The sequence below is a fragment of the Schistocerca serialis genome, chromosome 6 (assembly GCF_023864345.2).
Source record: "Schistocerca serialis cubense isolate TAMUIC-IGC-003099 chromosome 6, iqSchSeri2.2, whole genome shotgun sequence".
Lineage (NCBI taxonomy): Eukaryota > Metazoa > Arthropoda > Insecta > Orthoptera > Acrididae > Schistocerca > Schistocerca serialis.
In genome coordinates this window covers 672409513-672481601 of record NC_064643.1, presented here as the reverse complement: position 1 = coordinate 672481601, position 72089 = coordinate 672409513, and positions in this window count along the sequence as shown.

The window sequence follows — 72089 nt, the reverse complement described above, 5'->3', positions numbered from 1 at the left end:
ATCGATGTGTGTGATGTTAGCTTTAAGTAGTTCTAAGGTCTAGGGGACTGATGACCTCAGATGTTAAGTCCCATAGTGCTCAGAGCCATTTTTGAACCTGATAATTGTTTTAGATCGTTTCTGACATCTCCGTAGGCAATTCCGTGGCTGGTTTCTCATTTCCACATTATGAAAAGTATTATACTGTAGTTATCAAACCATTGTTACCAACAAGTAGACTTGAAGCGCGAAGTTAGAGTACCATTTTCTTTGCAGGAGCTTAAACGTGATTCCACGGGAGAAGCACAATGAGCCGTGGCGGTTCCATGTCGATCTCTCGATAATATTTCTGGTCGCTTATCTTTCATTCATCGTGACGGCAGCATCCTCTGCGTCGTTGACGGACCTGTAGAGCGTGGCAGAAGTGATTTGGTATTAGCCCGTAGATGAATACAGAGAAGAGCTCGGCATAAACACGATATCTGCACTCGCTAAGCTCAATGGGGGTTCTCACGAACCCTTTCCTGAGACCCGTTATCTGTGTTTTGAAATCCTGAGGATGTAACGAGTGTGCTGCGAGAGAGGGTAAGGTGATGTTTGTTCTTGGGGTTTTGTGGACACGTTTTCATCTCTATGTTAATTTGTAACTGTAGTGGAGCCCTTAAGAACACCCCTTATTCTTGAGAGTGCTTAATTTTTCATCTGACAACGTTCGCGCCTGATCTTCTAGAACCTTTGTACCCCCTTTGTACTGTGCCCTTTCTTAAATTTCCTTCGCCTGGCGATTCAGAATTATGTCCGTTGATAATTTCTGAAGGTGGTGCTTGAAATTAATTGTGAACTGTTAACCCATATATATGCACCATTCTTGGGTCTTGCTTTATTGGCTCTCAGCACTATGGGACTTAACTTCAGAGGTCATTAGTCCCCTAGAACTTAGAACTACTTAAACCTAACTAACATAAGGACATCACACACATCCATGCCCGAGGCAGGATTCGAACCTGCGATCGTATCGGTGGCGCGGTTCCAGACTGTAGCACCTAGAACCGCTCGGCCACTCCGGCCGTCTCTTGCTTTATTGCCTTCTTCTAGCACAGTTTGCCCGTGACGAGATTAAGTGGAAATTATGGGAACTGAAATGAGTTTGTGTACAGATGTCACGTGATTGTAAGCCTTATATTTCAAGCAAACGTAGCTGTCTGTTACTGGCACACACCTTTTGTAATTAATTATTCTCCTGGTGAGCAAGATGTATGAAACAGGCGAAATACCCTCAGACTTCAAGAAGAATATAATAATTCCAATCCCAAAGAAAGCAGCTGTTGACAGATGTGAAAATTACCGAACTATCAGTTTAATAAGTCACAGCTGCAAAATACTAACACGAATTCTTTACAGACGAATGGAAAAACTAGTAGAAGCCAACATCGGGGAAGATCAGTTTGGATTCCGTAGAAACACTGGAACACGTGAGGCAATACTGACCTTACGACTTATCTTAGAAGAAAGATTAAGGAAAGGCAAACCTACATTTCTAGCATTTGTAGACTTAGAGAAAGCTTTTGACAATGTTGACTGGAATACTCTCTTTCAAATTCTAAAGGTGGCAGGGGTAAAATACAGGGAGCCAAAAGCTATTTACAATTGGTACAGAAACCAGATGGCAGTTATAAGAGTTGAGGGACATGAAAGGGAAACAGTGGTTTGGAAGGGAGTGAGACAGGGTTGTAGCCTCTCCCCGATGTTGTTCAATCTGTATATTGAGCAAGCAGTAAAGGAAACAAAAGAAAAATTCGGAGTAGGTATTAAAATCCATGGAGAAGAATTAAAAACTTTGAGGTTCGCCGATGACATTGTAACTCTGTCAGAGACAGCAAAGGACATGGAAGAGCAGTTGAATGGAATGGACAGTGTCTTGAAAGGAGGATATAAGATGAACATCAACAAAAGCAAAACGAGTATAATGGATTGTAGTCGAATTAAGTCGGGTGATGCTGAGGGAATTAGATTAGGAAATGAGACACTTATAGTAGTAAAGGAGGTTTGCTATTTGGGGAGCAAAATAACTGATGATGGTCGAAGTAGTGAGGATATAAAATGTAGACTGGCAATGGCAAGGAAAGCTTTTCTGAAGAAGAGAAATTTGTTAACATCGAGTATAGATTTAAGTGTCAGGAAATCATTTCTGAAAGTATTTGTATGGAGTGTAGCCATGTATGGAAGTGAAACATGGACGATAAATAGTTTGGACAAGAAGAGAATAGAAGCATTCGAAATGTGGTGCTACAGAAGAATGCTGAAGATTGGATGGGTAGACCACATAACTAATGAGGAAGTATTGAACAGGATTGGGGAGAAGAGAAGTTTGTGGTACAACTTGACCAGAAGACGGGATCGGTTGGTAGGACATGTTCTGAGGCATCAAGGGATCACCAATTTAGTATTGGAGGGCAGCGTGGAGGGTAAAAATCGTAGAGGGAGACCAAGAGATGAATACACTAAGCAGATTCAGAAGGATGTAGATTGCAGTAGGTACTGGGAGATGAAGAAGCTTGCACAGGATAGAGTAGCATGGAGAGCTGCATCAAACCAGTCTCAGGACTGAAGACCACAACAACAACAACGGGGAAGAAAGAGTTTTGATAATTTGTTTTACATACTCGAACTGCTCACAAAGTTGCCTTACTCCTAGGTTGTAGTCAGAGTCGATTTATTACTCTTTCATTTTCATTAATTGTTTATGGGCTAATTTGGAGTGTCAGACACTGTCATAGGCTGTTGTGTCTTGTGATACGCAAGCCCTGAAATAGCACTTAGTGCTTTTTCAGAACGCTCTGTGTATCTATAGAACCGAAGTGTGTTGGCGATCCCAGCTCCCTTCCCTGCTTGGCCGACAGTATCGAATAGGCTTCACTTCATCCGAGATATTGCCAGTTGGAGTTTGTAATTATTCATTGTTATTTATTGCCTCAATGTCATTAAAAAATTGAGCCCTTGGCATTCCACAATATTAAAAGTTTATAATTAACCGTACATTCTAGATCATTACGATTTATCATTCTTATTCTATTAGCCGTTTCATGTGACATGTTTGGGTAGTGTACCTGGATGCGTGCTTATTGTTCTTCACTACAGCAGACTCTGTAGAACGCAATAATTACCTCTTGTAGGGCTCACTGATTAGTGAGTCAGGTTCTCACTTGTTGGTAGGAATAACTCCTGTTTGCTCCGTTGATCAGATTTTCTACTTATTACTTTATATGCTACATGAACCAAATATTCAACTATAATCCTAGATCCAGGTTTACAATATAAACGCTTTGTAAATTCCTTAGCAAAACCTTTGTAAACTGTTTATGGAATCCCTGTAAAGAACTAATGGCTTCATCAGTATATTTTGCGAGCACATTATGAAATGGAAAATGAAAGATCATTTCTTCTAGAATCTGAACATTTTCAGTAAACATGGGTTCCGGTTTGTTGGAAGAAACGTGATAAAGGATGCTTCCAGTCCGGAATCGGTAATAAATATTGTAGGTTGCAAAATGCAGCTTACATGATAAACAATACGTAGTTTTGTTCGTTGACTTAACATACAACTGCTTTTATACTGATGTCTGTAAAATAGTGTGACATTTTAGGGACTGGAAAGATCTAGTTCCTGAAACGTCCAGTACTTTCTTATAAAATTGTAATTTATTATACTGACTTATTTTAAGGATGCTCCTCTTATTCGAAATGAGTAATACTGAATTAACTTTCACTCAGTATTTTAAAGCAGCGTCTAATAGAGGGTTAAAATGCTGCCGGGAAATGAAAAGGGTTAATATGCTGCCGGGAAATTACTTACGCACTTGGTGGGAAGACGAAGTGAACTTTGATTCAAAGACAGCAGTTGCCGCCCATGGCAAATAGTACGTACTGATAGTGCTTTCATTGTCATCAGCCAAAATATTTTACAGCTAGCAAATCATCATCCGTGCCCCAGCCTTAAAAGGCAAAACCCACAGACTTCATGCTACATGTGGCTTAACCTTTTAGAGAATGACAGCGCCTGGGTACCAGCACGCACTCGTGATTCGTAAAGCTGACTAGGTGAGTCTGAAAGCGGTGAAACTGTGGCCCTTCCTGTGGCGGGAGGGTCGCTTCGTAGAACTGAAGCCAAGTTGTGCAGCTTCGCAGACAACAGAAGAAATTCGCAGAGAGGCAGGCGAGTTTCTGGACGTCCGCGCACCACAGACATTAGCCAGGACCGTCGTTCGGTAACGCAAGCGGTGGGAACTTGTAGAGCTTCCACAGGGCAAATAAGAACTAACGTGAGTGCAAAATTGTCAACATGAATCTTGCAGCCGGACTACGGACAAACACACCTCTAAGCTATCTTCCACTCACGCCACAGCAGCTAAGTGTGCCGTTCCACTTGTGGTTTTGGAGAATCACCGGGAGAATGGCGTACTGTGGTCTTGAGCGACTACTCCAGGTTCTTACCAACAAAAAACTGATAGTCATCCACACGTATGACGTAAACGAAGTGAGCGCTTTTAACATTTTCATGTTCGGATAATAAGTTGCCGTCTCTTTAATCTAAGAATAGATGATCAATGCAGCTAGCCGCTATCTCTTTGTAATGTCCTGTCTGTATGGACGTGTATCTGTTGTCTTTAACATCCCTTCACCTTCACACATAAGTCTATAAAGTAAAGTAAGGCCCTCCCAGTTCTTGGCTGACACGTGATAAGACAGGCGAAAAATTAGACTAATGGAGGATTATTAGTATTATCTCTATTTTCATTCGCTCTCTCTCTTTCTCTCCTTTGTCTATGTATAGTTTTTAATATAAGATTTCATTACGTGATATAGTGATAAAAAGAATCAGCCAAATAGAATCTTTGGTGGAGTGATTGGTCTTGGTAATCAGCGGCTGGCTTTCTGTAAGAGATCTTTACAAGTATTATTACTGTTAAACACTGCAGTCAGTCGGGAGAATCAATCGCTTGGACAATTTGTTCCTTTTACGAAAGATTGTGAATTCCAGATGTGTACGAAGCCTTTTAGGACGATTTAACACAGACTCAGTGATTGCAGGCTCTCTTCAACACAGCTGAAACTTCCCCACTAATTACACGGCCAACATGATCAACAAACGATTCAGAAAAAACTCATTCGTTCATTCACTCCAGAACAAAAAAGTCACAAACCTTATTTATGGAGTAAATCGTATATTAAATCCATCTCCATTACATGTCCAGCTCTCCGGTGATTCAACGCCTTAATTATTTTCCTTTTACAATCTCTTTCGCTTCAAAACAAACCGCTAGCAGCACAAATGTTAATTGGCTCGCTTTAGCGAGAAGAAAAGAAGAATATGTATCTCTCAGAAACACGTCAATCCGTCAACAGATACTCCAGAAGCTGTCCTAGTTACCACTCTCACAACCATGGAGATTGCATATATGCATCTCTGTTATTTCAAAGAATATACGCACTAGAAAATACTTTGCCGTCGACGAGCTGTCGACGCATATATTACGAAAAAATCAGATCAAGTAACTTTTCCGAAGTGAATGAATGTGGATGGTTTGATTGAAAATGATTAATGGGAGCGTGGTAGAGGGTATTTGCTGTGGGGACATTATTTGCTGTGGGGACATTACACGCGGTCTCAAAAATGGTTCGAATGGCTCTGAGCACTATGGGACTTAACATCTTAGGTCATCAGTCCCCTAGAACTTAGAACTACTTAAACGTAACTAACCTAAGCGCATCACATACATCCATGCCCGAGGCAGGATTCGAACCTGCGACCGTAGCAGTCACGCGGTTCCGGACTGAAGTGCCTAGAGCCGCACGGCCACCGCGGCCGGCCGCTGTCCCGAAGACAGCATCATTCAGTAGGCACACGGGTTACGTCCGCATCTTTAAGATCATTTCGGATGCATTAAGACGAAACTGTCGTTCACTATCTCGTGCTCCCACTTTGAAACTCAAAGTGCTCCATAAGAGCACTATCGTCAAACTCATCTTCAATATACTGCCTGAGGATATGATGGAATGGCAGATGACTCGTACATTTGATCTCCCACAACTCTCATAGAGTTAAGCGAATAGGATGAACACGCGTGGAGCAACATAGACTAAAGCACTATTCACTATACAAGTAATAAGTGGCATGCCATTGTTAGTGCCTGCTTTGTCGCCTGTGGCGGCTACAACACGTACGATTAACACAAGTCTTTTAGCATATGTCCGTTTATCTTCACCCAGAACCCATGATGCTCTCAATATGCAACCATATTGACATCATTTATTCCCAAAGCTATGCTTTTTCACTAAATGTTGAATGAATTGGAAAAGTCTGAGTGCATGTTCTCCTTTTCAACTGCTAGTTTTCCAGAATGTGCCCCACAAGTGGCAACACGAAACGTGTGTTAAACCTCGTAGTTACAACAACCGAAATATACATTCGAATCAGCGTACGTGCTCTGAAAACCAGCTTGAACTGCTTGATAGACGTTTCTTCCAATTTTAGCGTTAGTATTTCCTCCAGTTTCATTTGTACTCGGCGTGAAGAAAAATTACATGCTTCTATGCACACTGCGGTAGAATAACCTTGTCTTTGTGGTTGCTGTGGGAGTGATGTGTAGGGGGCCAAAGTGTATTCTGAGGTATATACGTTCAACACAGTTTCTTGAAGTTCCGTCATTAAGGTTTTGCAGGACAGTTGACGTCTAGCTTCAATTACCAATGCCATTATAAAGAAACGAAATCCAGTGTTCTTCTTTTACACTTGATGAATTAGGACTTAATGCCCGTTCCGTCATCTCAGTTTTTCCAGCGTGTCCTGGATCACCTCGATCACTTTCTCCTCTTGATTTGTAATTCAGTGCTTTCGAGGGGAGACTACTATTTTCCATTCTTTCCAAACGATCAACCTGATGCTATTATTTATTATGTACTCTTTCTGCATTTTATTATTTCCTCATATTTTCATTTCATACGGTGTCAAACATACACATCTTTTAAGATGAAGATAAGCACCAACATTTAAATACGGAGAAATCGGGCCCGACCGACCTCCCTGCCATCCGTCAGCCAATGGCAAAATGAGGACGGTGCATGGAGGGGCGGGTGTTCATCTCACCGCATTCGCAGCCGTTATCAGGCTATGAGACCTGGTGGTACTACTGTTCTCTTAGCAGCTCCTCAATTGGCATCATGAGGACCAGGGTGAGTGCATCCATCTCCAGTCCTCCAACCAAGGAAAAATCACTGTCAGAACCGGAAATCGAGCCCAGGTCTTGCCTAATTCAGATACGAAGGCACTGTACACTTTTTAACAGTCCTTAAATCTCTTATTTCTGCTGATTTTATTTTACTCTGTTGACTTGTTTAGTTGTCACTTCGGTTTTCCTTCCATAAAGCAATGTGGTACAATCATACCTTCATAAAATTGAATTTCTAATTTTTCCTAACTATATTTTTAAAAGTTCTTTGACTGATCCTACAAACACCTTGAAATATGAAACTTCCTGGCAGATTAAAACTGTGTGCCCGACCGAGACTCGAACTCGGGACCTTTGCCTTTCGCGGGCAAGTGCTCTACCAACTGAGCTACCGAAGCACGACTCACGCACGGTACCCACAGCCTTACTTCTGCCAGTACCTCGTCTCCTACCTTCCAAACTTTACAGAAGCTCTCCTGTGAACCATGCAGAACTAGCACTCCTGAAAGAAAGGATATTGCGGAGACATGGCTTAGCCACAGCCTGGGGGATGTTTCCAGAATGAAATTTTCACTCTGCAGCGGAGTGTGCGCTGATATGAAACTTCCTGGCAGATTAAAACGGTGTGCCCGACCGAGACTCGAACTCGGGACTTTTGCCTTTCGCGGGCAAGTTCTCTACCAACTGAGCTACCGAAGCACGACTCACGCCCGGTACCCACAGCTTTACTTCTGCCAGTACCTCGTCTCCTACCTTCCAAACTTTACAGAAGCTCTCCTGCGAACCATGCAGAACTAGCACTCCTGAAAGAAAGGATATTGCGGAGACGTGGCTTAACCACAGCCTGGGGGATGTTTCCAGAACGAGATTTTCACTCTGCAGCGGAGTGTGCGCTGATATGAAACTTCCTGGCAGATTAAAACTGTGTGCCCCACCGAGACTCGAACTCGGGACCTTTGCCTTTCGCGGGCAAGTGCTCTACCAACTGAGCTACCGAAGCACGACTCACGGCCGGTACCCACAGCTTTACTTCTGCCAGTACCTCGTCTCCTACCTTCCAAACTTTACAGAAGCTCTCCTGCGAAACATGAAGAACTAGCACTCCTGAAAGAAAGGATATTGCGGAGACTTGGCTTAGCCACAGCCCGGGGGATGTTTCCAGAATGAGATTTTCACTCTGCAGCGGAGTGTGCGCTGATATGAAACTTCCTGGCAGATTAAAACTGTGTGCCCGACCGAGACTCGAACTCGGGACCTTTGCCCAATTTTACTGCAATCGTGTCATCTCTTAACTTGTCGAACACCATTTCGGGTTTGTTGCAAATGGCTCTGAGCACTAAGCGACTTTACTTCGGAGTTCATCAGTCGCCTAGAACTGCCCGAGGCAGGATTCGAACCTGCGACCGTAGCGGTCGTTCGGCTCCAGACTGTAGCTCCTAGAACAGCGATGCCACTCCGGCCGGCGGTTACTTGCAAATTTTATACACATTTCATATTAAACAAAAATGATAATTGTTCGCAGTTCATTTGCATCACATAATGGAACAGGTTAATTTTTTACATACCTGGTATTAAGTCTTTTAAATAACAGTATTTCCCATTACAAGTCAGAAGCACAGGGTCCTAGTCAAGTTCACAACTTATTTCTTCATGCTCCTGCATTACTGCTGAATTCGAATGATGTACTTTATTATTATGCGTGACCGGGATGGTGAGATTTGTTATCATTCACGTATGGACCCAGTAGGACTGCGCGAGGTACAATCCATCAATGTCACGTTTGATGGTTAGTCTTTCTTCGTGTCCAAATTTGTTTAACCCTTTCAGATTTAAGTCTCTTTGTTCATAGGATAAGCAATTCGCAGGGAGACGAACCTTTTTGCTTAACTGTGGAGAACTCTTTGTTTTGGAACGTAATCATAATAATACGAATTTTTACTTTATAAATTCTTCTTTTGTGTGATATTGTGTTTTATACGCTAATTGCACGACTAAACCCATGTCTTTCAGATAGAATGACATTGGTATAAGGGAGGTTTGTGTAGTCGTAAAACTTCTGATACAAACTATTTACATGTAAACATTTATAACGTCGCTGATATTAGCGTTACGTGGACGGTGAGATTTATTGTTATTAACGTATGGGGCCAGCAGGACCACGCTACGAACAATCCATCACTGTCACGTTTAATAGTTGGCCTTTCTTTGTGTCCAAATTTGTTTCAACGTTTCAGAATGAAGTCTCTTTCTTTCATCAGACCACGGTGTTCCAGTCCGCTTTCTAACTTCTCTCTGACCATCTTTCCAATCAAATATCTTTTGTCTGAATGTTTTCCTATCTGTAAGGCCTGCCTCAGTTATACAGGCTGCTTTACGATCCTTCTTAATCGCAGCAAGCCATTTCATTGGCTCAGTTTTGGCCGTACTTCTGTTTTCGTAGAATTCTACTATTTGCTTTGTCAACTGCGTGGGTGCCATTCTTTTAATGTGCCCATAAAATTTAAGTCTTTGTTTTCTCATGTAACCATGTCTGTGTATTCTTCTATTTCCTTAGTACTTTTCAGTCTATAAGTTTCTCCATCTGTAGTTTTGGGGCCTATTATTTTCCTAATAATATTTCTTTCTTAGTTTTTAATATCTTCAATATCCCTCTTCCAACTTAAAATTAAAGTTTCTCCTCCGTAAAGACATTCAGGTTTGACTACAGTGTTGCAATATCCAAGTTTACTGGATTTAGGAAGTGATTTTTTATTATAAATATTTTGTGTTAATCTGAATGCGTTTGCCACCTTTAGGGAGCGAACCTCATTTGAAGCTTTTTCCAGACCGTTTTCTTGTATGATATCCCCCAAAGTTCATAAACTGATATATCCTTTTTATTTTTCCATATTTCGTGTTTAAAAGCTTTGGTGCTTGTTTGTTGTATGTCATGTATTCCGATTTTTCGAATGATATTTGTAGTCCTACCTCTTCCACGACTCGTTTAAGAACTTCAATTTGTTTTTGAGCTGTAATAACATCCCTAGTTAAAACTGCCAGATCATCTGCAAAGGCGAGGTCATATACTCTAATATCACTTGTACCTAACTTGATTGATTGGTCTATAATTTGTATCGACTTTTGCTCTCGCCATTCTGTAATTACTTTTTCTAGAACACATTTAAATAGTAATGGAGAGAGTCCATCTCCCTCTCTAACACCAGTCTTTAATTCAAATCTCTCCCCATAAAGTTAACTTTAGATCTGGTGTATGTTAACGTTTCCTTAATCCGTGTTAGAGTTTTATTATCGAGCCTCGTTCCTTTTAAATTTCAAAAAGAGATTCGCTATCAACTGAATCAAAAGCCCTTTTAAAATCCACTATTGTACATACAATATTGTTACTAGAAATCCTCTGGTGTCTGAGGATTAATTTTTAAGCAATAATTTCGTCCAGATAGGATCTGTTTGGTCTAAAGCCTGCTTGGTAATCACCAGTTGTAGGTTCTGGCTGTTCTGGGGCTCGATCAAGAACCACTGCGAGAGAATTTTGTATGTGACTGTGAGGAGAGAGATCTCTCAGTTATTATTAATATCGGTCCTATCCCCTTTCTCATGCAATGGATGAATTAGGGCAGTCTTCCAGTCCTTAGGTATTTTCTCTATTAGATGAGTGATCTCTTTTATAGTGTTAGGGCCAGCTGAGTTTGGTAATTCGGCTATTATATCGTCTTCTCCGGATGCTTTACTGTAATAGGTATCTTAATTATTTTAGTTATTTCGATTTCGTCAGGTGCTATAGACTTAGCGTTGATGTTATTAATCTGCTATGGTTGGAATTTAGTCACTGGTTCTGGATAGTTCAATAGTTTTTCGAAGTAATTAGCTAGTACCTTAGAATTTTCCTAGTTGTTAAGAACCCAACTGCCATTTCATTTTTGATGTAGAGATTTTGAGGTTGGTTACCAGTTAATTTGGTTTTGAATTTTTTATAAAAGTTTTTTGTTTTGTTCTTTTGGAAATCTTTTTCCAAAAGCTGCGCATTTTCGTAGTTATTTTTACTCTGTCGGATTAATTTAGATATTTCTTTTCTCACAGTTAGAAAGGTATTGTGCTTTTTTCAGTTTTGTTACTATTCCAATATTTGAATGCGTCATGCCAAGACTTAACTGCTTTCTCACAATCCCCATTTCACCAAGCGTGTTTTAGTTTCTTTCGAAGCGGAATTAAATTTTGTGCGGTTTTGATTAAGTTTCTTTTAGGCTTTGCCAATTGTTGGACTGTTTTTTGTCAAGTTCACTTGCAAGACTTGGGGTTATTTGGACAGTGTCAAAGTTTGGGACAACATTTCTTCTTTTGAAGAGTTTCTGAGGCTGAAGTTTTACTTTTATTCGAGTCAAATAATGGTCAGAATCGATATTAACCCCTTTCTAATTTAAACATTTTAAATATCTTTGTAGTTAGGGTATAAATTTGATCGATTTGAAACTCCCCAATGAATGTATTGGGTGCCCACCAGGTTTTATGTTTAGAAGGGTTCTTTCTGAAATGTGTTGACATGATTTTAAGGTTGAAATTTTTTGCATGTTTCAGCAATTCTTTGGCCATTTTGGATCGTACAATATTGCGCAGGAAATTTGCCCACGGTTTTCTTGCTTTTTTTTGACCTAATTGAGTATTTAAATCACCCATTAAAATTTTAGCATGGTCTGAGGGAATTTTTGAGATGATGCTTTCTAATGTTTCACAAACTTAATTAACTTCGTCAGGTTTTCTATGATTATCCTCATTGACTGGCATATGGGCATTAATTAAAGTGTACGCTTTAATTGCGCATGTAAGAGAGATTTTGTTTAGTCTGTTATTGAGAGGTTTTACGTCTGTTATTGAGTCTAAAATATTTTTGGAGACTGCAAAACAACTCCCAGATGTGGCGCATTATTAAGTATTCTTATATCAGTTTTACTTTTAAAAAGACGATAATAGCCGAAATCCATGGTGCTATTGTCCGTCATTAGTGTTTCTTGAAGTGCCAAAATTTGAACCTTCTGTTCATTTAATGTATTTCCCAACTTATGAAGTTTCCGTGGTTGCAAAAATGTTATTATGTTAAGTGTTGCTAAAAATGTATTTTTTTTATTTTAAGTTGACCAAAGTACTGCTGAATGACACTGCATTTTAACCTGGCCGCCGTAGAATACGAAAGACCAATTGCGCCAGTAATAACGGCGGTGGATTGACCACCTGGGGTAATATTGTGATTATCAAAATGCTCTATGATGACTGTACTTGGAAACAGGTGGGGTTGAGTAGACTCATTCAGTGAACTCAGAATGTTAAGACTGGAAGGGTTAGTTCCAGAATATGGATTTCAGCCGCACCACTGGTGAACAGACGCTAACCACTTCGCCGCTTGCTTGAAGACAGACGAAAAGTGGTCTTGGTTTTGTTTTCTCCATTAGGGTCTTCCGCTGTCTCTGCCGTTGGGAGCTAGGATTCGTCATCCATCTTCAAGACCGTTCACCGAGCTTCACCTGTAATCCTAGGAAGAGGCACACACAAGGTGCTACCATCCCGAGCCACATGGACCAAGGTTTCCTTACGACGTGTTACTCCTCCCCCTCCATCTTCCTCATCATTGGTAGATGGGACCCCTGGCTTGGGAGCGTTAGTGGCGGTGTTGGTGAGATTTATATTTTAATTGACCTATTATTGCAGACTCACAGGTATTATCAGAATTTCTGCAGCTATTCCACAAACTGTTCAACAGTTTCTAGTGGATATTTTATTTATATACCGGATTTGACATTCTCTGGCTATGCTGGTGTTGCTTGTGAGCAGGCAGACACAACGGACACTTACGACTTGAAAATTTCAGCAGGTATGGTGCACTGATGACTACGGACAACAAAACATCTCTGCTGAAGGCGGCTAATGGGAAATATGTAAAACCTACATGAATATGTGTCATTCGAGTGGGTATAAGCCGCCATACACAGCCCTTAGAATTCATCGTCTTACAAGAGTGTAGTCATGACGTCATTCTCGGATGTGACTTTTGGAAAGCTTCTCACGCAATTATAGATTGTGGTCGCACAAAAATTATGCTAGACGAGATGACGTACTGTGGATAGGAAGATGCGCATCCGAGTGTGTGGAGACTATATGTGCTGGTTCAAGTGATTATTCCTGCAGTCAGCGCTAGAAAGGTAACTGTCACGTGTCATACCATGCATCAACCCATGGATCTTGTAGCGGAATGTAGGAGAAGCATACCACCGAAGAATAACTTGGTCATCCGAGCCTCTGTCGTCTCGTTTAAGAACGGATTCGGTGAATTGTGGATAGTTAACTGTCGCAGAGAACCGCAGATCCTTCCAAGACGCATGTGCGTAGGAAACGCTGAGCCGTTAATTGCCGAACAGCTGAGCGTCAGAGAAACCTCCCATGCCGAGTCTGTGGATGAAATTGGAGCTACCTCTACGAGACAAGATTTTCTAGCTCGACTATCACCAGATCTCACTGAGGAATAACAGAAGAAGCTACTCGCCATTCTTCAAGAGTTCTATGAATGCTTCAATCCACAGGTGAAGAGCAAATTTGACAAATCGACGGTGAAGCACCGAATTAGCACTGGAGACCATGTACCAATAAGCCAGAGAGCATACCATGTGTTAATAACGGAACGTCGAATAATTCGCGACGAGGTAGAGAAAATTATGAAGGATAACATCAATCAGTCCACTCGTCAGGAAGAAGGATGGCAGTGAGTGCTTTGTGTGGAGTACAGGAAGCTTAATAAGATAACTAAAAAGAACGTCTACCCCATTCCACAAATTGACGATACACTAGATTGACTGAAGTGGGCTAAGTTTTTCTCAACCATGGACATATACTCGGGATTGTGGCAAATCGAAGTAGATGAAGCTGATGGTGAGAAAACTACATTCATCACCCAAGAGGGCCGGTATGAGTTTAAGGAATGTCGTTTGGTTTGTGTAATGCACCACCAACTTTTGAACGGATGATGGATAACCTTCTAAGTCAGGTGATGTGGACGATGTGCCTTTGTTATTTAGATGACATTATAGTGTTCTCAGAGACATTTGCTTAACACGTAAAAAGACTGTGTCTCCAACAAGGCTGACTGAAACTTAATCCACGAAAGTGTCTCTTTGGAGGAAAAGAAATCAAAATACTTGGACACCTTGTGTCAAACGAAGGTGTGCGGCCAGACCCAGAAAAGGTGTGCATTACTGCTGATTACTATTCAGTTCTCGTGTATGAATGCTGCTTTTGCTAATTCCATTCCAAGGAATTAGAAGTGTGTTTAGGATTAGATGTGTGTCCGCTCGACTATGAGCAGTTTTACCTAATGGTAGGGCCGAATTTTTAAAATATACAAAGCTCAACTAGAACCTGAATCTAACATTTCTACAATATGCTGTGGGTAATACATGGTAGAACCGGACCCTAGATACAATCATTGCAGTGTCTCTGCTTCATATTCCGGCCAGGTACATTTGCACAAACCATTTAGCATTGAAAATCTTTAACACAATGCATTGGCTACCACATACGCTACTTCTACGACCAGGGACATTCCTAGTTTACAGAGGCAGGTACTGCTTCGATTGGGCAACACGACAGCTGAATAAAAATGCTGGGATTGTGAATGACATTTTATTACAAATTAGAAGATAAAAATTAGGCGTCAAGAGGAATTAGCATTTTGTTCAGCAGGATTCTGATATATTTGATGAGAACTGTTGGAGAAATGTGATATTAAACATAAAGACACTATCGATTTTACTGGAAGATCACCTTCCATTAACTGATACGTTTACAAGTGTAATAACTGGCGAAATAATAACACAGGCGAAGGAATAAAGCTAAAGGAGTGAGTGAAATTTGTTCACGGGTAAAATATTTCTACACTACAATGATTTATATTTAAAAATTTACTGATATGTTCAATAATTTCTGCGGTCTTTGCCTTACGACTTAGTACTTCACCTGGCTTGGCATGACACCCTCTGGTGATTTTCATTCAGTTTCGCCATAACGCCCGAATGTACCAAACCAAAGAAACTATTTTCGTACTATTATGATAAGAATAAATGTATTATTCATATCATCTTAAATTAAAAAAAAAAGATTTTACGAATTTTATTACTTGGGCAAGCACTCTGTCTGAGGCCATAGACTGAGATTGACGGACAGAAAGTCATGAATGCAAACATTGATTCCGAATAAAACTTTACCAAACTGGTGAATGGCAGTGTAATTGGAAAAACCACTTAAAACGTGCAACGATGAGGGATGTAAAACTAACGACATCCTAGGAAATAAGATATGGGGTAACTGTGTGTGTGTATTAGCAAAGACAAAACCGGAGTACTTATACCTTCTTGAACGTGGTGAAAAATATTGAATCTAAGGCCTTTATATTTTTTTCCAACATTGCCATGATTTCTGGCACTGACGAGCCGTCATTTACTAGGGGACACTCTCATTTCCTCCGTAATATACAGGGTGATCCAACGTGGACTTAGGATTCGTGTAGAAATCTATTGAGATAACTTAGCGAATCGGTAGGTGTGTCATTTTGTAGCAAAATGCCTTGACACCACTGGCTTTCTTTCTCTGGGTTTTCATTAAAGACTGTATATATGTTCCTCCCCTACCGCACAGTTTAGCCGACGTGAAAAATTGACTACGCTGCCATTGCAGAAGCTACGCCAGATTTACTACAACGAGTATTGACGGAAATTAATTACCAGTGGGTTGTATGTAACATCACATATAGCACTCACATAAAATCAAACGGACACTTGACACATTTATGCGAAACTTGACGTAATTGGCTGAGTATTTTCTAAGTTGTCTTAATTAGTCTGTGTATCATTCAAAATTTGCAAAGTTCTTTTTGGCTCAGAGTGTATTATAATGTTTTTACCTCATGAAAGTAAGCATTACAGAAGACAAAGGAAATGTAAACAGGTAAATGGGTAGAATAGGTAAAATGAGAAAACTGGTGGACAGTGATTGTTAATTTGCAGATTGGAGAAGATAGCCAGTGTAGAATTATGGTCACTGGAGAATGACAGTCAGTGACTGCCATTTCCTGCGTCATATTATTATGTGAGGCATTGATGGTCAGTTGACAAGGTGACTGTCATTACTCTGCATGTTACTCTGCATCAATGTGCATGTTTAGTTGGTGGTAAATCTAATATTATGAGTTGACTAAGCAGGTTGGCTGTTTCAGCGAGATGCGTCTTATACGAACAACCAGAAGCAGCTAATCAGCACATTGGGACTTATCAAGGCTTGTTCCCATAGTGGAGTGGGTGTCAAGTACCGGGGAAAAATTTTGCGGCTTTCATTCCCTCTGCAGTACAATGTGTTGTTGTTGCCTCTTCAATCATTATAGAGAGACATATAAAATTTACTGTGGTGTATGAATTAAATAGAGGTTGATGAGAGAGCTGTGGAAACAATTTATGCACTCACATATGGGATGAAAGTTCATAACAAGGTAGCGCAATATTTACAAGAAGTGAAACATTTAGCAATTTGTGTGTGTGTGTGTGTGTGTGTGTGTGTGTGTGTGTGTGTGTGTGTGTGTTTGTATATAATTGAGAGGAAATGATTTAGAAAATGAAACCATTTTACCTACATATCTTTTACCTTGTTCTGCACACATGAACGTTACATCAATTTATCAATTTTCTGAAACAACACGTCTCTTTCAACTTGACGCCATTTTGACAGAATTCATGTAAGTCACTGCATCGTTTTAATATTACGCTAAGTGAATACAGAGGTATTTCTGTCTATCAAATTCAAAGATAAATTCTTCTGAACTCTGTCAAGTGAAGGTTACGTAATTCTATCGGAAATAATAGATGTTTCTGAACTTACAATATGCTCGCCGGTATGGCAACGTGGGAATTACGTGTGATTAATTTCTGTCCAGGGATGACCTTCGAGACAGGACCACCCACCCTGTACTGTAGATTAGATTAGATTAGATTAATACTAGTTCCATGGATCATGAATACGATATTTCGTAATGATGTGGAACGAGTCGAATTTTCCAATGCATGACATAATTAGGTTAATTTAACAACATACTTAAGTTAATATATCAACTTTATTTTTTTGTGTTTTTTGTTTTTCTTTATTTTTTATTTTTATTTTTATTTTTTTATTTTATTTTTTAATATTTTTGTTTTTTTATTTTTTTCTTAATTTATATCTAAAAATTCCTCTATGGAGTAGAAGGAGTTGTCATTCAGAAATTCTTTTAATTTCTTCTTAAATACTTGTTGGTTATCTGTCAGACTTTTGATATTATTTGGTAAGTGACCAAAGACTTTAGTGCCAGTATAATTCACCCCTTTCTGTGCCAAAGTTAGATTTAATCTTGAATAGTGAAGATCGTCCTTTCTCCTAGTATTGTAGTTATGCACACTGCTATTACTTTTGAATTGGGTTTGGTTGTTAATAACAAATTTCATAAGAGAGTATATATACTGAGAAGCTACTGTGAATATCCCTAGATCCTTAAATAAATGTCTGCAGGAAGATCTTGGGTGGACTCCAGCTATTATTCTGATTACACGCTTTTGTGCAATAAATACTTTATTCCTCAGTGATGAATTACCCCAAAATATTATGCCATATGAAAGCAATGAGTGAAAATAGGCGTAGTATGCTAATTTACTAAGATGTTTATCACCAAAATTTGCAAAGACCCTTATTGCATAAGTAGCTGAACTCAAACGTTTCAGCAGATCATCAATGTGTTTCTTCCAATTTAATCTCTCATCAATGGACATACCTAAAAATTTGGAATATTCTACCTTAGCTATATGCTTCTGATTAAGGTCTATATTTTATTAATGGCGTCATACCATTCACTGTACGGAACTGTATGTACTGTGTCTTATCAAAATTCAGAGAGAGTCCGTTTACAAGGAACTACTTAGTAATTTTCTGAAAGACAGTATTGGCAATTTCATCAGTTAATTCTTGTTTCTCAGGTGTGATTACTATACTTGTATCATCAGCGAAGAGAACTAACTTTGCCTCTTCATGAATATAGAATGGCAAGTCATTAATATATAATAAGAACAACAAAGGACCCAAGACTGACCCTTGTGGAACCCCATTCTTGATAGTCCCCCAGTTTGACGAATGTGCTGATCTTTGCATGTTACGAGAACTACTTATTTCAACTTTCTGCACTCTTACAGTTAGGTACGAATTAAACCATTTGTGCACTGTCTCACTCATGCCACAATACTTGAGCTTGTCTAGCAGAATTTCATGATTTACACAATCAAAAGCCTTTGAGAGATCACAAAAAATCCCAATGGGTGGTGTTCGGTTATTCAAATCATTCAAAATTTGACTGGTGAAAGCATATATGGCATTTTCTGTTGAAAAACCTTTCTGGAAACCAAACTGACATTTTGTTAGTACTTCATTTTTACAGATATGTGAAGCTACTCTTGAATACATTACTTTCTCAAAAATTTTGGATAAAGCTGTTACAAGGGAGATTGGACGGTAATTGTTGACATCAGATCTATCCCCCTTTTTATGCAAAGGTATAACAATAGCATATTTCAGTCTATCAGGGAAAATGCCCTGTTCCAGAGAGCTATTACACAGGTGGCTGAGAATCTTACTTATCTGTTGAGAACAAGCTTTTAGTATTTTGCTGGAAATGCCATCAATTCCATGTGAGTTTTTTCTTTTAAGCAAGTTTATTATTTTCCTAATTTCTGAGGGAGAAGTGGGTGAGATTTCAATTGTATCAAATTGCATAGGTATGGCCTCTTCCATTAACAGCCTAGCATCTTCTAATGAACACCTGGATCCTACTATATCCACAACATTTAGAAAATGATTATTAAAAATATTTTCAACTTCTGACTTTTTGATCGTAAAGTTTTCATTCAATTTGATGGTAATACTGTCTTCCTCTGCTCTTGGTTGACCTGTTTCTCTTTTAATAATATTCCAAATTGTTTTAATTTTATTATCAGAGTTGCTGATTTCAGACATGATACACATACTCCTGGATTTTTTAATAACTTTTCTTAATATAACACAGTAGTTTTTATAATTTTTGATAGTTTCTGGGTCACTACTCTTTCTTGCTGTCAGATACATTTCCCTTTTCCGGTTACAAGATATTTTTATACCCTTAGTAAGCCGTGGTTTGTTACAAGGTTTCTTACGAGTATATTTAACTATTTTCTTGGGGAAGCAGTTTTCAAATGCATTTACAAAAATGTCATGAAATAAATTATATTTTAAATTGGCATCAGGTTCACGGTTCACCTCATCCCAGTCTAATTGCTGTGGGCTTTCCCTGAAATTTGCAATTGTTAAATTGTTGACTGAACGTACTACTTTGGAGGACTGTTTAGTATTGCTGAATGGAGCTATGTCATATATTGTAACTAGCTGTGCACCATGATCGGAAAGACCATTCTCAACAGGCTGAGCATTTATCTGGTTAAACGTATCTTGGTCTATAAAGAAGTTATCTATCAGTGAGCTGCTATCCTTTACCACCCGAGTAGGAAAATCAATAATGGGTGTCAAATTGAAAGAACCGAGTAATACTTCAAGGTCATTTTTCCTATTACCCTCTTTCAGAGAATCTACATTGAAGTCCCCACAAATAATAATTTGCTTCCCCCTGTCTGACAGATAGCACAACAAGGAGTCCAAATTTTTCAGAAATAGATGAAAATTTCCTGATGGGGACCTATATACAGTTACAATTATAAATGTGCCTTTATTTAATTTAAGCTCACAGGCACATGCTTCTATATGTTTCTCTACACAAAACTTTTTTGTTTCTATACTTTTTGCACAATGATAACTTTTGAAATATATGGCAACTCCTCCTTTCTCCATATTTTCTCTCATTACATGTGCAGAGAGCTTATAACCACTTACATTTACCTCATCCATATCAGTAACAATGTGATGCTCAGACAGGCATAGTATATCTATTTTATTCTCAGCTTCTAAATCTTCCAAACAAACCAGAAGCTCATCTACTTTATTCTTTAAACTCCCAATATTTTGATGAAATATACTTACATTATTTTTAATTATACTTTGATGAGAACCTTTCCTTATTCTAACATTTGCAGTACTCTCCTGTCTGAGTTTCTCATTGTGCTTAGGCCTAGTTCCTATGGTCGCATGGTGTTCAGAGAGGCAGATTATGTCAATTGGGTTGGGTGACTTTAGTTCATCAATGCAATTACCTAGGACTGAGATACAACTTGGTGGAGATAAAATTTCTGGTGATTGGTGAAAATTTATAATTGATAGCTGTGATTGGTGATCCAATGTGCTAGAATTGTGCTGCTGAATTTCTTTCCTAAACTGAAGATTTGTTTCAATCCTGACCTCTCGTAGAACTTGACATCTTTCTGTCTTACCTATCCTAAAAAAGGTGCTGCTCCAACACCTGTAACCACTGGTATTTTACCATTCATGGCAGTGCCTCCCCCCCTTAAATTTCCTGCTATTACCCCAGCCAGTTTCCCCTTCCCTTTCCTGTTGAGATGTAGGCCGTGCCTGGTATAGTCCCACCTACTGATATAATCAACAGGAACCACAACAATATGAGCCCCCGCAACCGACACAAGCAGCCGTTCCAACTCCAAATTAACTCTCCCAACAGAAGAGTTCAAATGAGGCCGGTCATGGCGTCTCAGGACAGATACAAATTCAACATTGGTGTGTCTCAATGCCGACGCAATCTTTACCAGGTCACACTCTATACTGTACCCAGGATCTCTGTCGATGCTGTTCCCTGGCCCTCTCACAGTAACCACGGTGTCTTCCCTGGTAAATCCTTTACAGAGTGAACCTAAATCCTCTGTCACCTGATCCAGACTAGCACTTGGTTTGAAAAAATTTGTGACCTGGTATTCTGGTCCTAATTCCTCCTGCAGAAGTTGGCCTACACCTCTGGCATGAGAACTGCCTAACTACAAAACTTTCTTCCTTTTCGATGACTTTCCTACATTCTTTTTCAATTTCCTATTGAAAGTTTGTTGTGTCCTGTCTACACCTACCTCTGCTTGAGGCTCATCAATTTCTAACTGAAGCAACAGGTCAAACTTATTTTTGACATTCACCACAAAACTGTCAGACTTAGTTCTAGGCCTGTTCCTTCTGCTACCTGTAGCCACTTCCCACCTCTCTTTGCCCTTCTCCCTCCTTAACCTGTCCAGATCTTCCCTAGCCTGATCTAGCTCAGCCTGAAGGGCAGCAATTTTCCCCTCCTGTTCCACTATCTTCCTATCTCTGCTGCAAATCCTACATAACCACTGATGAGCCTGATCCACTTTCCCAACACCCACGCCACTGCAGTCCCCCCAGTGAAAAAAACTACTGCATCCATCACACCAAACCCCGGAACTAACAATTCTACGGCAAGTCAGGCACTTCTCACTCATGGCAAAAAATAATACTTTAGCTAGAATAAATCAATTAAATTACCGAAAATCAAAAAAAGACGTTACAAGAATTAAGCCTATTCACAAATGTATATAAGCAAGTTTCTGATTTAAAATTCCGCTGGTTTTCTGAGATATGTATTAAAACAACGAAGGTATACGCTATTTATTATATATTTCACTCGATGGAATGAAAAAAGGGCAATTAAATGAGATACTTTAACTTTGATTCTCCAAAAACGTTACGAGAATAGGCCTATAAACAAATGTATATAGGCAAGTTTCTGATATAAAGTTACGCTGTTTTTCTGAAATCTGTATTAAAACAGTGAAGTTATACGCTATTTACGGTAGTTTACTTATTTGTTACCGAGAAACTAGTTAAATTACCTTGAAACAAGAAACAAACACGTTTACAAAATTTAAGCCTAAGCACGACTTCGCGAAGTTACGATCTTTTCGTGTTTTCTGAAAAAATACGCAAATAAAAGTCAAACCTTTAACGGCAAGACTAAACGATACACTAATGCACGTATTTAATTTGTTGTCAGCGTTTAACTAAATTATATTTCTGTCTAAATCACTTAACTTTCTGGAAATGGTTTCTGGCGTCACTTACTCGGCGGCCATCTTGGAAACAAGACCTCTTGGAAACAAGAATCTGTAGAGCACACAAACATTCCCAGAGGTACTAACAGAGTAATCCACAGTCACTTTACAGCTGGTCCCGAGGCTTAAGGCTGCACTGGATGTGGCTACAAGTTTATACAGAAGCTGCTGGTCTCCGAAACCATTTTAAACAGAAATTTAGACAATGAAAAACTAGTAAAAATTTACACAGAACAACGTTGACACTCATTTTCTGAGAATAGATTGAAAATGTGGCTGCGTGTTGGAACCTCTGTACCTCTTCAACATAAGGTTTCTGGGAACACAAGCAAAAATTGGCACAAAAGTTAGTTCTACGGAAGAACCTCCCATTTAACACAACAACGTGTTTAATTAAAGTCTTGTCACCGACAACCACACTTACAAGAGAAAAATGATGAAACGAATGTCTGTTACATGATATGTGACATGTACACAGTGATGAAAGTCAAGCAAATAAGTGATAGTGTCTACTGAAAGGAGAACAACATTTAAGGACATTTGTTAAATAAACACAAACAGGATTAAAAAATGGTTCAAATGGCTCTGAGCACTATGGGACTCAACTGCTGTCGTCATAAGTCCCCTAGAACTTAGAACTACTTAAACCTAACTAACCTAAGGACATCACACACATCCATGCCCGAGGCAGGATTCGAACCTGCGACTGTAGCGGTCGTGCGGTTCCAGACTGAAGCGCCTTTAACCGCGCGGCCACTCCGGCCGGCACAAACAGGATTACATACAACTGAAACAAGATAAGCAAAACATAACTGAAGATCAGATGACATGGCATGGAAGAGAATAATGCAGGCCTAGCTACTGTAGTACCACTTTCGCGTCACATGATTACGCAGAGCGTTCACTGTCACTGTATAACTTCGCTCATCATTTTCACTTACGTATGTCTGGTGCTGCTGACTTGGCCTCGTTGACCCTACAAAGAATATGGAGTGGGCCGGTAGTGGCGAGGACCAAGCTGCAGTTCTACCACTCTGTACAGAACAGCACCAGGCGGTTCCAGACATCCTTCCTTCCCTGCCACAGGGAACACCCATTACTCAGACGGCTACTGTAGCCCGACTAGAATGTGGGTGACGGGCCCTGCAAGACCTGCGTCGACGCCCGCTAAACTGTTTCCGCTGCAAACAAGCCTGCCCGCCTACGTCCTCGAGTAACCGTATGTGTCGCATTCCTGCTTCTGGTTTTGGTCCGTACTTGCCTGAAATACACCAAACCAGTGACCGTAAAAAACTTAATTCAACATGTAGGTGGCTTGTAGCTGTCGGCTTGGCTTCTATTACTACCACAAGTCCCATGCAAGCGCAAGAGATTTCTCTCGTAGCATAACACTGCTTTCGCCAGCCAGCATTAGTGGTGCGCCTCATGTTTCGAGCCGCCGTTGATTTCGATGACGGCGTTAGTGGACACTACCATCGACTTAGTGTAGCAAAATTGTGATTCACATGAAGAGTCGACACGTTTCCATTCATTGACGGTCGAATGCCTATGGTCTCGTTTGGTTTCTATAAGAACAAATCTGGGAATGAACTTGCGAAATCAATTTTGCAACTCTCTTACAGTGTTTGGGCTGAGAAAAGATGGATGTTGATGTTAGATATAGTGGAAACTACTGAAGATCGATGGCAGATGGAACAGGACATGTGGTTAGGTTAATACAGATTTATGATCACAAAATCAAATAGGGGAATGCAGGAGTGGGATTCATGATGAATAAGAAAATAAGACTGTGAATAAGCTACTATTAACAGCGTAGAGGAGGCATTATCGTAGCTAAGATAAACACAAAACTTACTCCTACCATAGTGGAATAAGTTGATATGCTAACTAGCTCCGCAGAAGATAATGATGAAATGTAAGATGAGATACAAAAAGTTATTGAGATAGCTAAAGGAAACGAAAATTTATTTGTGATGGACTGGAATTTTATAGCAAGAAAATCAAAAGAGGAAAAATTAGAAGGTGAATATGCACTCGAGGAAAGGAATGAAAGAGAAAGCGTGGTAGAATTTTCCACAGAGCATAATTTAATCATATCTAATACTTGGGTTAAGGCTCATAAGTCTGTTTACGTGGAAGAGACCTGGAGATACCAGCAAGTTTCGAACTGATTATATAATGGTAAAAGGAGATTTAGGAACCAGATTTTAAAAAGTAAGACATTTCGAAGTCCAAATGCGATCTCTGACCACAAATTAATACTTAAGAGCCGTAGATTATAACGGAAGAAACTAGAAAAATGTAGGATATGAAGGAGTTACGTCTTGGATAAGTTCAAAGAAACAGAGGCTGCTGAGTGTCTCAGAGAGAGCATTAGTCAACGGTTCACTAAGATAGGGGAAAGGAATACAATAGATGAAGAATAGTTAGCTCTAAGAGATGAAACAGTGAAGGCAGCAGAGGAACAAATACTTAAAATGTAAAGAGCTTAGAAGAAATTATTGGGTAGCACTAAACTGATGAAAGGAGGATGTAAAGCAGGCGAAACGGAAGACACATGCTTAAAAAAATCAGATTTAGAGGAAGTGCAAAATGACTAATCAGGAATGGCTAGAGGACGAAAGTTAAGATTTAGAAGCATATTTCACTAGGGGGAAGATAGAAACCGTCTGCAGCAACATAAATAGGCTTATGCAGAAAAGAGAAACAGCTCTACGAATATCAGCTCAGATGGGAAACCAGTCTAAGCGAGGAAGGGATATCTGAAAGGTGGAAGGAGAATACAGAGGATCGATACAAGTAAGGTGAACTTGAAAGAAATACTACGGGAAGGAAATGGATATAGACGTAGATGAAATGCAAGATATGAAACTGGTGATGGTTGCAAAATACTACCACGAATTCTTTAGAGAAGAATGGAAAAAACTGGTAGAAACCGAGCTCGGGGAAAATCAGTTTGGATTCTGGAAATTTGTAGGAGTACGTAATGAAGACTGACCTTACGACTAATCTTAGAAGATTGGTTAATGAAAGACAAAACTACGTTTATCGCTTTTGTAGACTTAGAGAAAAGAAAAGGCTACTTACAACGTGTACAGGAGGTAGATGGCGGAGAGAAATCTCGAGTAGTATGAAAAGGAAGCAGTGGTGGAAAGGAGAGTAAGACAGGTTTGTAGCCTAGCCGTCCGCAGCTCGTGGTCGTGCGGTAGCGTTCCCGCTTCCCACGCCCGGGGTCCCGGATTCGATTCCCGCCGGGGTCAGGGATTTTCTCTGCCTATTGATAACTGGGTGTTGTGAGCTGTCCTTAGGTTAGTTAGGTTTAAGTAGTTCTAAGTTCTAGGGGACTGATTACCATAGATGTTAAGTCCCATAGTGCTCAGAGCCATTTGAGCCATTTTGTAGCCTAGCCCCGATGTTATTTAGTCTGTACACTGAAAAAACAGAAAAGGGAATCGAAGAAAATTTGTTGTAGGAATTCAAGTCCAGGAAGACGAAACAAAAACTTTTAGGTTTGTCGACGACGTTGTAATTCTGTCAGATACAGCAAAGGACTTGGAAGAGCAGCTGAACGAATGGATAGCGCCTTGAAAGTAGGATAAAATATGAACGTTAAGAAAAGCAAAACCAGGATAATGGAATGTCGTGGAATCAAATCAGATGATGCGAAGGGCATTATGATAGGAAATGAAATACCTGAAGAGGTAGATGAGTTTTACTATTTGGGCAGGAAAACAACTGATGATTGTCGAAATAGAGAGGATATAAAATTTATATAGGAATGGCAAGGAAAGTATTTCTGAAGAAGAAAAATTTGTTAACATCCGAATATAGTGTTACATTTTAGGATGTATTTTCTGAAGTTATTTGTCTGGAGTGTAGCCACGTATGCAAGTAAAGAATGGCCGCTAAGCAGTTTATAAAAAAAGAGAATAGCAGTTTTCGAAAAGTGGTGCTGCAGAAGGATGTCAAAAATTAGATCAGGTGATCACGTAACTAATGATGAGATACTGAATAGAATTCAGGAGACAAAAAATTTGTGGCATAACTTGACGAAATGGAGGGATCGCTTGACATGACACATTCTGAAACACGAAGGGATCATCAGTTTAATATTCGAGTGAATGGTGGATGGTAAAAATCACAGAGGGAACCAAAGAGATAATTATAGTAAGCAGATTTGGAAGGATGTGGGTTGCAGTAGGTATTCGGAGACGAAAATGCTCGCACAGTATATAGGCTAGTAGCAACTAGGTTTGCGCGACGCAAGTCTTCGGACTGAAGACCACAAAAACAAAATGTGGGCACTATTAAGACAACCTCTAACAAGCGCTCCAACACTCGCTTATGTGCCCCAAATGTTTTTCAGAGGTTTTACCGAAAACTGCTGCTCATCTACACAGTGATCCAAGAACTTCGATTTTGAGATGCATTCGCAAACTGCCATACGAATGTAGAACGGATGTACGATTTGAAAGTAACTTTTGAAAACTTGGGCCGGCCCTGGACTCGAACCCCGATTTTCCATTTCACGACAGGGGTCGCCTTAACCGCCACAGAAATGTGAGCACGCCTCCCGGACTGACCCAAGAACTTCCATATATCCTGGTGTCTACGTCTCGTACTGCTCGCATATAAATCGTATGAATCCCGCATAGGTAGGGACGTTGATTTGCTGCCTTTGTTTGGCATGAAATATGGTGGGGCAGTGTCTGTTTTTTTGCAATGAATGTATAGTTCGATGCTGAGTTCCTTAGCAATTATATGCTTGGAGAATATCGGAACGCTTCAATGGTCGCAAAACAATGTTAGTGACGGGACGGTTTGCAGTGACACAAAATTCTCTGGGAGTGAGGAGTATGCAAAATGTGAAAAGCCGTCAACTGTTTATTGTCTAAGTAAATATGAGGATCAAACCTAATTATTTTAGTCTATAGTCGCAATTTTTCTCTATTTTAGCTTTACTTTGTAGGTCAAAAAGAAAGTGCTACTATAAACTAAAACCAATTTCTCTTCTGATAATTTGGTCGCTGCCAACAGGTAGTATATTGGGATTATGTAAAATATCGGCAGGTAAAATCTGTGGGTGTTGCGGTGCCAGGTCCATAAACCTTAACTCATGTAAACATAGAATAACAGTACTAACACCCTTCAGATCGAAATCAACTCATGTAAACATAAAATAACAGTACTAACAACCTTTTACATCGAAATCAAATAACACTCAAGATACTTACACACAAACACACCCATTGCATTTTTCACACCATTTCCTCACCCACTTGATTTGCAACATAAGAACTCAAGACAGAAGACAAGGAACATGAACTACAGTAGTTTGCGCTCATATTTACCTACCCAAACCATGTAACCTATCTTAACATATTTAAAAGATTTCCCATACGTCGTCAGTGAAAATTTACTGCTGACTTGAATCCCATTTAGTATCATTTAACTAGTGGAGGGTGGTTTTGGTTAGGTGGCTGTGCAGAAAATTATTTGCATAGGAATCAACACCTTATTAATGGACTGTTAAGCGAACATAGAATACTAGTTGTGAAATATAGTCTGCAGTAGCATCTACGTTGTTGGACTTACGTAAATGCAGCAACTAATAAAGAATTAACATGTAAATACAAATAACAACCTGGGAAACATACGAAATTAAGATTTATTAACAACGTTCCACACTCATAGCGTCGCTGAATGCAATACCGGTTTAGTCAGGTATGTCATTCGTACTAAAGATTAGTGAGATGCAAAATTCCTATACGAATTCTTGTCCACCTACATCTGCATCTAAATAGACACTCCGCAAGCCACCGTACGGTGCGTGGCGGAGGGTACCCTGTACCACTACTCTTAATTTTCCCTCCAGTTCAACTATCAAATAGAGCAAGGGAAAAACTACAGTCTGTAAGCCGCCGTGCTGAAACGTCTCCTTAGAAAAATTTATGAATGACTGTGCTGATAAACCTCTTACATTATTTGCTTTTCAAACAGCTGTGCTAAGAATATTGTGTGTCATTTTAGTGTTGATCAGAATAGTTAAAGAGCGAAATGTTTTGCTCAGCTGTTTGAAAAGCAAATAATGTAAGAGGTTTATCAGCACAGTCATTCATAAACTATTCTAAGGGGACGTTTCAGTATGATCCCTAATTTCTCTTATCTTCGTGGTCCTTACGCGCTGTGTATGTTGCTAGCAGTAGGATCGTTCGGCAGTCAGCTTCAAATGCTGGTTCTCTAAATCCATAATCGCACTTCAGCAAGCTTACGTAGTTTACTTTCTGGCCTAGCGTGAGCTGAAGTATGGCTTGTTTGTATTGTAAGAGAATAAATGAAGGATACTGTGTAAGCCAAGTCCTAGAACTACGGAGTAGATTTGTTAGTTTTACTATCATGACATAGCCGCAGCGCAGTATGTCAGATCCACAGTCCTGACATTAAGCATTAAAATGTCGTCATTTCGAATTATACGAAGCTTATAGTAAATTAATTTGTAATATTGTAGACGTATCTCGAATAATGAGACCAAAAATTTGATTACTCCTATCGCCATCTGAGGTAAAAACGGTGCGAAACAGATCACTTGTTTGAAGTGTGGAAATGAAAAATTTCGTCCTCGTGATAACGCAGCTGCGGGTGCGGATTGAACTCGCTCTTTGTGGAGTGCTCTCGAGAGGAAAATTCAGCGAGTTTGGATACAGATTTACTACTTTGGTATCTTTCGAGCTGAAGGAATGCCCGCAGTAAATCGTGAGAAAGCTTGCGGGCGGTTACTTAGAGAACAGAAGGGAAGCCGCGATAAAGACTCGGCAAAGTTGTTAAGTCATGTTCGTGCTGCACTTTAAGCACTGCCGTCCTTACGTTTTTACGTCGCGACGCCTGTAAAATGGTAATGTGAGGTAATTTGTTCATCTATATTCAAATTTTTTTGTAGGCATTAGAGGTATTACTCCCTTGATTATACAAGTGAAACACCATTACCTCCTTTTGTGATATAGTGAATGGCTTTCGCCGTGAATGGGCGCGCGGTGTTAAAACACGGGGAGCCAGCCACTACAACAGCAGCAGCAGCGTCGTATAAATCTCTGCCGCGAGCCTCCATTCAACAAGCCACACCCGCCGGGCGTGCTGCGCTCTAAAGCGACCAAAAATTACGCCCTCGTTGCTGCAAGACGCAGCCTGTGGGGGAAGCCCCAGTTCCGCACCGCACAGTGCCCAGGAATGCAATGGAGCTCCAAGGGGACGGGTTTGTTAGCGCGCTCGCGGCAGTTGTACGGGTCTGGAGCCACTCATTAACTTCCCGCGTGCCACGACGAGGCACATACTCTCACGTCGTGAATGAGCAAGTGGCAGAGTTTCGAGGAAATGATATACCCCTTAAAATGGCCAATGTGGCACTCTTAGATTTGAAACTATATTACGCTCACTTAGTTAAAATTACGACGAACGTAGTGCCAAAACAATTGCAAGAGCCTGTGATACAGTGTGTAGGATCATTATCAGACTAGAGAATTATAATAAAAACACTTTACAACTTCAGGCTTATCACGCGTTTGTAATTTTCCAACATATGTTGCATCGCGTCGCGTATTGTTCACGATACTACCAAACATTCATCTACATCTACATCTACGTCCATACTCCGTAAGCCACCTGACGGTGTGTGGCGGAGGGTACCTTGAGTACCTCTATCGGTTCTCCCTTCTATTCCAGTCTTGTATTGTTCGAACAAAGAAGGATTGTCGGTATGCCTCTGTGTAGGTTCTAATCTCTCTGATTTTATCCTCACAGTCTCTTCACGAGATATACGTAGGAGGGAGCAATATACTGCTTGACCCCTCGGTGTGGGTATGTTCTCCAAACTTCAACAAAAGCCCCTACCGAGCTACTGAGCGTCTCTCCTGCAGAGTCATCCACTGGATTTTATCTATCATCTCCGTAACGCTTTCGCGATTACTAAATCATCCTGTAACGAAGCGCGCTGCTCTCCATTGGATCTTCTCTATCTCTTCTATCAAACCGATCTGGTACGGATCCCACACTGCTGAGCAGTATTCAAGCTGTGGGCGAACAAGCGTACTGTAACCTACTTCCTTTGTTTTCAGATTCCTTTTCCTTAGGATTCTTCCAATGAACCTGTCTGACATCTGCTTTACCGACGATCAACTTTATATGATCATTCCATTTTAAATCACTCCTTATGCCTACTCCCAGATAATTTAAGGAATTAACTGCTTCCAGTTGCTGACCTGCTATATTGTAGCAAAATGATAAGGGATCTATCTTTCTATGTATTAGCAGCAGCCGGCCACAGTGGCCGAGCGGTTCTAGGCTCTACAGTCTGGAGCCGCGCGACTGCTACGGTCGCAGGTTCGAATCCTGCCTCGGGCATGGATGTGTGTGATGTCCTTAGATTAGTTAGGTTTAAGTAGTTCTAAGTTCTAGGGGACTGATGACCACAGCAGCTAAGTCCCATAGAGCTCAGAGCCATTTGAACCATTTATTCGCAGCACATTACACTTGTCTACATTGAGATTCAATTGCCATTCCCTGCACCATGCGTCAATTCGCTGCAGATCCTCCTGCATTTCAGTACAATTTTCCATTGTTACGACCTCTCGATATACCACAGCATCTTCCGCAAAAAGCCTCAGAGAACTTCCGATGTCATCCACAAGGTCATTTATGTGTATTGTGAATAGCAACGGTCCTACGACACTACCCTGCGGCACACCTGAAATCACTGTTACTTCCGAAGACTTCTCTCCAATGAGAATGACATGCTGCGTTCTGTTATCTAGGCACTCTTCAATCCAATCACACAGTTGGTCTGATAGTCCATATACTCTTACTTTGTTCATTAAACGTCTACGGGGATCTATATACAACGCCTTGCGTAAGTCAAGAAACACGGCATCTACCTGGGAATCCGTGTCTATGGCCCTCTGAGTCTCGTGGACGAATAGCGCGAACTGGGTTTCATACGATCGTCCTTTTCGAAACCCATGCTGATTCCTACAGAGTAGATTTCTAGTCTCCAGAAAAGTCATTATACTCGAACATAATACGTGTTCCAAAATTCTGCAACTGATCGACGTTAGATTTATAGGTCCATTGTTCTGCACATCTGTTCGACTTCCCTTCTTGAATTCGGGGATGACCTGTGCCCTTTTACAACATTGGCGTTAGATCTCTCTAAAATGTGTTGATCGTGAGAGTAGCGGAAAATAGGCTAGCCCCGGAGCCCGATTCAGTTGAAGGTACAGGAAGATAAAGTGCGCGTCAGTCAGCGAGCAGTTATGGTGCACTGTGGTGGCGTTCTCCATTACAAAACGACCCATAGACCAAATTTCGTTGACTTCATACGGGGAAGTATAATCGGGAAACTGGAAGATGGACGTAGTGTGACGAGTGTAGCACAAATATTGGGTATTGCTCAAAGCATTATTTCACGTTCATGTCCAAAACACAGGAACTGCCGCCCCAAGGAGACGCGGTGATTGCCCACTATCAAACTCAGATGCATATCAGAGCTACATTCTGCAACAGGCAATGAGGAAACCGCGTCAAACAGCACGTTCAGTTACCACCAGATTGTTATTCTCCACAGTGACACGGATACTGCATGGTAGTTCCAGAATGAGATTTTCACTCTGCAGCGGAGTGTATGCTGATATGAAACTTCCTGCCAGATTAAAACAGTGTGCCGGACTGAGACTCGAACTCAGGACCATTGCCTTTCATGGGCAAGTTGAGGCGTAGTGCCTTCGCATTGCTCCTGCCACTTGTTAGGACGATACCGTTATAGGCATGAGTCATCGACAGATGTCACCAGCTGACATCGACCTGAGTTACAGAGCTGCACGTAGTAGTACTAGTAGGTGGCAGAGGTCAGCAGTTGATGGACAGTGCTAGCAATTGTAGTCAAAACAGTGTTATAAAGTTATGTTTGATTAATATTTAATGTATTTGCATAATTATAATTGTTTTATATCTGTAGTAATTAGCAGGGTGAGTATTGTATGAGTGAGGAGGAACAGAATTAAATGAAAATAGTTTTGTTTATTCACGAAGTACCAGTTAAACTATACGCCGGATTTACAGTAGTTAAATGTGCAGTCAGTTTATGGTACTAGTAAATCTTGAGTAGAACACAAATCAATCCTCTGGCCAGACATGGGGGTTACCATTTGAACCAGTTGAACCATGGGCGTTGCACCCCTCTACCATCCTCCACACCTACAAACCCTTAATCCATCCCATCCTCTGTTATGCCAGTCCCACCTGGATATCTGCCCCCCCCCCCCAAATTCTACAAGTCCCACCAGATCCTTGAACGTCATGCACTCTGCCTCGCCGTCCGTATATGCCTCCTGTCCCCCACACAGATCCTCTATGACCTCATTCCTTTCCCCCATCTGCTCCTGTTCCTTGAACACATCTGCATACCTTACACTTCCCGCCACCTTGTTCCCCCTCACCCCCTGGTTGCCCCTCTCCTCTCCCATCTCCGCCCCCTGCCACGTCTTCACTGTCGTGTCCCTCCAACCCTCCATCTCTACTCCCTTCATCTCCTTTCCCAAGGTGACTTCCATCAACTCCCTCTCCCGGATGATGCCCTCTCTCCCTCCGTTTATCCCTGCTATCATCTCTGATCCTCACCCCTCCTCCTTTCCTCCATCCTTTTCTTGGACTCCCTCTCCCCCTCTTCCATCCTCTTTTTTCCCCACCCACCCTCTCTCTGCCCCCCATCTCTCCCCGAGTCCTTCTGCATTTCTGTCCTCTGCTTTTCCCCATTCCCTCTCGTGTCTGCCCTGCCCCTCCCACCTTATGAGTCCACTCCCTCCTTTGGTTCCTCCCGTTTTGTTTTTCCTCTTCTCCCTCCTTGTTTTTCAACTTCCTCTGTCCACGTCCACCCCCCATCTGCCCTAGGCTATGGTGTGTCCTATTTGTGCCGAGATTTTAGTGCAGTGTTTACAGTGAGTGTTCAGTGTTGTGTGTCTTTTCTGAAGTGTTGCGAATGCCCATCATACTGTCGCTGGGTATGCTTTTATATCACTTGTGAACAGAAACCAGACTGTCGCCATGTTTATTAATTGTGTGTCTACTATGTTACCTGTCTGCATCCTGTGTATTTTATTCGCTTTGCCCACCCTTTGCTTTATGTTTTAACTTTCCACAATTTTCCATCGTTTTACAACTTAAGTCCCTGTTTTATCGCACGCATATATTGTTTCTTAACTTATTCTTCCGTTTTAAAAAGTCTGTAGGCTGCAGAGCAGCGCAATAAGCTGCTGCCAGCCCGCCCCCTTCGGGGGGAATCGAAATACAATAAAGGAAAAAAAAAATTAATAAGTAATTTCAGAAGGAGTAATTTTATATTTGATACTTTTCTAAATTTATTTATTTAGCAATTGCCATAGAAAGAAATGTTTTACAATGATTGGTCATTGAAGTAAAGCGTGGGTTAACGCGGGATAATACTGCAACCTGATTTGCTGTTTGTGATTTCAGCCAATCAGAATAATGCAGGCTGGCGCCAATCTATGCTGGGAACAAAGCCTTTGATGTGATCTAGGGGGGGTCGGGGCTGATGGTTGGAACTAGTAACATCTCACTGAAAGCAGCTCCGATGAAAGTACTGTAAAATCGCGGAAAAATGCTAATTACGAGTTCGCAAAGTAGTACAAAGTGTATTTAAATGAACGGCATAGTGGAAGTCGTGTGGAATTTCCGATGGAATATCAAAATTATTGCTTTTGACTGTTAGTTAAACCACGTGTCGTCTTGTGCGATCTAAGACTGGGACAGTTATTACTTGTGGAGCAGAGTGCACAACATTTGAGAGAGCATTTTCATAACTAAACGATCCGATGAACCCTGTTAACTTCGGTAACGGGTGTAAATACCATGAACTGGCTACGTGTGTGATTGGGGTGTGTGTGTGAACTTTACACTGTGTTGCCACTTAGTACGGACTTGGCAGTATTAACTATGAACATTATCGTAAAAATACACCTGAAAATTTACATTGCCAAGTTAAAACTTTTATTTCCGTAGCTAGCCACATCCCGTTTACTGGACAATTCTATGTATGTTGCGACCTGCAATAGACAGTAGTGGTCTAGTATTTTCTACTACAGTTTTTAGCTGGACAAATGAACATTGCTGGACACTGGCAGGTCGGTAAAAAAGTAACGTGCCGCGCCGCAAAGTGCTCTACCAACTGAGCTACCCAAGCACGCCTCACGAACCGTCCAGCCAGGCTGTGACTAAGTCATGTCTCTGCAATATACTTTCTTGCAGAAGTGCTATATGCAGGACAGCTTCTGAGAAGTCTGGAAGGTAGGAGACGAGGTACTGGCGGAATTAAAGTTGTGAGATCGGTTCGTGAGTCGTGTTTGGGTAGCTCAGTTGGTAGAGCACTTGTCCACGAAATGCAAAGGTTCCGAGTTCGAGTGTCGGTCCGGCACACAGTTTTAATCTGCCAGGAAGTGTCTGAACGTTAGTTGTCTCTCCTCAACGACCAGTACTTTGTGTCCCGTTGGCACCTGCACAACGACAGCAACGTTCTTTGAAGTGTGGAAGCATAGGGCTAACGAGGGGTGGGGTCGCAGGCTCTTCTCTGATGTGAGCAGATTCAGACTGAGTACTGTTTCTCTGGGTAGACGTGGGCCCACTATTGCACGGTTTGAGTCTTCAGTCTTCATCTCGGAGTAGCACTTACAATCTACAACCTCAGTTACCTGCTGAATGTATTCCAATCTCTGTCTTCCGCTGCAGTTTTTACTCTCTGCAGTTCCTTCTAGTACCATGGAAGTTATTCCCTGATTTATTAACTGAGATACCATCCCGCCCCCTCTTCTTGTTTGTGTTTTCGATATATTCCTTTCCTCACCGATTCTACGCGGAACTTCCTCATTTCTTACCTTAGCAGTCCACCAAGTTTTCAACTTCCTTCTGTAGCTCCACAACTCGAATTTTTCGAGTCTCTTCTTTTCCAGTTTTGCCGCGGTCCATGTTTCACTGCCATACAATTCTGTGCTCCAGACGTACATTATTAGAAATTTCTTCCTCAAATAACTGTCTGTGTTTCCTGCTAGTAGTCTTCTCTTGGACAGGAATGCCCTTTTTGAGAGCACTAGTTTGTTTTTTGCGTCTGTTATTATTTTACTACGGAGGCAGCAGAAGTCTTTAACTTCATACACATTGCGGCCATGCTCTGTTACTTCTCACTACCATCGTCTTTCTTCGACTTCCTCTCAATAACTACCTTCTACTTACTAGACTTTTCATTCCATTCGACGGATTCTGTAACTCTTCTTCATTTTCAGTGAAGATAGCAACGTCATCAGCGAATCTTGTCATTTATATTGTCTCACCTTAAATTTTAATTCCGCTCTTGAACCATTCTTTTATATCCATCACTGATTCTTATATCTATTCACTGAACCATAGCTGTGAAATACTGCTTCCTGGCCTACTCCCTTATTTAATTGGAGCACTTTACACATGGTTTTCCATTCTTATTACTGCCTATTGGTTCTACTACATATTGCACATTACCCGTCGTTCCCTACAGCTTACATCTATTTTGCTCAGTATTTGGAACATCTTGCTACATTTTATATCGTAGAACGCTTATTACAGTTCGACAGATCCCTTAAACGTATCTTGATTTGTCTTTAGTTTTACTTCCGTTATCAACCACAAGGTGAGAATTGCCACTGCGGTGCCCTTATCTTTCCTAAAGCCCAACTAATCTCACCTAACAATTTCTCAATTCTTTTTTCCGTTCTTGTCAACAACCTGGATGCCTGAGCTGTTAAGCTGATTCTGCAGTGATTGTCGTACTTGTTGGCTCTTGCTGTCTTCGGAATTGTATGGATTAGATTTTTCCGTAAGTTATATTGTATATCGCTACACTCATACTTTGTGCACAGAAACGTGAATAGTCGTTTTCTTACACTTCACATAATGACAGTAGAAATTCTGATGGAATATTATCAATTCCGTCTGCTTTATTTCACTTTGAGTCTTTCAGACCACTTTTAAGTTCTAACACAGGATCCTCTATCTCTTCTTACATCACTCCTGTTTCTTCTTCCATCACGCCATCAGACAAGACCTCCCCCATATGGAGGCCTTCATTGTATTCTTTCTATCTATCCGTTCTCTCCTCTGCACTTAACAGTGATATTCCCACTGCACTCTTAATTTTACAGCCCTCGTTCTGGTTTCAACGGAGACTGTTTTGACTTTACTATATACATAGTCAGACATATCTACAATCGTTATCGATATCCTCACATTTTTCATGCCGTCTTTGCGCCTTAGCTTCCCTGTCCTTTCTATTTATTTCATTTCTAAGTGTATTTTATCTTTGTATTCCTAAACTGCCTTGAAAAGTTTTGTACCTCGTTCTTTCATCGATCACCTAAGGTATTTCTTCTGTTACTCATTGTTTCTTCGTAGTGCTTTCTTTGTACAGACGATTGTACAGCGAACTTCTGTGAGTACCCTTCTCAGAGATGACCATTCCTCCTCAACTGAACTGCCTACTAAGTAATTCGTTATTGCAGTATCTGTAGCCTCAGAAAACTTAAAGCGTAACTATTCATTCCTTAGTACTTCCGTTCAAAAATGGCTCTTAGCACTATGGGACTTAACTTCTCAGGTCATCATTCCCCTACAACTTGGAACTACTTAAACCTAACTAACCTAAGGACATCACACACATCCATGCCCGAGGCAGGATTCGAACCTGCGACCGTAGCGGTCGCACGGTTCCAGGCTGTAGCGCCTAGAACCGCTCGGCCACTCCTGCCGGCTTAGTACTTCCGTATCCCACTTCTTTGGGCACTGATTCTTCCTGACTACTCTCTTAAACAGCAGCCTACTTTTCATCACTGCTGCGTACATTGTGATCTGAGTCTGTATCTGCTCCTGGGTAGGCATTACTACCCGCTGTCTGATTTCCGGGTCTCTTCTTGACCAAGCTGTAATATAACCGAAATATTGTCATGTCTCCCGGTCTTCTCCCTGTATGTCTCCTCCTCTTGTGATACTTTGTTATTACCAGGTAAAATTTAATGCAGAACTCAACTAATCCTTCTCCTCTCTCATTCCTGGTACCAAGCCCCTATTCTCCCGTAACTCTTTCTTCTACTCCTTCTCCTTCAACCGCAATCCAATTTTGCATGTCTAGTAGATTTTCATCTACGTTTACGTACGGCAATACCCGTTCAATATCCTTATATAGCTTATCTGTTTCTTCACCTTCGGCTTGCAATCTCGGCATGTACACCTGAAATAAAGTTGTCGGTGGTGGTTCAGTTATAGGCAACGTGTGCAGTGGATACACAATAAGTGTCCTTATCGCAGTGGTTTCCATTGATTTCTGCATTCTCATGCCGTTGATGATCGCTGGGTCTTCCGCCTTTAAGGGCACTTTCACACCCCCACGGGCAAGAGAGCACCCTGAACCTCCGTCCGTTCCTCCGTCCTCTTTGACAAGACCGTGGGCTGAATGACGGGTGCATTCTTATGCTGGATGTCTTCGGCCGCCACTGCTGATGATTTCTATTAAGAATTTATACGGTGGCGGGTTTCGAACCTGGGACCGAGAACATTTTGATTATTAATCCAATACTTAACCCTATTCCATTGGCTTTCCCATGTGGATGTTTTCACGGATGTATTCACCTGAATTCATTTTAAAGAACGACTATGCGCGACAGCATCGAACAACACAGATGGGGAAGCTGTAGGAACGAGGGGATATTCGACGAGTAGAGTGTCCTGCCCGATCCTCCGACTTAAATACCACACCGCCATCTATCACAAAGCGAATAAAGTAGTCCAACTAAAACATTCATATTTCTTTACGTACTACACGAATACCATATAAAAAAATGGGGGTTTCTATTTTAAGAGACACACAGTTGATATCCGTTTGACCTATGGCAGGCCATCTAGAGGGCCAACCACAGCGCCATCTGGTTTCCCCCTTGTAGCTTTTTCGTTTGATTCTTATTTCGTGAGATATTTGGCCCGGTCACTATCAATTGTCCACCTGTATGTGTGTGTGTGTGTGTGTGTGTGTGTGTGTGTGTGTGTGTGTGTGTGTGTGTTCACAATTAAAATTCCACTTTCAAAACGTTATAGGAAGAGAATCACTGCTCAGAACGTCAAATATGAAAAGGATACTACTGAAGCAGGGGCAAACATCATGCAACAATAAACAAATAAATAAACAAATAAAATAAAAAAATTTTACGAAACTTTAACCAAGAGATGGCGTTGTAAGCGTCAGAATACGCACACCACAGATGCGTGGAACACGACTTTTTCTCAATTTGCTTCCGAGATATCCAGCATAACTATCGCATTGAAGGCTTGCGCACTGCTGATAAAACCCTTTTATAGAAACAGTGTGTATGAAACGATGCGTACGCCAGTAGCCCAAAAGAAGTTTCAGCTACTCAGTGGTGTGAAAAAAGGCCTTGGTCCGCTTTCTGGTACATCTGAAAAACTGATTACGAAATTGTGGAGACGGATTATTTTGAAGTGCAATGAGTGGGGGGGGGGGGGGGGGGGGCGGGGGTCATTTCGGGAGCAAGACCGTTCAAACACGCTTTCGGCTTTCCTGATTCAGATTTTCCGTGATTTCCCTAAATCGCTTCAGGCATATGCCCGGATGGTCCCTTTGAAAGGCCACTGCCGACATCCTTCCCCATCCTTCCCTAATCCCATGTGAACGATGACCTTGCTGTTTGGTCCCCTCCCACAAATCATCCAACCAACCAAGAGCGTGGATGCATAGGTAGGATCATATTTGGCCGGCCGAGGTGGCCGAGCGGTACAAGGCGCTACAGTCTGGAACCGCACTTCCGCTAAGGTCGCAGGTTTGAATCCTGCCTCGGGCATGGATGTGTGTGATGTCCTTATGTTAGTTAGGTTTAAGTAGTTCTACGTTCTAGGGGCCTGATGACTTCAGAAGTTAAGTCCCATAGTATTTAGAGCCATTTGAACCATTAGGATCATATTTGTGGAAGATGGTCCTTCTCCGCACCATGCACTGCCAGTGTAGAACTGCTGCAGGGGAGTTTCGGAAATGTTAGAATTATCAGGAGTCGTTTTCCTACAGCCTGGTGTTCTAGCTCACCTGATCTGAATTGTCTTGACTTCTGGATGTGGTGTTACCCGAAAGATGTTGTATTCAGTGCTCTAACCACGAATGTAGCTGAAATAAACGCACGCTTAGAGCAACATATTCTGAAATTCACTCCCGAAACACTCGGATGTCTTGCGGAAAATGCTGGTGTTCGATTTCAACCTGTGGCAAAAAGCGGTGGACAGGATATTGAACGTGTCTTGCAAGTGAATCGACAGTTCCCTTATTATGCGGTTACTGGGCCTGGACAGTTAAAAATCGAAGTCATTTTGCTTTTTATGCTGTTTCTCGCCTCAGGAGAATTATAAAACTTTGCTGTGGTGGATGACATTACCTAACTAAGAATGCCACTACTGCTGGCTACCGAACTTGAACAATACAGATGGTTTAATATCCAACTCAAACCATATAAGTCGTATTAAGACTTGTATTCATTTGTCATCTATTGGTAATTTTTTTCGTCCCGTCTACACGCTCCCCCTGTATCAATAAATTATGAGTAGTGGTTCTCGTCCTACGGCATTTTGAAACTGGAGCTAAAGGAAAGTAGCCACTCACCGTATAGCGGAAATGCTGAGTCGCAGTTCAACAAAAGACTGTCACAAATAAATAAAGCTTTCGGACAGGAAGACCTTCGGCAGAAATAGACGACAGATGCACACACACACACACACACACACACACACACACACACCAACCCAACTCACACAGATGACTACAGACTCAGGCAACTGAGAGCATACTGCTAGCAGGAGCACCAGTACATGATGGATGTGGTGACTGGGTGGGGGTAAGGAGAAGGCTTGGGCTGGATGAGCCAGGAATTGTTTGGTGGTGGTGGCGGACAGTGTAGTGCTTCAGGTTAGACAGAGGGCAGGGGAGAGTCGTGGAGAGGGGGGAGCAGCGGAAAAGGAGAGAAGTAAAAGACTGGGTGTGATGTTGCAATGATGGCTGTGTAGTTCTGGAATGGAAACAGGGAATGGACAGAATGAGTGAGGACAGAAACTAACGAAGATCAAGGCCAGGAGTGTTACGGGAACGTAGGCACAAGACCCAGTTTCATCGGAAGAGTCTTAAGGAATTCTAGCTCACCCACAAAGGAAGTGGCTTACAAGGCGCTTGTTCGCCAGATTCTTCAGCATTGTTCGTCAATCGGGGATCCGTTTCAGGTAGGACTGATAGAGGAAATAGGAAAGAACCAACGAAGAGCGGCGCAATTCGTCACAGGATCGTTTAGCAGGCGAGAGGGCGTTACAGAGATGCTAAACAAACTCTACTGGCAGATTTCACAAGATAGACGTTGTGCATCACGGAGAGATTTACTTCTGAAATTTCCGGACAGCACTTTTATGGAATATTTAGACAACACATTACCTTCCCCCAACATACATATCGTGTATTGACCACGATAAGAAAATTCGAGAGATTAAGCACGAGATGAAAATTCGAGAGATTAAAGCCAATACTAAGGATTACCGACAATCATTCTTCCCACGAATTATTCGCGAGCGGAACAGGGGTGGAGGGGTCAGATAGTGGTACCGAAAGTACCCTCCACCACACACCATTAGGTGGCTTGCGGAGTATGCTGTAGATGTAGATGTAGGATGTACTGCAGGGAAAGTTGCCACCCATGCAATTACACACCTGTAACCCTCCTGGCCTCAGCCTTTGTTAGTCACTTTCCTCACCCTTGTAGCCCCTTCTCTGTTTCCATTCCTGCATTACACAGCCGTCATTTCACCATCAGACCCAGTCATATTACTTCTCTCCATTTCTGATACTACTCCCCACCCCCTCCCCCAAACCTACCTCTACCCTGTCCTCTGTCTAACCCGTAGCACTACACTGTCTGTCACCCCTACCATACTATCCCTACCCCTCCCGGCCCCAGCCTCCTTTTTATCCCCACCCACTAACCACTCACATACGCACTTGTGTTGCTGCTCGCAGTGTGGTTTCTGTTGCTGAGATTGCCGTCATGCGTGTGAGTTGTGTTTGCATGAGTCTTTGTGTATCTGTCATCTGTTTTTGTCAAAGGCCTTACTGGCTGGAAACTTTAATTATTTGTGACAGCCTTTTTTTTCACCACAGCATTATTATGAAGCACACACTACCAGGTAACATGGTGTGAAGGAAACTCTCCCACGGAATTTCCGTAGGAATCGCCTTCTACCATGCAACAGGAGTACGAAGCACCCCATCCATTTAACACTGCAATGAAATGCTGTTGGCCACACAACAGTGGTGCAAAGCACCCTCTGCCACCTAACACTGGTAGGAAAAATGAATATCCACCGCGCAGCTTTGGCGCTACGTACCTTTACAATGTCACATCGTTACAAAGCACCCTTCGTCACATGACACTTATATGAAGCACCCTCTGCCACGCAGTGTCGACAAGAAATACAATTCCTCACACAAAATAGGTAAGATGACCTCCTTCCACGAAACACTGTTACAAAATACCCCCTCCCAAATTGAAGGGATAAAAAACAGAATGCAGTAAACAAATGAGTATACAAACGAGAACACGTTAATCTTTTATTGTAAAACAGCTGAGTTTGTAACGTAATTTACTTGCTATTACATACTACCTGCACTTACAGGCCATTACTAAAGGAGGTTCTGATATGAAGTAACAATAACGCATGCTCCTATCCGATTCCATATGGGAAGGCTTCAAGTTGGTCACCAATGCACTGGCAGACTCTCAAGAATCATTCTTGTATTGTCTGTATTCCATTAAAGCGGCTGGCATACATCTAAGATTTCAGGTGTCTCCTCAATCAAAAACTGAAGAGAAAAGGTAGTGGAATTCGTTTCCTAAGGTACGAGTTCCACCTGTCAACCAACTGCACATTAGATTGTTGTGTTAGGTATTGTGTGACATTTTAGAGAAAATGGAATTGGGCAGCATCATGCATGAACTACATCTTCATCTGTAGTTCGAATGACACCCCTTACTGCGCTACGTGTATCTTTTAAGTGGGATGGAGTGTTGCGGTTTCTGGTGGGGAAAGACTTTCAACATGCCTGCGCAACTCATATACCCCAAAACAGATTCATCACACTTCCCTCGTGATTTTTATTTTGGTGCTCCGAAATCTAACCATGTTTTTGGTTTCTTTTTGGTGTTAGTGTGTCATTCTCTCAAAGCATTGAAACGGATTTCTATACTATACCTTTGCCAAAATAATTTACTCGTAGCCTAGAAAAGGTTACACATTTTAAAGTTGAGCTCAAATTACTCGGTTCACCAAAACTCCTACTGGATCGTCTTGCCGGGCATGAGAGTACCTTTCATTGGCCTCCTCTGATTTGTTGTCATGACGTGGCTTTACAAGAGGTTCTTGACTAAGTTACAGATCCCGCACCCTAGGTGTACTGGTTGGCGTTAACGTTCCGTTGATAAATGATTTGCACTCCTTTCATCATGAGCCATCTGACAAGTTTGATGCGGCCCACATACAATACTTTGCTGCGCCAACCTCTTCATCTCAGAGTAAGCACAAAGTTCTCAATTATTTTCTGCATGAATTCCTCTTTCTTTCTTCCCCTACAGTTTTGACCCCCTACAGATCTATGAAGGTTAATCGCTGGAAAAATGGTTCAAATGGCACTGAGCACTTTGGGACATAACATCTGAGGTCATCAGTCCCCTAGAACTTAGAACTACTGGAACCTAACTAACCTAAGGACATCACACACATCCATGCCTGAGGCAGGATTCGAACCTGCGGCTGTAGCGGTCGCGCGGTTGCAGACTGAAGCGCCTAGAACCGCTCGTTCACAATGGCCGGCCTTAATCACTGAAGTATTAAGACGTGTTTTACCATTTCCCTTCTTCTTTTCAGCGTTATTTATATGTTCCTTTCTTCGCCGATTCTGCGGAGAAACCGTTCATTCTTTATCACATCTCACCAGTTTTCACAATTCTACTGCAGTGCCACACCTCCAACGCTTCGATTCTCTTGTGTTTCGGTTTTTCCACAGTCCATGATTTGCGATGTACTCTAATTGTTTAGACAGCCACAATCCGCTGGAACAGCTTTCTGGATTAGCTCTGTTTGTGCATGAAACTGTCCACACTACTCGCTGTTGTCGACACGCGTGGGTAGAAGATCGTATTCGGGCATAGTTGCTCGCAAGCATCACTTAATTCTAAATTCAGTGTCAACATTAGCGACCCCTAGCGGAAATTACTGACGGGGTGCTAATTGTCGTTATGAAAAATACAGTGAAAATTTCCCCATAAACGATTATGTTTGTGTAAGTAAATCTGTCATATCTCTTGCCAATAAACGTAGTTTTGATCCTGAAGGTACATTTTAACTCGAAAGAAATATTTTGACATTATAATTTACCTTGTATCGTAACGGTGGATTTATATTGACGTCTGAAATACTGACGTCTGCAGCGCATCTACCCGTTCGTAATACGCATGCAGTTCCGATGCAGTTTTTTTTGAATAAACTTGCACTATTCTGAAAAATGTGTGACACATGTAATTCCTGGAATCTCTACACCTTGGGGCATCAATATGCCTATTTCAGCCGCCCTCAGGTTATGCATTAAGCTATAGTGTTTGCTTTAGAAATTATAAGTTTATGGTTCGATGCATCTGTTTTTAGCTTTTGATGTTCTCCGTGTCTATCATCACACCTAAGTGTCTTCCGACCATTGTCGTTGTTGTGGTCTTCAGTCCAGAGACTGGTTTGATGCAGCTCTGCATGATGCTCTATCCTGTGCCAGGTCCTTCATCTCCCAGTACTTACTGCAACCTACATCCTTCGGAATCTGTTCAGTGTATTCACCTCTTGGTCACCCTCTACGATTTTTACCCTCCACGCTGTCCTCCAATACGAAACTGGTGATCCCTTGATGTCTCAGAATACGATCTAACAACGGATCCCTTCTTCTAGTCAAGTTGTGCCACAATTTTCTTTTCTCTCCAGTTTTATTCAATACCTCCACATTATTTATGTGATCTATCGATCTGATCTTCAGCATTCTTCTGTAGCACCTCATTTCGAAAGCTTCCAATCTCTTCTCGTCCAAACTATTTATCGTCCATGTTTCACTTCCATACATGGCCACACTCCGTACAAATACTTTCAGAAAGGACTTCCTGACACATAAATTTATACTCGATGTCAACAAATATCTCTCTTTCACAAACGCTTTCCAGGCCATCGTCAGTCTACATGTTATATCCTTTCTACTTCGACCATCATCAGTTATTTAGCTCCCCAAATAGCAAAACTCCTTTACTGCTTTAAGTGTCTCATTTCCTAATCTAATTCACTAAGCATCCCCCCGACTTAATTCGACTACATTCCATTATCCTCGTTTTGCTTTTGTTGATGTTCATCTTATATCCTCCTTACAAAACACTGTCCATTCCCTTCAGCTGCTCTTCCAAGTCCTTTGCTGTCTCTGACAGAATTACAATGTCATCGGCGAACCTCAAAGTTTTTATTTCTTCTCCATGGGTTTTAATTCCTACTCCTAACTTATCTTTTGTTTCCTTTATTGCTTGCACAATACACAAATTGAATAACATCGGGTATAGGCTACAACCCTGTATCAGTCCCTTCCAAACCACTGCTTCCCTTTCATGCCTCTCGACTCTTGTAACTGACATCTGGTTTGAATGCAAATTGTAAATAGCCTTTGGCTCCCTGTATTTTACCCGTGCCACCTTCAGAATTTGAAAGAGAATATTCCAGTCAACTTTGTCAAAAGATTTCTCTAAGTCTACAAATGCTAGAAACGTAGGTTTGCCTTTCCTTAATCTATTTTGTACGATAAATCTTAGGGTCAGTAATGCCTCACGTGTTCCGACATTTCTACGGAATGTAAACTGGTCTTCCACGAGGTCGGCTTCTACCAGTTTGTCCATTCGTCTGTAAGGAATTCGTATTAGTATTTTGCTGCCGTGGCTGATTAAACTGATAGTTCGGTAATTTTCACATAGGTCAACACCTGCTTTCTTTGGGACTGGAATTATTATATTCTCCTTGAAGTCTGAGGATATTTCGCCTGTCTCATACATCTTGCTCACCAGATGGTAGAGTTTTGTTACGCCTGGCTCTCGCAAGGCTGTCAGTAGTTGTAATGGAATGTTGTCTACTCCCGGGGCCTTATTTAGACTTAGGCCTTTCAGTGCTCTGTCGAACATTTCACGCAGTGTCATACCTCCTAGTTCGTCTACATTCTCTTCAGTTTCTATAATACTGTCCTGAAGAATATCGCTTTTGTATAGACCCTTTATATACTCCTTCCACGTTTCTGCTTTCCGTCCCTTCTTCTCTTCCGACCATATTAAGATTTTTATTTCTGGCTCACCGAGCTAGTGGTAAGCTTTGTCACTTCGGTGCAAGGGTCAGCCAGAGTGTCATCCTGTGTCTCACTCTGTTTGTGTATTGTTGTTTCCGGACATCTCTATTTTGGGTTGCGAGCTTCGGCACTTTTGAGGATTTTAGACAAGAAGCCAGAACTTGGGCAATGTTTCTTTTTGTGAAAGGAACTTATTGGTGCATCGTCAACCAATATAGTTTTGTCCTTTCCGCTATTAGTGTATGAAATGATGCAGAAATTCATCCTGAGGTGTTACACGAAGAGCAGTCCACTGTATTGTCACATACTGTATTTGTCACATACTTTATTCGTGTTCTTCAAATTCTACCTGCGGTAGAGCGTGTGTATCTCTTATGTAGCTCGTCAAGTATCACGAAAATTGGTTTCTGCTTGAGTGGCGTTTGTAAGCTTGTACAACTGGCCAGAAAGTCCACAGTATGACCATGTGGTCTGCTACATTACTGGCTTTTTATTAACATTTGGAGCTGAGAATTATTTGGTACATTGTGTAGGTAACTGGCAGATCGTTGTAAATTGGTTCGCTGCACTGCATATTGTGCGTAGTCACGGGTGACATTCGTTTATCGTCAATGATATAAAACATAAAAATTTGTATTGCTTTGCCACCGCTCTCCTTTAACATGTAACATCCTTCTGTCAGGAAGCAGTGCTTGCTGAAATCATTCACGGGGAGCTTCACTGTATACTATCCCAAAGTGGCTTGTGTGATGGATAAGATACCAATTTCTCCATTTAGTTGTGCAACGTTAGCTGTTCTGTTTGTAATGTTCATTATTCGTAAACATAATTGATTATATTCTACTTTCAGGTTAATCGTGTTCAAGATAAAATAATTCTGAGACACAAAAAGTTTTGTCTCCTGTGTGCCAGTCTTATCTGCTAGCCATCCATCCATGTCACATGTCTGGGAAGTTTTTGTAGCAACAGTAAAACAAATCGCAATATAGATCTTAGAACTTCTGTCTCCATGTTTCTGAAAGATATTTGGAAGATTTGTTGGAATGTTTCTGGGAAAATGCAGTGCACGTGTTTCGTAAATTTTGAACAAGATGCTCAGATGACCTGTTATAGAACACAGACTTATTGTTTGGGGTCCTTATCAACTTAGCATGAAAACTGCCACCGATCGAATACACCGATTCGCTGCTGGAATCATGACATTTTTCTATAGACTATACAGAGAAGCTCGAGGTACTGAAGTTGGAACCTTTGAACCAAAGAAGTAGTTGTTTAAACACTGTTGGATACTTTTGGAGACCTTATTGGAAGAAACTTAGTGATGCCCTTATGGTTTCACCGTCGTCTGTCGTAAATATACAGAGATAAACAGGTATTTTCTCCCTTGAATGAGAGAATGGAATAGTACAGCAGATGGATGGCAATGGAGCAATGTAGTCTGCACCATGCTCTGTACAGTGACCAGAATGTATATTTATATTTAAATCCAGGAAGCTGAAGCGTAATATAGCCAGAAAGGAGGGAAGACGACTGAAATGGGCCGGCCGGAGTGGCCGTGCGGCTCTAGGCGTGAGTCTGGATCCGAGCGACCGCTCCGGTCGCAGGCTCGAATCCTGCCTCGGGCATGGATGTGTGTGATGTCCTTACGTTAGTTACGTTTAATTAGTTCTAAGTTCTAGGCGACTGATGACCTCAGAAGTTAAGTCGCATTTGACTGGTATAAGTTCCAAACCTTTGACGTATTATAAGCACGTTTTTGAATAGTTCTACTTCATCTACTGCGAGGTGAACAGTACACCGACAGTGACAATCAGGTTTTTTTTTTTTAGTCTTTTGTGAATACCGTAAAATCGGTGGATATAACTGTAAACTAACAGAGTAGTCAAAACTTATTCATGAAGATCTTCCTACATGGATTACCACTGCATAAAATAGTAGAAATGTATGAAATATGGTTCCGAATGCATGGTGAGCCCTCAGTGTGTTCAGCGTTTCTGTTTCACGTAAATACAATTTCCTCGACCAATAAATAGGACTGTCGATCTCTGACAATAAAATCTCAGCTTCCCTTAAATACCGATGCTCCTTGTAGCTAACTGAGGGCTATGCTGCACTGCCATAAATTTTCGCCTAATAGAAAGTTTACTGGGATTACAATAAAGAATCTTGCCGTGCATCAAGTAACTTTTCATATCTCATTACACTTTTATTCAGATTGACAAAGGCGTTGCATTCCTTTCTGACTGACATTTCCTAGAAGAGTATGTATTCAGTTTATTTGAAAGGAAACGATAGGTCCCAAAATTTAATCATTAATGTCAAATATTCCATCGTTTCTTTGTGAATCATTTTAATCTGATGTTACTACAATTTTATTTTCATTAAATCCTCTCCATTTCTTCACATCACTCACGTTATTAATTTTAATTAAAAAGTTGTGAAATATTTGGCATCGCATGAACGCTTTAAAGTAGTGTTGAAAAATTTCACTACACAGTGTAGTAAAAAGTACTAGAATAAAATATCCCACCAGTTGAAAACTAAGTAATTGCAGCATTGTCTTCCGTTCCGGAATAGAGAATCGACTCTTTTATTTCGAGAAGTCTCTGATTTGTTCTCAGCTGAGCCAATAATTAATCATCCTTGTTGACAACATAATGTATTCCAAACATATGTAGATTGTAGCACGAGAAATATCTACAATACCATTAATTCTAAGATTCATGCGTGAAGTACCAATTACTCACATCATACGACTAGTAGGTGCTGTCATATATTCTGACAAAAGTATTTTATATCTTAGCATGATCTCTAATCTGCTGTAAAATTTTCACACATCGACCGACCATAGAATACATTCATTTTTCGCCTGTATCATACATTAGACTTTCACAAGACAATGTAGCTGATACACTCATGATATGCAACGCAATGGCAAATGCCACATCTTCATATGGGATAATTTTCTTGACTTAAGCCTTAATCAGTATAAGCTGATGGGTGGAGAAGTAGGGTTCATATCCACATTAGCTACTTACGTTTGCTGGACTTTCGCTCCAACACTCAAGGCAAGTGAACGAATGGTCCTTTTGAAAAAGACGTGTCCGAACCTATATCTTCACTCAAATCTATCTTAAATAACATATATTGCACAGGATATTTATAATCTTCCTTACCCTTTCTCATTAGCAAAATTAAGAGACTGGAGATGCTAGAACATTGCTGTAATTTGTTTCCTTTAAAGTAAAGCGTCCCTTCTTTATCCACCAGAAATTGCAATGTTGATATACAGGTTTATTGTACTCCCTGTTCGGACGATAATCAGACATGTACCGTGCATCACAAGTAACTTAGTATTACGTTTTGACAGTCTGGTATGATTTTTCCTGCTCTGACAGCGATTTAGAGTGAGAGAAGTCGCTAGAATGCAGCAGTGCTCCTCGCATTACTTCCATCAGAGCAATCATGCTGTAACGAAACCTTTTAGATTTCCGTACAGCTGGGCTTCCAGGTTCCACTACACTGAGGGAAACTGCTGCAGGACAGCCCGTGTGTTGGGATCAGTACTTTCCTCTCCAGTGGCAGTACCAGAGTAGCGTGACTTCTCGGCAGGATCTCTAGGCACCAGTGGCTAGAGCCCAAAAGCAGAGAGACACCAGGGTGGCCTAAGTAAGGTCACTGCCAGGCTAGATCACGTAGTTGGCCAGTACTATAGACGACAGTGACTCTTTTTCTGGATCAAAAGGAGGAAATTTCAGTACAGCTTACACGTTTCAGTGGTCCATTCACATCTTATCCTGATTAAGAATATGGTTTTTCCTACAGAGTTTCTTTAGCTGTAAACGACAGTCTTGAAAATTCAGCATGAAACAAGTCGCATAAGTAGAATTCATAATTCCACCCAGTGCCCCCTGGAGTCTTAAAAAAACTCTATTACGTCATACAAACACGATACATCCTACCTTGTTTTTAGGACTCTTGGAACCCAAGCAGACGGATAAACACCGCCAGTTCATATTTTAATCCAAATGACATTCAGCATCCGGAACACTAACACTTTGTCAATGTTACTTCTAAATGGTAGTATATGCTTTCTCCTTGCTACGGTGACCGGGTGTTACAGACATCACATAACACAGGCGAAAAACATGTAATTGCAGTATTGATCGAAATCGTACAAGCCTTTGACAATGCTAGATGATATGCGATGTTATCGCGATTAAGGGATATTCAGGTACCATAAAACACCAAGGACTGCCTTTTCGACAGCTTTAGAAGTAGGAAGACTGTAGCTACTATGATAATGAATACCACAGTTCAGTTGAAGAGGACCAGACTTGTTTGAAGAATTACGAAAGAGGTTCCCATTCTGCGACTGTGCATTGATGTCAGCGGTCGACGATGCATGAAACTTAGTGCCGGACCAGGACACAAACCCTGATTTCCCACATTATTTATGGTCACCTTAACCTCTTCATCTATCAGAATATGTCCAGGACCAATGGAAACTTTTGCATTTTCTGAAGTCTGTCTCCTTACGCTCGCACAGTTCGTGATTCCTGCAAAGGGAGACAAAAATGGTATTATCATCTTGGTTAGTCGATACATGCATACACCATTGATGCTTTCAATGTCTGTGTTTATATAGAGTCTCTATCTTCACAATACAGTGTCCTTCAACAAACGCACACATGTCTCAGGGACCAGAGAGAGTCATTGACGATAGCAGCTGTAATAATCCTTATGAAATATATTCACGTTCTGTGAGTATGAATCGATGTTAGCGGTTTGCAACACATGAAAATTTGTGCCAGACTGGCACTGAAACAGGGATTTCCCACCAGTCAGATTTACCAGTTCGGGTACCCTAGCACACCTCAATGACTGATACAAACTTTCATATGCCACAGAGCATCAACCTTTACGCTCACAAAATTCTCGATTTCCACACAAGAAGACAAATACCATATCAACATTTTAACTTACTTAGACATGCTTACATGACTGGTGGATAAAACTCTGTGGTGATATGGTATCTGTATCTTCTCAAGTTAATGTCCTTCAGTACATGCATGCATGTCTGAAAGATATTCAATGAAATATTTCATAAATTGTTTTTTGTGACCAAAAAGCAACAAGTTTTGGAACTAAAATCTTCTATGGCAATACATAAGGAGAAGTCGTATACACAGATTCTGCCAGGGCTTGCAGATTTTTGGCTAAATCTAAACATAAACTCTCCTTTTAAGAAATATTCTGTGATACAGGTATCAAATGCCATGTCATTCATGTTTGTGGAGAAAAGATACTATAATGGAAACATATAGTGAGGGATATAACCAATTGTAGAAATAATCTGAATACATGAAGAGATAGATTCAAACAGTTCATCACACAAAGCATTTGAAGAAGAGACAAGCTAAGTATACAAAAACTATGAATTAAATTTTTTTGGAATGTTTTGTTTTCAAAAATATAAAAAACGGAAAACACCAAAGACTCTGTGATAGAAGTCGTGGGGGAGGTACAAGGTATGCAAGAATTCAGTCAATGAAGGAGATAAAATAAACCTAGATTAGGAAAGTATACTGAAAATAATCTTCGATAAGATGAGGAAATGCAAAGAGATATGTAATCCAATAATGATTGTTTTAATCTGAAACAGAAAGGGACAATGATCTAGTAGAAACGTAGCTGGGGGAACATAAGTCATTTTAATAGTTTGGGTGCCGAAATTTCAGATTTGGAAGAGATGATGGAGGCTAGATTCAAGGATGTAATTATAATAGTTATTGAAAATATGTTTGCTATATGAATGTGTTCAAATGAATGTTGACTAGGTAAAAGCCAATGAAAAGCTACAAATTAAACAAAAAAATTTTGAAAAAGAATGTAATTAAAAATGTAATTGGCTTACATAAAAAAATTGATGAAAACAAAAAAAAATCTTTCCAAAAACGTGTGTTTAGACAGTGGTATTATGAGGATGAGGTAGTCATTTCGAAGTTATCCCTGTGATAAAGTACACCATGTTAATTTTCTGCAACACTGTAAAGGTAACTTTGTGAATGGCATGAGTGACAATTTAAAAACGACAACTGTCAAAAAGCTACATGAAGCGGAAGCATCATCATGGAAAAATCTTAATTCTTGAGTACGAGTTGGTCAGAAACAGAACAAGCCAAAATCAGAAGTGAATATTTAAATGGGCCTGGTTACAGAAGAGCAATAAACATATGAAAGATTTCCTTATGACACAATGAAGGAAATTAGTACATTTTGATAACCATTCTGAAGAAATGACTCCAACCATTGAACTAAAAAGAAAATTACCTGAACAGCGTGGAACTTATAAATTATATATAGTTTTGGAAATAAATAGTGGATAACATCTTAACCAAGAAAATTATCAATTGGATGATGAAGTTCAGATTTCAGTGGGGAAAGCCATGAAAGAAGAGATTATGGGAACCATAGATATAACATGAGAACTACAGGGTAAAAGATCATAATGGGACTTAAAGAGACAAAAAGTGATAAAGAAATGGCGACTTCTGCAAAGGGAGATGGGTTGGAGTAAATGATATGCATGCAAACTGGAGACAAGGTAATAGGAGAACAATAAAGGAAAAGATAGGATCGCCTCAATGAGAGCCTGCAGTTTTGTGAAAACCAGCCATTACAGTTATGCTGATTTTAACCAGAGCACAATAGAGAAGCCCGAACAAAACAGACAAGAAAATGATATCCAGCCAACATGCCAAAGGAATATTTTAAGGTTTGACCAAAAGATTTGTGGTGCCATATAGGCCTTGATTCATTAAAAAAAGGAATGTGATCATAAAAATGTAAAAGATTCAGGACTAGATTGTAGGCTATGCCTGAATTTTATAACTGGGCAGGAAGTGAAGCACAAAATAAGGAAGAATGTAGTATTTCTGAATTGGTTATACTGTTTGCAGAAAACGAAGATGATGTGATAGATGACAGTGCAGCGTTTCAGGAATCTGTGGAAAAGACGCACTGTGAGGAGAAAGTCAATATAGTTATGATATCAACAGTAAGAATGTGAATAAAGTTAACAATATAATAGTGGTAAAGAATGTGATGATGAAGGCTTTTAAACTGGGAATAAAGTTTCTATTAATATAAATGTACATGAGTTTGAGAAGAAAAGTCATAGTGAGACTGTTAATGGTGACTAAGTTGAAATTGAGGTAGTTTAGCAGGTTGCACCTGGAAAACAGTTGTTGCTTGGTTGTTGAAATTTTTGGAGAAGGGAAAAAGTTTGAATGGGCTCAAGTAAAGTAGAAACGTAAAAGATTTCTGAGATAAGTGTGGGATATTTACAATAATAATAATAATAATAATAATAATAATAACGTATTTCGGAAAATGTTTGCAAAGCTGATCAAGGCCTCTTATCCAAAATACTGTGAGGAAACTGAAATGAATAATTAAATAAAAAGGGGGTAACAGATAATACACTCCTGGAAATTGAAATAAGAACACCGTGAATTCATTGTCCCAGGAAGGGGAAACTTTATTGACACATTCCTGGGGTCAGATACATCACATGATCACACTGACAGAACCACAGGCACATAGACACAGGCAACAGAGCATGCACAATGTCGGCACTAGTACAGTGTATATCCACCTTTCGCAACAATGCAGGCTGCTATTCTCCCATGGAGACGATCGTAGAGATGCTGGATGTAGTCCTGTGGAACGGCTTGCCATGCCATTTCCACCTGGCGCCTCAGTTAGACCAGCGTTCGTGCTGGACGTGGAGACCGCGTGAGACGACGCTTCATCCAGTCCCAAACATGCTCAATGGGGGACAGATCCGGAGATCTTGCTGGCCAGGGTAGTTGACTTACACCTTCTACAGCTCGTTGGGTGGCACGGGATACATGCGGACGTGCATTGTCCTGTTGGAACAGCAAGTTCCCTTGCCGGTCTAGGAATGGTAGAACGATGGGTTCGATGACGGTTTGGATGTACCGTGCACTATTCAGTGTCCCCTCGACGATCACCAGTGGTGTACGGCCAGTGTAGGAGATCGCTCCCCACACCATGATGCCGGGTGTTGGCCCTGTGTGCCTCGGTCGTATGCAGTCCTGATTGTGGCGCTCACCTGCACGGCGCCAAACACGCATACGACCATCATTGGCACCAAGGCAGAAGCGACTCTCATCGCTGAAGACGACATGTCTCCATTCGTCCCTCCATTCACGCCTGTCGCGACACCACTGGAGGCGGGCTGCACGATGTTGGGGCGTGAGCGGAAGACGGCCTAACGGTGTGCAGGACCGTAGCCCAGCTTCATGGAGACGGTTGCGAATGGTCCTCGCCGATACCCCAGGAGCAACAGTGTCCCTAATTTGCTGGGAAGTGGCGGTGCGGTCCCCTACGGCACTGAGTAGGATCCTACGGTCTTGGCGTGCATCCGTGCGTCGCTGCGGTCCGGTCCCAGGTCGACGGGCACGTGCACCTTCCGCCGACCACTGGTGACAACATCGATGTACTGTGGAGACCTCACGCCCCACGTGTTGAGCAATTCGGCGGTGCGTCCACCCGGCTTCCCGCATGCCCACTATATGCCCTCGCTCAAAGTCTGTCAACTGCACATACGGTTCACGTCCACGCTGTCGCGGCATGCTACCAGTGTTAAAGACTGCGATGGAGCTCCGTATGCCACGGCAAACTGGCTGACACTGACGGCGGCGGTGCACAAATGCTGCGCAGCTAGCGCCATTCGACGGCCAACACCGCGGTTCCTGGTGTGTCCACTGTGCCGTGCGTGTGATCATTGCTTGTACAGCCCTCTCGCAGTGTCCGGAGCAAGTATGGTGGGTCTGACACACCGGTGTCAATGTGTTCTTTTTTCCATTTCCAAGAGTGTAGATTGTTTTGTGTAACTTCAATGTTGAAGAATAATAGAAGCTTTAAGGTGCCATGTGTGGCTGCTAAGTTGTTAAAAATTAAAGCAGTAAGTTATTTTTAAGAAAAGAAGTAGAAGAAATTCATTTTAAATAAATTGAAAATAATTTGATGTTTGAAGGTTTTGAAGGAAAAGAAGCCAATGAAGAGGTAGGTTCGCCATTTATTAAGGTTCAAATAGATTGTTGGGAAGGGAATTGTTGCTAAATATAGGAAAACCTTTTCCATGAACAACTGAAAAACATAGAGACAAAATTATCAATGAAAAAGATTTTGTCGAATTACAAGTGACAGGAATGAAGAGTAGAAGAGATTACTACAACATTTTCATAAAAACATTATTGGTCTTTGTGTAGACAACAATCAGTTTAGAAAATTAGTTTAACAGGACAGACCTAGGGTTAAATTAAGTAGGGGAATAACTAATCTGCTGTTATTATGGTATCTGGTTCATAGTGGCTACCACCGCTCAGTGATTTCACTTTCCCTATCCTGTATCACTCAATTCTTTACTATCCTGTCTGTGGAGTGTAACAAACTATTGCGATCTTATAATACTAAATTTTTTATACACATTTTATTTCCCAATATGAAATTTTGTCTGTAGCTATTTGTCTGTATCAACTGAGTATGTGCGATCATTTTGCCAATAACCTACAGGTCTATTTAATCATATTTTTAGCTTGAAGTATTGTTTATGTGTTACATCTTCTATATTTATCTTTGATGGTTTGCTTGACAGTATGTTGGTGTAGTCAACATCATCGATTCCATATTTTCTATTGCTATGAAGGTTCATGACTCCAACAATTTTCTTTCTCGACTGCTGCTTGGTAATCCCTTTTCGGTCACACATTTCTGTAAATATGAAGGAATGTGTTCTACTGCATAACTTTGAAATTAATTTCTGATATTGTGATAACACACACAGTTTTTTTCTAAATTTAAAACACGATATTGCCACATGGAGTACAAGTGGAGGTTTGTTCTTGTTTAAATTGGAAAATATGAATATTTTGTGCTTCCTTGTGTGTTATTGTATACAATACCTACAATATGTATGGGTTGAAGGATGAAGTGAATTCAATTTTTTAACTGTGAAAACATAACTAAAATACGTGACCGATTACTATTAGTCAGATCTTTTTCATTTTCTCTTAAAATGCCTCAATCATTATTTTGTGTCATGAATTGTAAAGTAAAGGTAGTTGAAGTGGTGGAAAGGGAGGAGAAAGAAATGATTGAACAGTATGTGGCGAGCCTGTAGCAGCTCGTTTTCGAGGTGGTTTTGCTGAATCTTCTACGTCTTTGGTTGGTACAACTGTCCCTTCAAAACTTTCTGACAGAGGTTTTCTTGTGTAGAGAGCAAGAGCCTGTTTAGGCGCATGAGGATGGCTATTGACGAGACTGGGATTGAAGTGCCTGGGTTGGAGGATGGATCCACACAAGGTGCCGCGACTAACGCAAAAGTGTAGTGACAGCGACTAGAGCAGTCGGCTGTAGCGTGTCACTTGAGTAACAGCGGGAAGCACAGCGATTGCTAAAGGCACATGTGTCTCGAACGGCTGTCAGCATCCAGAAATTCAAGCAAAGGTGATGCATGGTATTCTGGAATTCTGTTATGCAAATGAATGAGCGACATTGTGGCGGTCTATTAAGAGAGTCTTGTCAGTTATCCATCACTCTGATAGCCTATAACCACGAAATTATTCCTAGTTTGTCTTGAGAGTTAAGCTATGGTGTGGTGGCTGTCGTGCTCCACGCTCTCGAGAAATCGTTAATTCTACCCAAATATTCTGCTGTGTTTAACGGATTGTAAGGGCAACATTCATTACACACGTTAAAAAAAAATAAAGAAAAGAGAATAAGGAAAGCACACATAGGCCCGCCATTTGACAGTGTGGCCTGAACCTTTTGGTACTATTTGGAGCCAGGCTCTTAAATAATCCGGCTTTTAATTTTTCATCCAGTTGTAAGTTATTCAATTCTAAATATTACCTCACTACTCATTTTATGGGGTCTGTTAGCTACAGAAATTTGATGCTTAGGTCCAAGTAATCATTAATGTTTTTAAAAATATCTGATTGACTGAGTGCCTTGTAACACAGTTAATCAACTCCTACTGGTAGATACCATTTCGAAAAGGCTGTGTACCTGTGATTAGTGTTATTTAGTATTTGTGGGCTGATGCTTCACATTTTCAGAGTTATTCTCTAATCGAAATTACTTAATTGCAGTTGCGTGGTTTTCAGCCTCTTGACAGCACTAAACTCTGGCTTAACGCCATTTACACAGTTTAACAATTTATATTGTAGTTGCAATTCCATATTAGTTGTTTCAGCTGGAGGTACTGTAACTGAATTATGTCAAAATTTCGTAAGTGCAGTTACGTTACTCAGCTCAGGATTTACTTTGTGGATCAAGTGGATCTGTCATTTTATACTTTTCTTCTGAAATCTTTGAAACTCATTTGAGTCTTGTCACCTTCTCATTTCCTGGGTTATAGTCCATGAGTAAGGGCTTGTTTTTATGTAGATCACCATCAAAATCTTAAACTATAGCTTATCTTAGCATGATGTATCAGAAATTGTAATATGAAGTACAGAAAACGTTTTATGCATTAGGTGAAAGTTAAAACAAGGTTCTTGTGTATCAGTACTGAAGTTGAATATCTCTGTAATAAAGTGTTTGCAGCAAAATATGTACTCTAATATAGATCCAGCACCTTACCACTTTCTCCCTGCTCCTGCCACTTCAATGGTATTCACAATATTTGTTGGAGTAATATAAGAATACACTTATGCTATTCGTGAAAATGGAAGGAATTCAAAGACGTTTTCCAGCATAATCCATTGTAGATTAATAATACATTGAAGAAATTCGTTTGAAAGTAAATTTTCTTATACTAATTTATGAATTTTGTGAGATAATACGGTATATGGTTAATTAGGGCAATTGCAATTACTGTGAAAGGAAATTATAAATATATGAAATAAAGTTAAAAGTCTCACTCAAATAGGATTCACGTGTTACAATAGTTAATTAAAACTTCAGTTCACTAATTTAATGTCTCTCATTCATGTGTATGCAAATTTTGAATGTGACTTGATTTTTTTCTTATGTATTGAGCCATATAGATTTCACAATGTATTTCAAGTGATTAATTGCTTGATTTAATGAGCTAAAATTGAAACAAATGATCCAGTAATAAGGCTCCATACGCTACTATAGGGACACAATCACAAGCGTGTGTTGTCCCAAATATGGTGTGATGCTACTCAGTTTGCTTTTAAGGCCTCTCACCTGTCTTTTTCTAACCCTATTGTAGTACTGCTGATGGTATTCTTTCTCTGCTCTTCTAACAATGAGTGGCAAATTCAGCTGAAGTCCTCCTGTAGCATCAGTTGTCTGTCACTCCTTCCATTCATTAAATTTGAGGCACTACACTTCTCTTGGTGCAATGTCAGATCTGTGCACCAACTTTGAAATGTATGATGGTTGACTAAATCATCAGGCAATCCTTACTTTCTTTAATGTTCAGAGAGAAATTTATATTTTGTGTGAGATACTATTTGCTGTATGCATTATGAACATATTTGCTTCATGTGTATGCTGTTTTTAACACCAATAGAATCAATATAATTTACACCTTCGCGCCAATAGGATGTACACACACACACACACATACACACACACACACACACAAACACGCACGCACACACACACACACACACACACACACACACACACACACACACACACATACACACAGAGAGAGAGAGAGAGAGACACACATGCACACACACATGGGCTCTGGGAGAATACATAATGTTTCCACTACTTAAACGTAGACAAAGGACCTTTCTTTGTGGAAAAAAAGGTGTTGGAACATACATTGTGTGCAAAACTAAAAGATTTTGTTATATTCACAACACAGTGCAATGATGCAATGACCATCTTGTTATATGTTTAAAATGAAGAAAACAGAGGCATGGTTTCATTGAAAAGAAGTTACACAGCAAGTATTTTACGTTTTATTCCGAATCTGTGTGGATCTTATTTGAAATAGGCGAACCAAAGTCCACAATCGATGATCGTATTTGTAATAAAAATGTGAATTGGTTAATATTGTAATATAATGTCTCCTTCTCATTCAACACACACTCTAATTCTGGTCTGAAAATATCTTTCTATCTTTTTATTTTCTTATTTATTGAAAACATGCAAGTCATCTTGCACAAGTTATGCTAATGAAGATTTAAAAATTTTTTACCTTCCTTAGATATTCATTATTTCGATTACAGTTTTTATAATTTTTACGACTGATGTTGCTATAACCAAAGATTTTTCTGTATTAAAATATGAACTTATGGATCACCAATGGCTAAATGTTTATGGAACAATAATATTTATATATGTTCCTTGAATGCACAACTTAACACACATTCTATGTCCAAAATTATGTGAGTTAAGTACCGTGATAAGTCATGATGGACGGAATCTCTCTTTATTGCAGACATCTGTTATGCATTTTAAGCGTGTTTGCACCTAATCTCGGTTGTAAAGTACCTCATTTATGTTTCTGGATATTTTCAAACTTTATTAGCTCTTAAGCAAAACTATTTCTGGCACATATTTTACAGATTATGTGCTTTAAGAGCTTAACACGAAAATTAGTATTCCTATAAAAGACATTAAGAGCCTGTAAAACTAAACTTTATTACTTATTCCTATTTTGTAATCAGTGTAATGTTGTTCAATATAAACACCAGGAATATTTTTATCTTACCAAACGATATTACGTCAAATTAATGACTAGGCATAAAATCCTGAAGTTAACGATATTTAATTTGTTTTGACATCCTTGCCAATGTTTTTCATTTCCATAAAACTTTCAAGTTTACAAATTATTAACTTGAATCATGAATCGTTCTAGAAGCTTCTGGAACAAATCACAGTTGGCATACGTAGTAGCTTTGGTGCCAAAATCTTCTTCATCACTCGAAAAGCTGACAAAGCGGATGAACAGTGCATGAATCTCTTTGCAAATTATGCCTAATAACGATTTTATGACATCTTTCCGTGTAATGAGTGCTTTTGACTTTTTTGCTTATTAATAACAAGAAGTGGAAACAGATGGCAGATATGTGAAAAGTTAAAAAAATACTTCAGCTGTTCAGTCAAAAGGCCCAGGGCCTAATGTTTTCATTACATCCTCATGGAGACAGCTGACACCAACTACAAGTCAAGTAAAAGCCTTTCACATCGTCATAAAATTCTCCCCTTCAGCATTGACTAATCGTATTTCAAGAACAATTTTTGTATCTAAGAAGCAGTAAATTTCGAATCTATAGCCTGCTCCTGGGAAACTTAATGGTCAGCTTTATAACTTAAACAGAGTGACGAAAGAAGGAGGTAACAAAAATATTTAGCGAAACACAGATATGAAACTATATTTGATGGAAATGAAGTAAAAAGAGAGTGAATAGACGGAAGGTGAAATGGCTGCAGGATAAATATGAAACATGTAAATATAAGTGGTCACCAGAAGGACTAATCTGCAAATAAGAAGCAAATCAAACTTTGGAGAGATTAAAAGCAGAGTGGAAATCACTGTTAAAACAGAGAAGTTAGGACATGAAAATAGCACGTTGAAAGCCTCTATAAGGGGGAGTAACTGCCCAATAATGAGATACAATAAGGGATAGGAATCGGTATGGAAGACATAACGGATCCAGTACTTCGGTCAAGTTTGAAGTAAGGTTTGAAGGACCTGTTATCAAAAAAAGTAGATGGTATGGGCAAAACACCTACGGAATTTCTGAAACCATTAGGGGGGACGGGGTGTAACACCTATTTTCGACCTATTTTGAATCTGTATCGATATTTACATGTCACTTTGTATTGTTCTTTACGTAGAGTGCTGTATCTCTCATGGAAATTATTTGACTATGTATACAGACTGTAGTTATGTGAACTTCTGAGCGATGTTGTTTAATCTGTGCTTGTGGATTTATGTAACTACTGGAATGATGGTTACATAATGTACTGTGAATGACTTGGTCCATAGTTAAGGAACGTAAAGTCAAATGTAAAAGAAGTGGGGAAGCACCGCAGCTACGGAAGTAGCTTGCGGAGTGGAAAAAGTATGGTTGGCGCCAAGTGGCATCTCGCCCTTTGTGATGGCTAAGGAGTCAGGGTAGAGCAGTGCTGTAGTTAAAATCTCGCTAGCGGTAGCGGATCATTGTGTCTCATGTTAGTGTGATTTTGAGGCCAGAGGAGCTTGAGAGCAGTGTTTATGGGCCTCAGATGCTGCATTTGGTCATCCTACTATCATGGTACGGTTTTGGCCCTATAAAAATATAATTCTTACGCCAAGAAGATCTGTAACAGGGCGAGGCCGACAATACTGCCACGACTGCATCGCCGTCATGTTAACAGCCAGTGAAAATTACGCCACCAGCACCCCCAGCTTTCCACTAAATTGTTTATATTTGGCACTCTGCAAATGGACCGGCATTTGTGAAATTTGGTTGTTTCATGATAATTGTAATGTTGCTAAAAACTCTTACACCCGTGATAATCCCAAATCACAAACCTGGACACGAATCTTATCCTAGTGAATTTTATTCCGAGTGTCCTAATTTATTATGGAAAGACTTATTTGGCAGTTGTAAAAACAGTTGTGGTTGCTTTCTAATGAGTGGAATTATAGTGTGTACAGTTCAGTTTTATACTGGGTGGCCCAAAAAGGATGGTCGGATTTGAACTGCGTAGTACCATTGAAAGGTGAGGAGGGGGGACCACTGCCGGCCGTCTGCAAGTCGGCCATTACACCCAGTTTGCCACGAGATGGCGCAGTGGACTGTCGAGCATCGTGTTTTTGCTGTGGAAAAGTTTTTCAGAAATGATGAATCGTTTATTACTGTGCAACGATTGTTTCGACAACGTTTTGGTGTAGCGCGTGATGGACCCATTCCAGATCGCAGATCCATATCACGTTGGGTGACTGCATTCCGGACAACAGGGTCTGTCAAAAGTGGTAAATCTACAGGGCGTACACGTACGGCAGTTACTCCACAGAACATTGATGATGTCAGAGCGTCAGTGCTGCAAAGCCCGTGTCGTTCCACTAGGCGTTGTGCTCAAACTTTAGGCCTCAGCCGTAGTTCGTTGCAGCGTATTTTAAGCCGTGAGTTACAGTTTCACCCATACAAAATTATGATCACGCAAAAGCTGTATGATCGTGATTTTGAGCCGCGAAGACGATTTTGTGAATCAATGCTTGACATTTTGTACTCTAATAATGATGTTGTGCATCTTATGTCAGATGAAGCCCATTTCCATTTAGACGGCTATGTCAATAAACAAAACTGCAGGTATTGGGCAGCAGATAATCCCAGAGAATTGCACCAAAATCCTCTTCATAGTGCTAAGGTAACAGTCTGGTGTGGAATTTCAAGATTGGGGATTGTTGGTCCTTATTTTTTTGAGGAGAACAACGCTACAGTCACAGTGAACTCGAAACGTTACGTTAACATGCTACGTAGCTTTTTGGTGCCGAAACTGCGAGAGTTACATGTAAATCGAGATCGAATTTGGTTTCAACAGGACGGGGCCACGGCCCACACAGCCAATGACTCCATGTGTGTTTTAAGGCGGATGTTCCCCCACCACATCATCTCGCGTTTTGGAGATGTCCACTGGCCCGCGAGATCACCTGACCTCTCAGCCTGTGATTTTTTTCTTTGGGGATACCTAAAGTCAAAAGTCTACGTAAAGAAGCCCCGAAACTTAATTGATCTGAAGGAGGCAATCAGTGCGGAAATTATGGCAATTCAAGAAGAAACAGTAGTGAAAGTGATGGAAAATTTCGAGGAAAGACTTGTGGAATGCATCACCGAGGAAGGACACCATCTTCCGGAAGTCATTTTCCATACATGATTTTTTGTGGTTAGTTCTTGTAATTGGGTGCCTGGGAGCATTTAGTTACGTAATTGAATAAAATTAATTTGTAAAACTGATGGAGTTATAGTTATTTAAAATGTGACCATCCTTTTTGGGCCACCCTGTAGTTTGCGAAATACGCCACTTCCAGTGTATTTTTAAATCAATCTGCAATCATTTTCTTAAATAAACTGCCATACTTGAAAAGCTGCCTGAAAGTAATAAAGTTGATCTGAGATGGAAACGATTATTAATTGTTGCATTTCTGCAATTCGATCAGAATTACAAAGTATTACCAGTATTTACTACATGATAAAGTGTTTTAACTTGACTTTAATGTTGAGTTGGCATTTTCATAGTCAACTACATTTTGAGTGGGTTAAGACGCTACTTATCAAAGGACATTTGTAATTTAAAGAGTACAGTTGTTGCGCTTTACATAATTAATAGTTATTGATGAGAATACTTGCCATTTTTCTTAAATACTTTTCTAGTTTTGTAATGTGCGTGGGTCTTGAAACCATAACAGTTTAAGGGCCAACATGTATTAGGCTAGTTAGTTATTGAAGCAAAACAAATGCTCCCTAAAAGTCAGTGTAGTTAGATTTACATTCAGTATAGCTCCTTCAAACCGAGCTTAAGAAAGATATACTTACTGTGTTAACTATTCTAATGCTAGTTGGTTAATACACAGGCATAGAGACGCTGTACTAAACAGTGATGTTATTGAGTATGATATTAACAGGCCCCATGTTTTAAATCAGAATCATTTCTGGCTCTTCCCTGTTTAGTATTGCTACTAGTTTCGTGTGTGCTCGAAATTAGTGCTATAAACCGCTGCATCTAGTTCCTTTAAGGTACTTGTTGTTGAGAGGCATATGTTACTGTTTGCTATCTCATTGGCCACTTATTAGTGGATATCCTAGTTGGTAGTACATTTATCTGCAAGGTTAGGTTACTGTGTTGTAGTGTCAACAGATACAAAGAATGAGTTTAGTGTGTGTGCCAAGGAAGGTTAGCAACGCTTAGCACTGTCTTCAGCTGTATTATATAGTTTGACACAAGAATGACTAATTAGACTGGCAACCTATATTAATATGTATTGTTACAGCTTGCTTTTGTGCTGGGAGAATGTTTGTTCCGACACACCTGTTTACTGTAGGTTATACTCTGCTCGAGTGTTTCGGAAACGAATCCAACTTTGATGTTTCATTTTACATTACCTTATCTCACGGTCACAACTTTCTTAAAAATTCCTGGCACGGGTTCAACATTAGCAACGATGGCCGTTTAAGGTGGTCGGTGGTACCGTTACAGGGGGGGGGGGGGGGGGGGAGCAGTGTTGCACCAGATGACTAATTAAGTTGTTGTGTCAAAAGTACGAGGCGTTAAGAAGGATATCATTCACTCAATCCTGAAAGTAACACGGACAGATTAGTGCGACAGCTATCATCCAATCAGATTAGCAGTTCAGGTATCTACGTAACTAACAAAAACAATATGTAAAAGGAGGTTGAGAATCAGTTACATGACAGTAGTTCAGCTTCCGGAAAGATACAGGCACCACAGAAAATATTTTAAAAAAATTGATTGTAGGCCAAGAAGAAGCGTCGAAAATGTAAAATGTGGTAAGATGTTAGGAATTCTAAAAGACATTAGCGTATGATAGAGCGATAGACTAATAATACAGAATACATACAAATACCAAGATGATTAATAAGGATGGAAGAATCTACTCATATTAAACAGGTTTCTACTACAGGGATGCAGGCTTTAACCTGAAGTGTTCAACTTAAACGTTGGTGAAGGTCTTGAGACGAAGTGAGTTTCTGTTTGAAAGAATGTGTTACAAGGTTTGCAGATGGCTTTGCTATCCTTAGCGAAAGTGAAGAAAAATTACAGAATCTGTTGAATGGAATGAGTTGTATGTAGACAGAGTATAAACAGAACAAAAACGAAAGTGATGAGGAGTGAGACAAATGAAACTAGCGATAAACGTAACATCAAAATTTGTGACCACGTAGTAGATGAAGTTATTAAATTGTGCTTCATTGGAAGTAAAATGAAACACGGCGAAGGTAGCAAGGAGAGCATAGAAATGGAGTAACCCAGGCAAAGACGGCCGTCCAGGCCAATATGGAATCTCATCTGAGGAAGTAATTCCTGGCATTCTGCGTTTGAGGATCATAAATATAAGTGAGTAATGGACACTGGAGACGCTGGAGGAGAAGAAATTCAAGCCGTTTGAGAGCGATGTTTGCAAGTACTACACCGTGGCGAAGAAATTTGCGTAAGAGAGGAATTTGTGGCGAGCTACACCAAACCAACAGAAGACTAATGAGAACAAGGAAAATGTGGTTAAATGCTGCTAATGAACCAGAAAATCATCAAGAGAGTGATTGATATGTGGTTCCAAATTTTACGATAGTGTCATTGTACCGCTCTTACATGAAATGGAAAAACATGTAGAAGGTGCGTTTCCATATGACATTTTGGTCGAGGTGTTTGCAGACTCGAAACCCCAACCGGAAAACAAATCCACAAAAAAACCTAATTTTGACACTATACAAAACAAATCCTAAAATATTCTTCACTCTTTGCTTCATAAAACTGTATTCAACTTATCTTCATGTAACTTTTAGGAGTATTTTATTTTTAATTTTGATATATTACTTGTGTATCTCCGAACCTACCTAATTTCTGACATGTTCTCTTTATTTGCGATTCTAAGGCGTATCAATGTTTGTCTGAATCAAATCCATATGCAAATAGGCAGTTAAAGAAACTGGACTGTAGTAGACACTAGCAAAACTTGATGGGCACACGTGTAGGAAAATTAAAACTATCTCTGCGCATCATCACTCTGTCAGATGGCAAGAGGCTGAGTGGTCGACTGACTGCTCGCTCAATAGATCAGCTACAGTCATATTATGGAATGGCCATCAGGAATAACGGTAAAGATTTAGAAAGTATGAGCAAAGCAAGCTTGGCCTCACAACTCCAGAAGACTCAGAACTGACAAAAAAAACGAGACATTCACTTTGATCTGTCGAAGCTGTATCGTGGCGTAAATTGAGGATGGCAGAAATTTCGGGAGTGCATTTCGAACAGAACCCTATTACGGAAGGCATCAAGCAAATGTATAGGAACATAGTTCACCCAAATCTCCTCCGAAGCTGTCTACTCAGGATCTCAATGAGTCTTTCAATAATATTGTCTGGATAAGAGGTCGCAAAAAAATATGTTTGTACTGTTAAATTGACTGAAACAGGAAATTAGTGATGCTATATTAACATTTAATGATGAACACATGGGGAGAATATGAGTTGTAGCCCAGGCTATCATACTGTAAAGAGATTGATGTTATAGGACATGTTGTGACATACTAAGCCACACCGTGCAGCCGAGTGCACAGCCGAAGAAGGAAGGCCAACCAGAAGGATGAAGCTTTCAGAGAAGAATGAGCGGCAAAGAAGATGATGCTGACTACGATGCTTGCAGTCTTTGAAGCTTAATTTGAAAATACGACTGAATTTTTATCATTTTAAACCTTAAACTCGTTTTTCACAAAATGATTTTTTTATACTTTATGTACCCATATATCAAAAAGTACATGTGAGACCTTCATGAATTTTGTGACTTGTTTTATTATAAAATACTGTACCTTCTGATGCACAATCATGGTAGTTGCTTAAACTGATATGAAACAAAGGGCTTACGTGTACAAATACTCGTAACAATAATTCGGAAAAATGTACCTCTAGTTCTTTTGTACGTTATCCCTTAATTATGCATCTTCAGACATAACGAACGTTGGTAAATCACATGTAAAATTTTTTGGCTGTTATCTGGGTTGGTCCCAGAGATAAAGCTATGTAAACTTGGCTTATTTAACGTTGACTGCATTTTTCTTTGTTTCTTTCTAGGGGCTTTTGTCCCGCTCGAAAACGAATCATTTCGATTGTCTTGTCTTTCGTGTCACTCTCTTATCTTAATGCAGGAAACTGAGCCTGCCCACTACCGATATTGAAATGTATTAGGGCTCTACCTGTTAGCAATGCTGTCCCTGGCGTCTTGATAGGGCATGTATCATACGGTCATTATCAGTACAGATGGATGACTTTTGCGTTGAAGAACACGCCTGCAACATTCAAACAGTTACTGCTGAGAGTTTTGATATCAAGGCTGTGCTAGTGTATCTTGGTGACATAATCGTGTGTATTCAGTGGAAATGCAAGAATGTAGACAATATGCTAGGGAAGTATTCAAGAGACTATAAAAAGCCCATTTGACGCTCAGTACAGAAAATGTCACTTTGCAAGTCAATTACTTGGGCCATATTATCAGTAAGGATGGTGTGAGGACGGATCCGAGGTAAGTGTAAGCAGTACAAGATTTTCTGATTCCACAGGTTACTCTTTTTTATGTAAGTAAGCGCAAACTAACATAACATATAGACTGAACTTGGTGTCGTGTTTTAAAAGGTGCATCTTAATCAGAATGTAATATGCGCCGTAGAAATGCCATTGATCTTCTTCTTCACCCTGTTGCGGAGCCACAATAATATTAAGTTGTAGTCATCTTCTTCTTGTAGTAAAATAACTAAGTAGTTCCAAGTCAAATCCAATCCGGTTTACACAGGTGTGTAAACACTGAACCATTGGCATGGACATGTAAACAAAATGGCGTTACATATCTTTTTTCTTAAGAAATATAATAATAAAAACCTTGCACCACAGTACCTTAGTTCAGGAGCAAAACAAGATGGTCAGCACCTTCTTCACCTTATCGACGAGCTTTGCAAGTTTATTTTTGCTGCTTTAGGGGCGTGTCACTGTACTGCTGCACAAGGATTTCCTTGTGTACCTGAACAGCAGACATATTTTTGAAAGTAAAGGAAATCTCATTTAGGTTACTTTACTCTTTCGACGTGGTGATTTAAGGTTTACGGCTACTCTTGTAGTACATTCTAATATGATGCAAATTATATGCTGGATCCGCTCACAAATTTCTCGCATATTGGCGAAAACTGTCTAATAGGAAATCGAGTTTTTGTTGGTACACACTGTTTGCCGCAAACATTCTACCTATTGAATAAGTATGTGGGACATGATTACATACAGGTATCCTGTGTACTTTCCAAAAATACTTTATGATGGCTTGCGAAGCACTTTGATGTTGTCCCATTGTACTGCAAATACTTTCCGCTTTGTCTAGGCTACACCCCAACGAGACATACTCCCACGTCCACAGGGTCGCCAAGCTACAGGGATTGTCTGATGCATCATCACAAGCACCTGTGAAGCAAATACCGACCAGCATTCGCCTCACAAAGATTGTAAAGTTATAGTAAGCCTACACCCGTGCGCCTTGTAGCTAGTAACAATGTGACTGCGCTTATCCCACATGCAGAGAGAAGCATGCGTGTAGCTGCACCCCTGTTCCTCAACATGTGTGTGAGTGACTCCATTCACGCCTGTGTTTACACTGGGAACCTTTACTCCCGTGCTCGGCAAGCTACTGCTGCACGACGACTAACTGCAAGGCACACAGGTGTAAACGCACCTTTACCAATCAAATCATACAGGACGACCTTCTGCCTTCGGAATCTCCTGCAGTTTCAGCTACCATCACGTAACTTATCTGCTGCTAGCGGACTCCACATCCGCGATTTTGGCGCTTTACGGGGAAGATTTTAACCTCCGCGATGTCACGTTGCAAGGCCCACGGTATCCGTACGCCGCGATAGTACTTACGATGTATGACGGCATACACCTGCGGAAGAGCAGTTCGTTCTCATCCGTGGAACCAGTTCACGACGAGAGGTACACTATGTGATCAAAAGTATCGGTACTCTACCCCCAAAAAAAATACGTTATTCATATCAGGTGCATTGTGCTGCCACCTATTGCCAGGTACTCCATATTGCCGACCTCAGAAGTCATTATACATCGTGAGAGAGCAGAATGGGATGCTCTGCGGAACGCACGGACTTCGAGCGTGGTCAGATGATTGGGTGTTACTTATGTCACATGTCTGTAGGCGAGATTTTCACACTCCTAAACATCCTTACGTCCACTGTACCCGATGTGATAGTAAAGTGGAAACGTGAAGGGACACGTACAGCACAAAAGCGTACAGACCGACCCCGTCTGTTGACTGACAGAGACCGTCGACAGTTGAAGAGGGTCGTAATGTATAATAGGTAGACGTCTATCCAGTTCATCATACAGGAATTCCAAACTGAATCAGGATCCACTGCAAGTACTATGACAGTCAGGTGGGAGGGGAGAAAATTCGGATTTCATCGTCGGGTGGCAGCTCACGAGCCACACGTCATGCCATTAAATGCCAAACGACGCCTCGTTCGGTGTAAGGAGCGTAAACATTGGACAATTGAACAATGGAAAAAACGTTGTTTGGAGTGACTAATCAAGCTACACAATGCGGCGATCCGATGGCATTGTGTGGGTATGGCGAATGCCCGGTGAACGTCATGTGCCAGCGTGTTAGTGCCAACAGTAAAATTTGGAGGCGGTCGTGTTATGGTGTGGTCGTGTTTTTCATGGGAGGGGCTTGCACCCCTAATGGTTTTTCGTGGCACTATCACAGCACACGCTTACAATGATGTTTTAAGCACCTTCTAGCTTACAACTGTTGAAGAGCAATTTGGGGATAGTGATTGCATCTTTCTACATGATCGAGCACCTGTTAATAATGCACGGCCTGTGGCGGAGTGGTTACAAGATAATAAAGTCCCCGTAATGGACTGGTGTGCATAGAGTCCTGACATGATTCCTATAGAACACCGTTCGAATGTTTTGGAATGCCGACGTCGTGCCAGGCCTCACCGACCGACATCGATACCTCTCACCAGTGCAGCACTCCATGAAGAATGGGCTGCCGTTCCCCAAGAAACCTTCCGGCACATGACTGAACGTGTGCCTGCGCTAGAGGAAGCTGTCATCAAGGCTAAGGGTGGGCCAACACCATACTGAATTCCAGCATTACCGATGGAGGGTGCCACGAATCTGTAAGTTCAAATGGCTCTGAGCACTATGCGACTTAACTTCTGAGGTCATCAGTACCCTAGAACTTAGAACTACTTAAACCTAACTAACATAAGGACGTCACACACATCAATGCCCGAGGCAGGATTCGAACCTGCAACCGTAACGGTCGCGCGGTTCCAAACTGTAGCGCCTAGAACCACTCGGCCACTCCGACCGGCAATCAGTAAGTCATTTTCAGCGAGATGTCCGGATATTTTGATCACATAGTGTATATGGGCAATTACGCTGTCTGCTATTGCTGTTCCTCAATCCGATTCTCTCCGTGTAGCGTCCCGCAGTTTACGCGCCGAGCTAGGACCGAGTTACAGAAGCCACGCCGATCTGTGACTGCCTTCTTACACACTAGTTGGAGCCAATAGCCTTCTCGCCACTGACACGCAGAACCGCCCTCTACAGTTAGGGAATCCGCAAGTGGTATCGAAGACAACTAGTATTTCATGGATCCGGAATCTGTCGTTGTACAGTATGGTCTCTCAGACATGGACTATCTCTTACTTTTGCTTCAACTGATGATTGATTAATGTAAACTTTTAGTAACTTGATCTGAACGATCAGAAGTGTTTATTTCCCAACTCTTCTTCGACATCAAGAAAGAATTGTGGACGTGATTTATGTTACTTTTAATAACAACCTTCGTCTCCATCTACTGGGGATACTACTCCTACTGTTGTGTGCCGTCTACAGCCATATCACTTTTGCCACACGTTATCCGGTTCGAGCAGGTACCTGCGCTAACTTCGTATGGAAGAGAGAGCAAACTACATCCTCTCGGCGGTAAAACTGACGGATGACTTCTGGTGCCTACGAAGAGGCAACCGGCTGGCTCCCTTCCTGAACGAGTATTAGCGGAGCATCTGGAGCGTGTTGAACGGCTAACACGATTTGCAGAGTAATTGGACGCCCTCGAGAATCCTGCCGGTCGCCCGAAAGAAACGGTGGAGGGACGGGTAGCAAGCGGCAGCGCCGTCCCTCCCCCCCACCACCCCCCCTCTCCGCCCACCTACCCGCATCCGCCTGCGCTTCCCTCTGATTTGCTCCCCGGCACTCGAGTGTCTGCCTTTGCCACAGTGCTGGCGTGCGCCCCGCTGCTTCTTAAACTCATTCTGTCCCGTTCTCCGGCGGGCACCAGCATCCATCCACTTTTTTTTCTTCTTTCTGCCGGCAGGCTCCTAAAGAGATACTCCAGTACCGCGCCAGAGTAGACGCCAATCCATACACGCTCTATGGACGCCGGAGGGTGCCTTTCATGAATACTGGAACACTTTCCACTTCCCGGGAGCTAACCTATACTTACAAAATGAAGTTTTTCCGAAGGTGTCTTTTTATTAACGTTTTACGTGTGACCTGTGTCGAAAAGAGAGAATGTAGGGTTCGAGATAAGGCTATCAGTGCAGTGATCTTTGGTTAATAATTCCATTCCAGTGACATTTGGCGACGTGAACTAAATTTAAGTTTTCTCGATCATAAAGGGTCTCTAATCGATCGCCTGCCGCAGTGACCGAGCGGTTCTAATGTCTTCAGCCCGGAAACGCTCGGCTGCTACGGTTTTCGAATCTTGCCTCGGGCATGGATGGGTGTGATGTCCTGAGGTTAGTTAGGTTTAAGTAGTTCTAAGTCCAGGGGACGTAACCCCAGATGTTAAATCCCATATTGCTTGGAGCCATTTCATTTTCTAATAGATGGTGAAGCCAAGCGACAATGCATATCTTTATTTACAAGACAAGAGGTCCACAAAAATACAAATGAGAGTCTAATCTCGTGATAATGAAAGGTAAAGAATGGCGACAAAGTATGCGGAGACACGTTACTGTTTGATTAATCAATTATCAAACACTCACATGGTTAATCCACGACCTTTAAATATCAAGTATATTGTACTAGAGAAACAGTATTTTGAAAGATTGCATAATGCAGCTTAATATCGTTTGTTGTCCCACTTAATTCTACACAAAGCCTCGATTCCGTGTTAACTGGACATATTCAGACCCATCAAAGTTGCAGGTGAACCAGTCACCATTCATAAGCTGTTGAAGACTGAACACAGCAAATGAGACCGACTGTATGTTTTCAAGCTATGATAGTTATACAGCTGTTAAGCTAGTAACGAAAGCAGCGATCAGCGTAAAAGTAAGAGTGACGAAAGACACTTTAAAAATCATTACTGCAATTATTCAGTTCTTGGGAATTTTCTCCATTCGTTTGTCAAACTTTCCCATACAAATAGTTATTAAAAATACATGCCAGACAGATTCATTGTAATAGTATTAAAGGATACCATTCATGCACAACTGAAAGGGGTTAA